The sequence below is a fragment of the Aquarana catesbeiana genome, linkage group LG05, assembly GCF_042186555.1.
Source record: "Aquarana catesbeiana isolate 2022-GZ linkage group LG05, ASM4218655v1, whole genome shotgun sequence".
Classification (NCBI taxonomy): domain Eukaryota; kingdom Metazoa; phylum Chordata; class Amphibia; order Anura; family Ranidae; genus Aquarana; species Aquarana catesbeiana.
In genome coordinates this window covers 86,801,794-86,873,882 of record NC_133328.1, presented here as the reverse complement: position 1 = coordinate 86,873,882, position 72,089 = coordinate 86,801,794, and the positions used below count along the sequence as shown (strand labels likewise).

Sequence of the window (72,089 nt, the reverse complement as noted above, 5' to 3'; positions counted from 1 at the left end):
AGCGAGTTAGAATAGTTTAAGCTTAAAAGAATATTTATTTATATTTCATTGATTTTTGAATAAAGTTATTTGTTTTAATTTTAATACCAATAAAGGTGCCGTGGCCATTTAAACACCAATATGTTGTAGTGTGCTTATTATTAATATATAGTACGACCTACAATTCCATGGTTTGCGCTTGTGAACAGCAATCTTTAAGTCTGACCACAGATTTTCTATTGGATTGAGGTCTGGGCTTTGACTAGGACATTCCAACACATTTACATGTTTCCACTTAAACCGATCAAGTTTTGCTTTATCAGTGTGTTTGGGGTCATTGTCCTGCTGGAAGGTGAACCTCCGTCCTAGCCTCAAATCACACACAGAGTGGTACAGGTTTTGCTCAAGAATATCCCTGTATTTAGCACCATCCATCTTTGCCTCAACTCTGACCAGTTTCCCAGTCCCGACTGCTGAAAAATATCCCCACAGCATGATGCTGCCACCACCATGTTTCACTGTGGGGATTGTGTTCTTTGGGTGATGTGATGTGTTGGGTTTGTGCCAGACAAAGCGTTTTCTTTGATGGCCAAAAGCTTCAATTTTAGTCTCATCAGACCAGAGCACCTTCCTTCATACATTTTGGGAGTCTCCCACATGCCTTTTTCGCAAACTCAAAACGTGCCATTTTGTTTTTTGCTGAAAGTAATGGCTTTCTTCTGGCCACTCTGCCATAAAGTCCAACTCTATGGAGCGTATGGCTTATTGTCATTCTATGTACAGATACTCCAGTCTCTGCTGTGGAACTCTGTAGCTCCTCCAGGGTTACCTTAGGTCTCTGTGCTGCCTCTCTGATTAATGCCCTTCTTGCCCGATCCGTGAGTTTTGGTGTGCAGCCGTCTCTTGGCAGGTTTGCTGTTGTGCCATGTTTTTTCCATTTGGTTATGATAGATTTGATGGTGCTCCTAGGGATCATCAAAGATTTTAATATTTTTTTATAACCTAACCCTGACTTGTATCAACAATAAGTAGTATAGAGTATGGTCCGAGAGGAGTCTCAGATCACTCACTGCTCATGCTGACAATGAATGCTGGGGGTAAGACCCTCCCTAGAGCATGGAAAATAAGCACTTGTTGGTTGGAATTGATTGGCAATCCCGGAGAAGTGGTGTCTAGCCTAAAGGAATATGTACAAATTAACACAGGTTTGGCATGGCCAGACGTGGTCTGGGACTCCTTGAAGGCCAATCTCAGAGGCCTTCTGATTTAACAGGTGGCTAGAACCAAGGAAAAATCCAGAGAGTGGGAAGGGATATTAGGAAATAGGTGACACTGGCAGAGAAGCGATAACTTAAAGATCCAACCCTAGATAAGCAGAGGGAGTGGTTAGATAAACAACAAGTGTATAAAATGGCTATTACTAGGAGGACGGAGAATAGGCGTATATTTCAAAGGCAGTGCAATTTTGGGGAGGGGGAAAGGGTTGGCCGTATTTTCCCTCCTGATTAAATCTAATACTCCCCCCTCTTCCGTCTCGGCGATTAGGATTTCAAGCGGAGACATCACCACTGATGGGATAGAGATAATGCAGGTATTTAGTAACTATTACAAGTCTTTGTATAAATCTAACAGGAGCGATGGGAGTGTAATAACGGATGATTTTCTGCAGGGAATATCAATCCCTTCCTTGTCGGAGCAGGATAGAATAGATTTGGAGGCACCAGTGACTTTGGAGGAACTAAAACGGGCACTAGCTAGAATGTCCAGCCAAAAATCACCAGGCCCAGATGGGCTTCTGGTGGAAATATATAAAAGATATGGAGAGGTACTTCTCCCAGAATTGCGGGAAACATTAAGATGGGCACTAGCTAATGGGAGACTTCCTACTTCAATGTCTGAAGCCACTATCATTGGAATACACAAGGAAGGGAAAGACCACCTGGATGTCTCCTCCTATCACCCAATTTCATTACTATGCACTGACGTAAAAATATTGGCAAAAGTTTTAGCAACCTGTTTAAATAGATGCATCCAAGGGTTAATACATCCGGATCAGTCTGGCTTCATTTACAATAGATCAACAAGCATTAACATTAGAAGAGTCTTTTTAAACATGCAGATTCCCACTGACAACATAGGCCCCAAGGCCGTTTTGGTCTTGGATTCCGCCGAGGCCTTTGATAGTCTAGAATGGGACTACTTATGGAAGGTGCTTATCCGATTTGGGTTTGGCCCCTCCTTTATTAGCTGGGTGAAGCTACTATATAATGAACCAAGAGTAAAAATTAAAATTAACAACGAATACTCGGTAATGTTCCAGTTTGGGAGAGGGACGAGACAGGGTTGCCCCCTGTCTCCCCTATTGTTCGCCCTCACAATGGAACTCCTAGCAATCATGACTAGACTAAGGCCAGACATACAGGGGTTCCGGCGTCAGCTAGAAGAGGACAAGATAGCACTCTTCGCAGATGACGTCCTGTTCTTTCTTGGAGATGTTGAAGCTTCGCTAAACCCAGTGATACAAATGTTGGGAGAGTTCAGGAGCCTCTCTGGCCTGGTCATCAACTGAGACAAGTCAGCCTTGTTACCGATCGACCCAATTAGTGACCAGATACCACCGGGAATTTACCACCTGAAAGTAGTGACCAAGTTGAAATACCTGGGTGTTTGGATTACAAGTGATATAAACCAGTATGCCAACAATAACTTAACCCCATTGCTATCGAAACTAAAACAAAAGGGAGACATTTGGTGCCATCTCCCCCTATCTGTTGCAGGGCCCTGTAATCTAATAAAAATGATATGGCTACAGCAGATATTATATATTCTTCACAATTCTCCGACCTGGATAGGTCAAAAGTGGTTTAAGAAAATAGAATCCCTTTTTAGGGAATTAATTTGGAAAAAGGGCCAAGCTAGGATTAGCCTGCAAACGTTGCAATTACCAATTAAAGACAGTGGTATGGCGATTCCACACCCGAGACTATATTTTTTGTCATCCCAGCTGCAACATCTAGTGGGCTGTGGAACCATAGATGGCAGGAATCCTAATAATAGGATGATGAGAAAGGGGGTCCCACGTAATACATTAGTGGAGGTACTAGAGGCAGATTCCTTTTATTATAGAGTCCCGACAATAAAATTAGTTAGCAATAATAATAATGGGGTATAATGGGCTAACAGAATATACCCCTCTATGGCATAACAAAAACCTGGCTGAAATTAGGGGGATAGAGAGACCTTGGGAATGGGAAAGGCAGGGTATTAGCCACCTGATTCAGTTATACGAGGGCAACCTCATGAAGTCTTTTTTAGATTTAAGGCGGGAATTTAACATATCAAACAAGACGTTTTAAAAAATACCTGCAGATTAGACATGCCATTCAAGCACAGTTCAGGTCTCAAATTATAGTGTGGACCCAAATCCCCGTACTTCTGAAAATTATTAATTCAGCCTCTACTAAAGGCCTAATTTCCAAGATGTATAATAGCCTGGGGGAGAGAATTATAAGCGGAGTGGGTCCTCTTAAGAGTAAAGAGTGGTGGGAGAGAGACGTGGGGACAATTACTATGGCACAATGGGATAAGATTTTAGAACAAGGGGCCCTGGTCTCGATCTCCCCCTCGCAGAAGCTTTCTCATCTGTTTCTAATCCATAGAGTTTATTATACCCCCCCAAAAAATGTTTAAACTTGGTTGGAAACAAAATGATGAATGCCCCAGGTGCAAGGCGACAGGAGACCTTATTCATATGGTGTGAAAGTGTCCAAAGCTCTTTAGCTATTGGGGGGGTATAATCACTAGGATAAATAAAACCTTTAGGAGCTCACTAGTACCTGAAGCCAAAACATGCCTATTAGGGTGTCTGGAGGAAGATAGAGTCCTGCCTGGTACCACTGAGGTAGTGTTGAGATGTTTGTTCCAAGCTAGAAAATTAATTGCACAGAAATGGCAGGCTCAGTCCCCCCCGACGGCGGAGAGTTGGATTGAAACTATCAATTTACTGGTCTGGAGTGAGAGAGTGCTGTATATTAGACAGGACAATCTCAGAAAGTTTGAGACAATGTGGAGACCTTGGCTGCAGAAATTGGGATGCCCGTATGAGTCCCTCCCTCTGCCGTTTCTTTTTTCTCTCTTTTCTCTCTATCATACGGTCTCTTCCCTAAATTTTCCATCTGCCAACGGTGAGGTTCTCATCTTTCTCTTTGGCCATAGCGTTAGGCAATTGATTTGACAACAGGCATAGATAATGTTTGAGTGATGTGTGGTAGGGGGTGGGATTAGGTTGGGCTGGAGGGAGGGTGAAGGGTTATAGTATGTAATAATGTTACTAATTGTTTTTTGCAATTTGCAATACTATATGACAATTTCTGATGCTGTATGCTTTTAATTTTTGCATTATGAAAAACAATAAAAAGAATGTAACAAAAAAAAAAACCCTGACTTGTACTTCTCAACAACATTGTCTCTTACTTGTTTGGAGAGTTCCTTGGTCTTCATGGCAGTGTTTGGTTAGGGGTTCCTCTTGCTTAACCACTTCAACCCCGGAAGAATTTACCCCCTTCCCGACCAGAGCACTTTTTGCATTTGGCACTGCGTCGCTTTAACTGACAATTGCGCGGTCGTGCGACGTGGCTCCAAAACAAAATTGACGTCCTTTTTTTTCCCACAAATAGAGCTTTCTTTTGGTGGTATTTGATCATCTCTGCGGTTTTTATTTTTTGCGCTATAAACAAAAAAATAGCGACAATTTTGAAAAAAACGCATTATTTTTTACTTTTTGCTATAATAAATATCCCCAAAAAATATTTAAAAAAAAAATTTTTTTCCTCAGTTTAGGCCGATACGTATTCTTCTACATATTTTTGGGAAAAAAATCGCAATAAGCGTTTATTGATTGGTTTGCGCAAAAGTTATAGCGTCTACAAAATAGGGGATAGTTTTATTTTTACTAGGCAGAACGGGGAGATGCTTGTTTACATTAGCATCTCCCCATTCTTCCTCACCGTGAGACGATCGCGGGTATTCCCACGGACATCGGGTCCGTCGGACCCACGATCGCGGTCACGGAGCTCCTGGTGGGTGCGCGCCCCTTAAAGGGCAATGTAGAGGTACGTTAATCTGCCTGTACGTGCCCTTCTGCCGCAGTATATCTGCGCGAGGCGGACAGGAAGCGTTTAAGTGTTGCAGCCTCTGGGGCCTTTCAAAAAGTGTGTATACAGTATGTAATGACAGATCATGTGACACTTAGATTGCACACAGGTGGACATCATTACACTAATTATATGACTTCTGAAGGTAATTGGTTGCACCAGAGCTTTTTATGGGCTTCATAACAAACGGGGTGAATACATACGCACATGCCAATTATCATTTTTTTATTTCTGAAAAATAGTTTTATGTATATATTTTTCTAATTTTACTTCACGAACTTAGACTATTGTGTTCTGATCCATCACATATAATTCAGATTAAAAAAAACATTGAATCAAAGGCTGTAATGTAACAAAATAGGTAAAAAGCCAAGGGGGTGAATACTTTTGCAAGGCACTGTAAAATTGGCTGGTTAGCTCCAGTTATAGACTATCATGCTCAGTGAAGGTGTGAACAAATGTGTTTGCCAACAAGTCAGCACAATTGTCTGCTGTGTAAGCATTGTACCCCTGTCCACCTCTTAGCTCACCTACGAGGGAATTCTCAGCCTTGTTCTAGATGGGCGGCACAGTGGTGTAGTGGATAGCACTTTTGCCTAGCAGTAAGAAGGGTCACTGGTTCAAATCCCAATCCCAATCCCAATCACGACACTACCTGCCTGGAGTTTGCATGTTCTCCCTGTGCCTGCGTGGGTTTCCTCCTGGTACTCCGGTTTCCTCCCACACTCCAAAGACATGCTGGTAGGTTAATTGGATCCTGTCTAAATTGTCCCTAGTATGTATGAATGTGAGTTAGGGACCCTAGATTGTAAGCTCCTTTAGGGTAGGGACTGATGTGAATGTACAATGTATATGTAAAGCGCTGCGTAAATTGACGGCGCTATATAAGTAACTGAAATAAATGGAAGGGTTTACCCTGCAGGAAGACACAGTGCATTGTGTTCTCTTTATTGCTCTGCAGAAAATAGCACTTGCCATCAATACTGTGTGACAAATGCACATTACCATCAGTGTGTTACAATCACTAAGGAGTGAAATAATCATGGAATGTGCTGCAAACAAGAATGTAAACGTAAACTTTTATTGTGCCAGCATCATTAGTAAATTGAAACCTGGAAAGTCACTCTTCTATCTATTCTATTGTGCCAAGTTAACACCCAACCACTAAACTTAGCACATTATTAAATTCTAAAAATAAAGGATAGTAACATTACATGTCAATACTTTTATCATATAAACCTGCCCCCCCCCCCCCCAAAAAAAAATACATGTGTGTGTGTTTGTAGAACTGAATATCAAGCGCAGAGCAATGACAGGCCTTTGGTGTGCACATAGGCACTAAAAAAGTACAGCATTGCATGGCCGCGCAATTGTCAGTTAAAATAACGTTGTATCGAAAAAAATGGCCTGGTCATTAAGGAGGTAAAAGCTTCCGGTCCTTAAGTAGTTAAAGTGATTGTAAACCTTTGTTTTATTTTTTTTAATAACAAACATCATACTTACCTCCACTGTGCAGTTCGTTTTGCACAGTGTCGCCCCGAACCTCGTCTTCTGGGGTCCCCCCGGTGGTGTTTCTGGCTCCTCCTATCCCTGGGGGTTACCTTGCGGGTGTGCTCCCGAGTCCAGCGTTTGCATGCATATACACAGAATGCCGGACTCGGGCCCCCCTGGTGCCCGTGTCATTGGATTTGATTGACAGCAGCGGGGGGCCAATGGCTGCGCTGCTATCAATCTATCCAATCAAGAGCCGAGAACCCCAGGCAGAGAGCTAGAGTACGTCTCCGCCAAGGGAACGAATGGGCTCAGGTGAGTAAAACAAGGGGCTGGGGGGCCGGTCAGTGTCAGAAGTTTTTTCACCTTATTCCAAAGGATGCATTAATGTAAAAAAACACAAGGGTTTACAACCCCTTTAAGGTTAAACGGCTTCTCTTCCAGTCTCATCGTGTGGCCCCGTGTCCTCTTACACTCCCTGGGACTGAAAAGTTTCCTACTTACGCTGGGATCACCAATGAGATATTTGTATATCGGCATCATATCTCCTCTCAAGTGTCTCTTCTCCAAGGAGAATAAATTTAGCGCTTGTATTCGTTCCTCATAATTGAGGTCCTCTAGTCCCCATATTAATTTAGTTGCACTTCTCTGGACTTTCTCCAGTTCCACACGTCCCTTCTGAGGATTGGTGACCAGAACTAGACAGAATACTCCAGATGCGGCCAAACCAGAGTTTTAAAAAGTGGCAGAATAATCATTTTATCTCTGAAGTAATTTCCCTTTTTAATGTATGTTAATGTTCTGCTGGCTTTAGTAGCTGCAGCTTGACATTGCATGCTATTGCTCAGTCTGTCTTCAACTAGGACCCCTAGATACTTCTCCATCCTGGAGGCCCCTAGGGGTTCTCCCCCTAATGAGTAACTTGCATTTATATTTTTACCCCCCCAAGTGCATTACCTTACATGTTAAACTTCATTTGCCATGCAGTAGCCCACTCCATTAATTTATTCAGGTCCTGTTGTAAAGTTTCTATATCCTGCTGTGTTGTTATTGCCCTAAAACCAACTTTTTTTGCCATTACAATACAACAATAGCCCCACTCCTGTTCCCTTTTCCATGGATCAAAAGGGGGCAAGCTCATTTAAAGATCATTAAAAGTATATGTAAACCCTATCAATGGAGTTCTCCTATATGCTCATTTGTTAAAGGGGTTGTAAAGGTTCGTGTTTTTTTACCTTATTGCATCCTATGCATTAAGGTGAAAAAACACCCGGCAGTCACCGGCCCCCTACCCCCCCGTTTTACTTACCTGAACCCCTTCATTCAGTCTGCGGGGACACTCTGTCTCTCTTTCCACAGGCTCCTGGCTCTTGATTGGTTGTATACCCCGCTTTCACATTTTTACCTACAGGTATGCCAATGATAGGGTTTACCTGTAGGTAAAATGAATATCTCCTAAACCTGTACGGTTTAAGAGATGTTCACCTTGCATGCAGCCGCTGATGCCAGCAGTGCATGCACTCTGAAGGTCCGGTGTATGCTGCCAGAAAATCAGAGCTCCTTGACGTCATCGCGGCTCTGGCCGCTCACAGCGCCGGAGCCGCGAACCCAGAAGAAACGCAGAGGGAACATGTCAGCTCCCGGGGCTTTGTTCTAAGGTAAGTATTTCATAATGAGCTAGTATGCGGTGCATACTAGCTCATTATAACTTTGCCTTACAGATATTTTTTTTTTCTGTGAATACAAGCGCTTTAATTGGGAGAGTGAGCCTGAGTTCACATTAGATGCGGTGCGAATTCACAGCAAATTCACTGTGGATTCAGCACTGCATATAAATCACAACCTGTCCATGTGAACCGATTGCTGAGTGTATGTTAAGTTAAAAACACCTCGCAATTGGTTTGCAAAATGCAGTGTGATGCGGTTCCGATTCTGGTGCGGATTAAAAAGAGGGTCCTGCACCAGTTTGGTGCGAATGCGGTGCGATTTGAGGCATAAAAATCCATGGCTCAAATCGCACCCCAGAGACACCGCATATAATTCGCATAGAAATGTGCTGCATCTACTGTGTGAATTACATGCGGTGTCCCACACCGCAACAGTGTGAACCTGGGCTGAAGTTCCACTTTCAGTGACCCGTTCTTCTGCGAGTTGTTACACCACTTAAAGCTAAATGCAAATCTCCCTTTCGCTCTAATGTTGGTATACAATGTAATTGATGCTTCTGATAAGAAGCCTTACATGTTCCTTTTCATCTCAGCCTCCAAACTGATTACATCTTGCTGATAGCCCCTAAGAAGGAGGGGATTAAAGGGATAACCTTTTTTATGACACTGAGAGTAAAGGGCCAAGGAGTGCAAGTAGCAAATAATAGAGTTTGATTAATCCTTGCAAAAATCAGCTAATCAATTTGCTCACCCTGGTCAGACAGAGCCATCTTTTGTGCTGGCCGGGATATAGGATGGATGGGTTTCCCCAAGAAAAAAAATTAACCTTCCCTGAGCACACAGACACATTGCTTTTAATTAGAATTATAAGCGTGGACTCCAGCATAAATGACCCTTATCATATTAAGGTACAGCAAAAAGGGCAAAGCTTAACCAATATTTGATATATACGTGCATCACAGCAAACATAATTCAGCGCTGCAGCATAGCACATTTAATTAAATGTCTGTTAAGTGATCTATATAAATTCTGGGCAACAAACCCCACATAGCAGGAGGTGAAATTACACTTATCGAAGACACATTATTTTAATGAGATGAAAGTCATTTGTTTTATACGTGTTATTTATTTATTTGCTACCTCTGTGTATTACCCAGAACAGTATTTGGAAGCAGAGAGAACCAAAGCGAGCAGAGTTATTGGAATTACACAGAATTCTGATATCATCTTTATATTTTACTTAGAGCCCAACTCAAGGCAAAAATTAAATGTAAATAGTCATTGTGCATCAATTACCTTAGGCAGCATATACATCAATCATTTCTTTTGTTCAACCCGCTGGTTGAATGAAAAAAAAAAATTCTGATTCCCCCATCCATATCAATGATTCCCCCATCCATATCAATGATTCCCCCATCTATGAGTGTGTGGGTGGGGGAAATCGGATCATTTTTTTTTCAATGTGGGTGGGGGAATCGCTCCCACTGTGTTCAGCTGGCAGGGAATCTTCCCCACCTTCACAATACATCAGTGTTGCTGGCTATAGTCGGTAGCACTGATTGTTCAGGAAAAACCCAACAGGCTGGTTGTACACAAGTCGAACGATAGATCGACTTGTGTACAACCAGCTAGGCCATATATTAATCGAAAATTCAGCCATCCTGTAATGGAGGGATATGCAATTGAAGTGTTGCCTCCACCAATAGGAGATGTCCACAACCTGGAGGCCTTCTGTACACAGTAGGTGTGCAGAACTTCCCCTAAAATTCATGTCCTTGCTTGATTGGCTTACTGATTTTCCGTGTGATTGGCTCACTGATTTTCCCAGAAGTCTGCATTAAAGATGAAGTAAACTCCTATGGATTATTTGTACCTATAGGTAAGCCTATAATAAGGCTTACCTATATGTACTGTGAATATCTCCTAAATATGCACAGTTTAGGACAAATTTATTGCATATGCAGCTGATGACGTCATTGGCGCATGCGCTCTGAAGGAACGGACAGCCGTGCTGTTGTCTCAGAGCCCTGTGCCGTGACTGGTGGCTCCACAAGTCTGCGGACCTGGAAGGAAGACAGGCGAAGATGGATGCGGCCTCCATCGGTGACATTGAGGGCTTCGTTTGCAGGTAAGTTTCACATAATCTGCTAGTATGTGATGCATACTAGCACAATATGCCTTTACTTTGCAGGTCAGGGAAAACAAAAAAAAAAGCTGCACTTTACTAAAGGAAAGCAGACCCTGCAACTTTTTCTAATTGGAACATTGCAAGTGCACAAAAAAGTTTTTTTTCTTCAGAGCAGAACGGGTAGGAATCTGCAACAAAATTAGTTAAAATCCTTGCAATGTACATTGATCACCCAGAGGAGATTGCTTTTTTCTCAACAAAAGTGGAATTACTCTTTACGCTGCATTCACACCTGGGGGTTTTGAATTGCTGGCAGAATCGCCATGATTCTGCCCATGATTTCAAAACGCTCTTAATGGCACATAAAAATGCGGTGCGGTTCTGCCGCAATTGTTGCGCAATAAATTGCTTGTTGCCAAAAAAAGGAATATTGCAGCTTGCCATGATTGCAGTGTGATTTATAAATGACATCTGAAATTCATGTTTTGAGATTTGTCATATTAGCAGAGTGTTTTCAAAATCGGGGGCAGAATCACGGCAATTCTGCCCGCAATTCAAAATGCCCAGGTATGAATGCAGCCTTAAACCTCTGCTGTTCTGAGGTGGTCATGATCACATCAAATCTTTACAGACACTTCTCTTTAATTAACCATGCAGTGTCCTTCACATAGCCCATAGAAATCCCCCCCACACCAACACCTATAGATTACATAAACCCAATCATTCAATTCTCATTGTTTCTACATGTAACTGTCATTTCAAAGGTCATTTTTAATATTTTTATTAAAATAAATTCTGCCAGGAAGATCCTTGTAGAGTGGCAATGCCCTGTCCCCGTTTTACAACTGTGCTCTTGCATTGCCATCCTGGCAAGTGATGAAGAAGAATTGCGTTACGCTTATTGGAAAATATTTTCCACAAAGGAGATTTATTAAAAGCAAGTAAAAATGTAAAATGCAACTACAGAGTATATGTATGAGGTATTTAAATCTGCATAACAGTAACCAGCGTAATCTTAATATCAGGATCACAAATTTGCATATTAAAATAGCAAAATATTGTATGTCACTGACAGAGCAAACAGAAAACCACAGAGTCCCTGTACTTGGTAATCTTATCTTGACTATATCTACAGGCCATGGTTATTTTGCGATACACTTTTCACTTATTAAAGCAAACAGTAAAACCTTGGATTGCGAGCATAACTTGTTCCGGAAACATGCTTGTTAACACTCCTAAGACACAGTGAGATGTGGCTCTCCTCGTAATTTCACCATGTACAGTGGGCATGGAGGGAGGAAGTCTGTGGCATATAGGGTATGCTTAATAGACTTGTGCACAACGGAAAAATGTGTTTAGTTTCGGTTAGTTGTGATTCATAAAATACATAAATTCGTTCTGTTATATTCGTTATGTTACGTTAATACGTTTTCGGATAATTTGTTATTATTCGTAGAGTGACGATATTCGTTATACTGAATCTCGAATCATGTCGAATTCATTCGTTATATGCGCTATAATTTTGTTTGTATTCGTTGAAATTCGATATTTATGTATGTTTATATATATTCGTGATAATGATTCGTAGTTTGGAAAGTCATTTGTTTATTGAATCTATTAACACACACAATGACAATATCTCTTCTCCTCTGCTCAAATACAATACAACACCCTTCTCACTCAGTTCTCAGGAATGCACTTTGCCAGTAATCCAACCTCCAGCACAAAATTAATCAGCTGATTGGACTGTAAGATTTGACTTTGAGTTGACCTTTTGCTTCATTAGACCTTTAATGAATTACCGAATCATGTCGAATTCATTCGTTATATCTGCTATAATTTATTTCGTATTAGTTGAAATTCGTTATTTTTCTATGTCCGAAAGATGCAAAATTCGGCCGAATTTCGATTCGTTATGAAAGGCATTGCACAAGCCTAATGCCTAAGTTCAACCATAGACGGAGCAAATTTATTTCCTGCAACCTGCTTGATTCCCCCATCAACACAGAAAGTGTTGACAGGGGAATCCCTCCCGCCAAGCCATTGTATCCTCCCAGAAGGGGGAGGGGGAAGTGGCCCCCGCCAGAAGAACACAGTGATTATTGCTAGCGGCTATAACAGCTGCTAGCTATAATCGCATACATGATTCAAATCTTGGCTGGTTCAGCAAGTCTATGGCCAACTTTAGGTATTTTAATGGAAACATTGATTTTCTGTAGTAAGACACATCAACAAACAATAGGGATAACAATAATAAACGCATTAAATGTGTATCTTTTATTATGCTAGACTACCAGTGTCATTTTCTAGCCAATTATATTGGCCAAATGTCTAATTAAAATAATCACGCTCAGATTAGGGATGGAGTTTTTTTTTTTTAATTGCACACTATGGGGCTTATTTATGAAAGGTGAATCCACTTTGCACTACAAGTGCAAACTGCAAGTGCAAAGTGCACTTGAAATTGCACTGAAAGTGAACTTGGTAGTGCAGTCACTGTAAATCTGAGGGGTAGATCTGACATGAGGGGAAGCTCTGCTGATTTTATTATCCAATCATGTGCAAGCTAAAATGCTGTTTTTTTTTTCCTTGCATGTCCCCCAAGTGCACTTTCAGTGCAATTTCAAGTGCACTTTACACTTGTAGTTTGCACTTGTAGTGCAAAGTGGATTTGCCTTTAGTAAATAACCCCCTATGTTTTAAAATGTATTTTTTGTTTCTTATATTAGAAGGACAGTATATTACGAAATACATTTTAAATAGAATTTTAAATGGAATACACTTAATTATAATAACTGAAATGTATGGACCTGTACAACTGCTAAAATCCGCAATAACAAAGGTGGCTTATATATAACAGAATTGTATTATCACAGGGCCTGCTTGATGAAATCACTCTTATGCACTAATTTATATGCTGTGGTAGGACAGGCGATTTCATTACATCATATACCACCTAAGTTATGTGTCAGCAACTAATACAGCACTAAATCAGTGCATTTCATTCAAATTTAAGTCCTCCTGTTAGCTATGGTATGAAGTATAAACTATTAAAACATGTAAATCATGGAACGTGACACTGTTTATGTGCTGTAAAAATGTTTTCTGTGTGTTTATACTGCACAATATCAATAATAAAATATAATTTATATTGCTATTGTATATAATTTATATACAATAACTTCTGTATCTTTTTTATCTTATTTTACTTTATCTTCGTTTTTACTTTGCCGCCAATTTATGTTATTTATCCATCAACAAATAGTATGCACAAAGTATATAAGCATGTGAAATGACTTTGTCGCAAAGCTGCGCTAATTCTTGCTTTAGATTTTTTCGTTCAGTTAAGCTGGCCATACATGGATCGAAATTTGTCCAATTCATAAGGAATTGGTTGAATTTTGTAAGGCCATGTAAGGCTGTTCCTGTTCATGAGAAGTCAATCTATCAATGAAGTTCTCATGAACCGGCTTGTTGGAAAATTTTGCTTCAATCAGCATATGCATGCGATTGGCTGCAATGCTGATCAGTACATTCTGACAATGGGGGAGTCCTGCTGTCAAAATACAATGGCACAGTCAAGAGGATTCCCCCACCCAGCCTAAACGTGTATGGGGGAATCAGTTCTGTTTTTTTTTCATTCAGTTGGCTGGCTGAAAAAAAAACCAAAAAAAAAACTGAACCATATATGGCAGCTTTAGGCTGTACAAAGTCAAATTGTCTTGGGAACCTTTGGGAAGAGATTGGTTCCCTAAACTTTGAGCAGCCATTCCCTACCTATCTATCAGTAACAGTTAAACCAGTGGGTTGTGCCAGAACTGTTGGAATATTAATATGAACAGGGTTTTGTTTTCTGAGACCTCCAGCTGTTGCAAAACTACAAGTCCCATCATGCCTCTGCCTCTGGGTGTCATGCTTGTGGCTGTCAGAGTCTTGCTATGCCTCATGGGACTTGTAGTTCTGCAACAGCTGGAGGTCCGCTAATTGCATATCCCTGGTGTAGGCCATCAATCTCCAACCAACCCCCCTGGAGGAGAGTACGATAAATATACCCCACATGCTGGATGGTGGGTGTGGCCTAATTGTGCTACCAGTGGGAATTTCCTAAAAGGACAATGTTAAATAAAACCTACTGAATTTATGGCACACATATGCCATTGTCATGGTACCCACACATTATGATTTAATGTGCCACAAGCAACAACCTAACAAACATATATAACTCCCAGCACACTCATTTTGTAAAATCTGAAACTCTTCCATAGCATTTGTTTTTAACATTATAACAAAGTCAGCAGACATCATGCATAGAGTGTAGTGGTCAGATACTGTCCAGCATATAGAGCGTGGTGGTCAGAAGTATTAAATGTACATCAAAATGTATGCAGTGCAAGGCTCAGGAGTTCAACCCGCTGGTTGAACAGAAAAAAAAAAGAATAATGTATGGCAATTATTTTTAACGTTGCCCTAAAGTTAAGACTATCTTGGAGTTAAGGTTATTTTTACCATTACAATTAGTAGAAGAATTACTATAAGGGTTGCTACTGGACTTATTGTTCCTTTACCTGGGAACAGATCCACAATAGTTAAAAGAAGCTTCTCCATTCCTCAGGAGCTATTCAAATCCTCTTACATACCGACAAAACAACCTTCATGTCACCTTGCTCATTGCCAGATGGTTCAATTTCTGCCACAATGATCCTGATTTTGCCTACATTTTGGCAAATTGAAACCTCCCGATGGTGGTTAGGAGAAGGGGTGGAGATGGGGGTCAGATGTAGTGGTGAGGGGAGGGATGGGGGTCAAGCATGGTTATTAGATGAGGGGGTGGCGATGGGGGTCAGAAATGGTGCTATGGGGAGAGTGCAAGGATAGTGGTTAGGCACAGTGGTTAGAGGAGGGAGGAATGGGGGTCAGGTGCAATGGTTAGTGAAGTGTTTGAGAAATAAAGACAGGTGCAGTGGTTAGGGGAAAGGATTGGGGTCAAGTGTGGTGGTTAGAAAAGGGTTGCGGTTGGAGGTCGTGGTTAGAGGAGGGAGTTGGGTTTGGGGTCAGGTGCGATGGTTAGTAATTGGGATAAGGCCCAGAGAGGGGAATGGAGTCTGATGTAATGAAAGAGGTGGTAAAGATGTTGTTCCGGAATGGTGTTTTAGGAGTGAATTGGGGTCAAGTACGGTGTTTAGAAGACAGCGTGGGGATGGACAGCAGGCACAGAGGTTAGAGGAGGGAATGGGGGTCAAGGTGGGGTGTTTAAGTGAAGGAATAGGAGTCAAGTGAGGGGATTAGAAGAAGTGGAGGGAATAGAAGGCAGGCATGGTGGCAAGTAAGCATTTGATATAAGGAGCAATATCAGTGAGGGAAGCTTGTCTACTACTCTGCATCTGTGGAATTAACATCATGTTTAGAAACATAGCTAAAGAAGAAAAACACTGTATGGATGGCTTCCAGATCGGAGGTGTCTCCCTGAAGCTCCCAACCCGGCCTGCCTGCACACAGCTGAATCCTGCTTAACAGCGCTGGAAAACATGGGCAAACCCCCGAAAAAATAAAGAAGTGGACCCCAGGGGACAAGCTACAAGGTCCTGCTCGGCTCCCCCACCAATCATCACGGAATATTTTGGACACGGAGCCCCGGCGGGACTGCATGAGGCCAACATGGTGCCAGCTCCATGCACAGCAACCCTCTCCTCTCCTCCACCCCGAGCTTCCCCGGGACACAAGACCAACAGGTATGCCTCTGAGGGGGATCTCCTGACTGCTCGCCCCCCAGGCCCCCCCTGCTCCTTCTGGAGGACACATGCTGGGAAGCCTCTCACAGCCATATCCCCCTTCCTTGTGGAGCCCCCACCTTCTGCATCCACCGGCCAGCTATCTCCTTCCTGGGACTCATCTGCCCCTGAATGGGACCCCCGCTCCCTCCCACAGCGATCCCAGGCTCACAGGGACAGATTTGCATCTCTCTCCCCTCATCAGAGAGACTCATCCCAGGCTCCAGCACCTCCCCAAGCTTCACAGTCACCAGAGCTCCAGGGGGCTTATTCACATGCTGAGCGCCCGCATGGATCAACCAAAAAAACGAAGCTTAAAACTACCACTCCCCCACAACCACCCCAGAGAGGCTACCCCCTACTAACTCCCTATTCAGCCACAACGCAGGACTTTTATGCCCACACCTCAATGGACTCTGATCCTGAACCCGAGGCATGCATGTCCTGGCAAGATTATGTTCGCTGCATGCCCGCAAAGCAGGATTTTCGCATGCTCATCAAGAAGTGCAGGAAACCTGCAGATCTGAGAACAACATTTATTTATTTAATTTTATTTATTTTAGGTGCTTATATAGCGCCGTCAATTTGCAGCGCTTTACATATACATTGTACATTCAGATCAGTCCCTACCCTCAAGGAGCTTACACTCTAAGGTCCCTAACTCACATTCATACATACTAGGGACAATTTAGACAGGATCCAATTAACCTACCAGTGTGTCTTTTGGAGTGTGGGAGGAAACCGGAGTACCCGGAGGAAACCCACGCAGGCACAGGGAGAACATGCGAACTCCAGGCAGGTAGTGTCATGGTTGGGATTTGAACCAGCAACCCTTCTTACTGCTAGGCGAAAGTGCTACCCACTACACCACTGTGCCGCCCATCCTATGCACCGACCACCAGCTTTCTGCTAAAGTCACATCCCTGACGGAGGAAGCATGCGACACTAAGCTTGAACTCTCGCAAATACATGAGCGCCTGACCTCACAAGCCTCTACTCTCAGGGACTTCCAACGCCATCTCGAGGACCTGGACAATAGAGGCAGGCGTAACAACATCAGGGTCCGTGGCTTCCCAAAGGCGACCCAGGACGAAGATTTGCATGTGACTCTGCAAGCTATTTTCAATAACATACTGGGTCGCCCGGAAAACCAAAGAGTCAAATTAGACCAAGCCCACCGTGCTCTTCGCCTCTGTGGATCGGGGACCAGACCGCGAAATGTGATCTGCAGGGTCCACAACTATGCCCTTAAGGAGGACATCATGAGAAAAGCGCGCAAAATGCATACCATAGACTTTGATGGCGCCTCTATTCAGCTCTTCCCGGATCTGTCATGGATTACCCTCCAGCAACGACGCTCCTTACAACCACTTCTAACCTCCTTAAGAGAACATGACTTCCGTTACCATTGGGGTTTCCCCTTCAGCCTCACGGCAAAGAGAGATGGGAGGTCTACCACCCTATGGTACCCTGAAGATCTCTAATCTTTCTGCAGAGAACTGGATATCCCGGTTCCACCCACCCCTGGCTGGGACCCCCTACTGGTCCCTCCGCCTCGTCCAGATCCCTGGATTCAAGTAGCTGGAAGAAAGCACCTGACGCCGCATCCCGCTGCCCCTTCCCTGCCATCCCACCAGAGATAAATCTCTGTTTATTTGAAGCCCCCTATCACACTGGTGTATAGCTAAGAGGCTCTTCTCACCCAACTTCCTCCGTGAGGCTCCTGGATGGGTCCTGCTATCCCCCTTAACCATTTCCTTGGACTTGCCTAACAAGACTATAGGCCTATGGTCTTACCTTGTATATTGATATGGTTACAGGTACTCGATAGGACCTCCTTAGGTCACAGAGGTAACCCCCTGACCCATCCTCCTCCCCCACACCATCCCCCTCTTTCCTTCTCCTCCCCCCTTCCCCTCCCTTCTGCCTCCCCTTCCCCCCTCCCCTCCCCCCCATACAAAGGAGTGACACGCTAGGCTTGGGGGGGCACCTCCTCCCCCCGGATGCTCTTTTGTGGAGCGTCGGGTAGGGGGATGTGCCCATCTCAAATTTTGAGGAGTCTAGACTGCACCCCCTCACTACTGATCCCCCCCTGAATAAATAGTTATATCAGTTACAAAACAAGAAGGGAGGGATTATAGCGGTGCCAAAAACAGTTCGAACATAATTAATATTATAAAAATATCAAATCTTTAATAATGTAAAGTTTTAAAATCAATTCATACAAAAATGTATTATAAACAAAATACAAAAGGAGCACTATACAATTTATCTATTGACCGACACCAGTGTTGTTGAAAGGTAGTAGCAGGTCAATTCATCCCTACTAGTTTTGCCAAAACATTGGCTTCATCAGGGGAATAGAATATAGTAGAAAGTGAATAATGACACTTTTCTTTCTTTCTTTTTTAGTGTCATTATTCACTTTCTACTATATTCTATTCCCCTGATGAAGCCAATGTTTTGGCAAAACTAGTAGGGATGAATTGACCTGCTACTACCTTTCAACATCACTGGTGTTGGTCAATAGATAAATTGTATAGTGCTCCTTTTGTATTTTGTTTATAATAAATTTTTGTATGAATTGATTTTAAAACTTTGCATTATTAAAGATTTGATATTTTTATAATATTGATTGTGTTCAAACTGTTTTTGGCACCACTATAATCCCTCCCTCCTTGTTTTGTTACTTATATTTTATTTAGGGATGAGGTGCCGTATCTATTAGGACATTCCACCCACCACCTCTTTTCTCAGTTATATCAGTTCGTTTTGGGTCATAGTTATGATGATAGATTTGGTTGTTATCAGTTGATAAAAGCAGGTTCTATATTTCTTTTTTCATTTTTTACTCTTAAATTACATTTGCAGGCAGGCCTGGGAGAGGATCGCTCCCATCCTGGGTCTATCATTTCCTCCCCCGGGGGATCTTCGAATGGCTCCCTACTCCATTTTTTCTGGCGGTGGCCCTTTTGCCCCCTTTGTCAGGAGGAGCCCTTAGGAGATTCCCAACCCGCCACCTCTTCTAGGTGGGTTATACTATGAATGGATAACCAGATTTGATTTTGCACTAAATTTTATGGTTTTTTTTTGTGCCTTCCTCTCCTCTTCTCCTCTACTCGATCTTTTCACCCTCTCTCTCTACCTCTCTCTCCTCAACCTCATGGACGCCTACCGCCTCTGGAGCCCGGACTCCATCCATGAAATCGTGAATCTCTGATTCGACACTGCCCCGGGGACTCGACCCATAAACCCCCTGAACACCTGGACACCACCAAGCCAGCTAGGTAAGCTACCACCTCCCCTTCCACCACACCCACCATGATTGACATACTGTCACGAAACGTGAAGGGCCTCAACTCCAGTGTCAAATGAAGCCTAGCACTATGAGAGTTTAAGCGGACCATGGCTGACATTATTTTTATTCAGGAGACACATCTCGCTAAAACTGGCACTATGGCATTCGCAATTAAACACTTCCCTAAAATATACCTGGCCTCCAATCCGCGTAAACAAGCAGGGGTAGCAATCCTTTTTAAGCAGGGCTCCCCCTTCCAGTTACAATCCTTATACTCAGACCCATTAGGACACTATCTTATTCTCAGAGGTTCATGGAAGGGCACCAATCTTACTCTATGTAACATCTATGCCCCGAACACCAAACAAAATTCCTTTTTGTCCAAAGTGTATAAACGAATATTTGTGGCTCCCCACCAATACCTTGCCATCGGAGGGGACTTTAACCTGACCTACTCCCCATGCCTCGACAAACACTCCCTTGGGCACGGGAAAACCCCAATGGCAGTCTATAGGAAATCCACCCTTTTTTGTCAATTAACCAGGAAATATGCCCTGTTTGATACCTGGTGCACCGCCTACCCATCAGCTAAACAATTAACTTTTTATTTCCACCCTTACAAGTCCCACTCACGTCTGGACTACTTTTTTGTCAATGCCCCGACCCTGAGAGCCTGCACAGGCTCAGATATTCAGGCCATCTCCTGGTGGGACCATGCTCCGATGAAACTTTCCCTCTCACTCTCCCCGGGATCCTTTCGTGCATGTCACTGGCACTTAAATGATTTTTTGCTCAAACATGACCCTACCAGAGTGGAACTGGAACAAACCCTGAAATTGTACTTTGCAGAAAACAGCTCTCCTGAGGTCTCTACCTCCTGCCTGTGGAAGGGTCATAAGGCAGTCTTCAGAGGTCAGTGCATATCGCTTTCCACTGCTCTAAAAGCGGAATGCTAATGCAACTCGCCGAGCCCTCTTAGAGTTTTGATGGGGCAATAGGATGGGGCAATTTTGATGGTGGTAATATGATGGGGCGGTTTTGCTGGGGCAGTTTTGTTGGTGGCAATAGGATGGGGCAATTTGATGGGGCAGTTTTGATGGGGCAATAGGATGGGGCAATTTTGATGGTGGCAATAAGATGGGGCAGTTTTGATGGTGGCAATATGATGGGGCAGTTTTGATGGTGGCAGTTTTGATCGTGGCAATATGATAGGGCCCTTTTGATTGGGAAGTTTTGATGGGGCAGTTTTGATAGTGGCAATATGATGGGGCAGTTTTGATAGGACAGTTTTTATGGTGGCAATATGATGGAGCAGTTTTGATGGGGTAATATGATGGGGCAGTTTTGGTGGGGGAATTTTGATGGTGGCAGTATGATGGGGCAATTTGATGGGGGCAATTTTGATGGGGGCAATAGCATGGGGCAGTTTTGATGGGGCAATAGGATGGGGCAGTTTTGATGGGACAATATGATGGGGCAAGTTTGATGGGGGTAATGTGATGGAGCAATAGGATGGGGCAGTTTTGACAGGGCAATTTTGATGGGGAAGTTTTGATGGGGCAATTTTGATGGGGCAATAGGATGGGCAGTTTTGATGGGGCAGTTTGATGGTGGCAGTTTTGATGGGGCAATAGGATGGGACAGTTTTGATGAGGGCAATATGATGGGGCAATTTTGATGGGGGCAAGTTGATGGGGCAGTTTTGATGGGGCAATTTTGATGGTGGCAGTATAATGGGGCAATTTTGGTTTGGGCAATTTCATGTGGTAATAGGATGGGCACAATGCACAGCCAGGCAACTTCCTGTTGCAGCTTTGCAACTTCATTTGTGACCTGCCTTCTAATTTAACTCTAAATCATCACACCACTTAAAATACTTGTTGCTGGCTTCTTGACTCACTGACTTGTAGAAAGTATCATATCCAGTGAGTCGGGATAAGTGCCAGGCAACCAGCATTTTTATAAGAAGGGGAAAAATAGTCGTCCCTGTGTCCCTTTCATGGTGGGTTTATTAATTGTCCCTGGCAATGGAGTTTTAAACCTTACTTCCTACAATATGATGTTCTAAAAATAAAAACGTATCAGACGTAGATGAAGGTTATAAATCCAATTTTTTTTTATTGCAGATGTACATGGTATTTACTGCAGATGCAGCTCACACGGCAGGTCTGCCCCAGTGAGACCCAACATGAAATCCACATCAAGACGCCACCAAGATGTGAAGTCCACACTGAGACTTCACCAACATGTGAAGTCCACACTGAGACTCCACCAACATGTGAAGTTTACATTGAGACTCCGCCAACATGTGAAGTTCACACTGAGACTCCACCAACAAGTGACCGTCAGTGCCACAGCACTAAGGAGATCCTCCCAATGACATTGGATGGCTTCAGATTCCATAGCCTTCTCGGAGAAGGGAGTTATGGAAAGGTAAGTGGTCAGATATATTCTCTGGTTTAAAATGTTCAGATATAGTGCGAGAAGATCTGAACCCCTGTCTGGCTTTATCGCTATCCAGAGCTGCATGAGAAATTTCCCCTCACTTCCTGTCCTGCTGACAATGGTTTCACCAGAGAGGAAGTGATGGAAAGTCTGCAACAAGACAGATATCCCCTCCCTCTGCTCTACTAAGGAAAAGTATTTTATTTCTGTCTGTGTGGCTGTTGCAAAGCGCAACATACACTTTAAAGCCCAAACTAATATTTTCATTTATTCAGATAAATCCATTCCAGGTGCATTAACACGAAAGGTGTTTATGGTTATTTTTTTCTTTAGCAGCTAAGTAGAACAGGCTGTCGCTTGCCAGCATGTTACAGAGCAGAGCCTCTTGGAAAGTCAGAGCTAGAGCTCTCCAATCATCAAAGCTCACATTCCAAGCTGATTGGAGAGCTCTGGGCTCTGATTCAGAAAGAGACGTGCCAAAGCTCTGTAGGGAGACCACTGCTTCAGGGAGACAGGGGATAGGTTTTTCTAATCAGGTTGTTGCTGCTTTTTAAATAAAATAAATTGAAAGACTTATATTAAACATATTTTGTTTTGATGCATCTTCAGTGCATTTAGTTGATTTCAGCTCAACATTTAATTAGTTGTCTGACTTTATATAAAATAGAAGGAATCAGGGTGGTGAAACTTAGTTTCAAGAACAACTTCTTTATGACGGAATGAGTTGTAGTGTAATGGGATGATCTCACCTTTCTTGGTGGATTCTTCATTGACTTATATCTCCACCCAGGAATGAGAGAAGGTCCCATAATTTCAGCTGTTTCACCATTGTAGACCCTGTGATGATAAAAATGCCATTATAATGATTCTACCATTATTGTGGACCCATAAATAAAGTATTAAATGGCAATGAACATCTCTAATTGTCAGCTATAATTTCTCTCCCTCTGTTTCCTCTAGGTGGTTTTGGCATCACACACCTCCACTGTCAAAATCCTAATCAAGAACAGCATAGACTACAAAGATGCCCTCAACAAAAGCCACATACTGAAGGAAGTTTGTACCAGCCCACTCTGCATTTGTGCATATGGTACCTTCCAGACAAAGGTAAGTGACTCTACCTTCTATTTATTTTGTGAAAGAGGTTGGTGTTAAATGGTTATCCTCTCAGAATACCACTGTAAGTGACACCTACCTTTCTCACAATCCACCCAAAGCTGCATAGTGATTTAAAAAGCGAATGATTTCTATAACCTGGATCTTTCTTTCCTCTGCACAGGATCTCTTATTCTTTGTTATGGAATACCTGAGTGGTAGAGACCTAGAGAACTTCTTAAAGGAAAGGGCACCATTAACTATTGAGATGACAAAGTAAGGCAGTGGGGTGCTATGATAATAGGAATTGGGTTATAACACAGTACTGTATATAGAGCACATCAATGTGTAGCCTTGTTCTAGATATAAGATAGATAAGCCAAGGAGGTACCCTGACAATAGGGATGGAGGTAGAATATAGTACTGTACATAGAACAAATAACATATGAGATTTTCCAAGATATAAGTTAGGTAAGACAATAGGGTAAAAGTGATAAAGATAGACCCGCGCCGTGGAGAAAAATAAATAAAATTGTAAATAAATTACAAATAAATTATAGAATAAATACAAAGTGTACATATACGTGAGTGTTTACACACCCACCCACATGTACATATGTAATAGGGCTGCCGCTGTAGTGCAAGGTGAGTACCCCAAAAAATGACAACAGAAAATTTATACTCAGCGCTACCTCTCTAAATCATAAATATCAAGCATATACTCGCATCAAATATGTGTCATATGACAACATGTGTAACAAAGTGCCAATATAGTGCAAAAAAAGTGCATTTAATAAAGTAAAAAAAATGTAAAAATTGCAAAATAAAGTGCAAACAATAAAGTTCATCAAGTGTAAAGTGCAGGGCTGGTGACACGTTGATGTAATCTTGGTGACTTCCTGTGCTCCCCTCCTGGATCCCCACTCACCAGATAAAGATGATAGATACGCCTGTGTATATCAAGATGGTGTCTCCTGTCCAGCAGATATGTAGATTGGTTGTGCCTCAGAGAATGGAATCTCCTCTCCTTCACCACTTAATTGTAGATCCTACATACTTTACTTGGTCAAAGACGATCGGAGTAGTAAAATTTGGACAAGTGAAGAGAAGAGGGCATATAGTGTAATACTGCAAAGTTTATTAAAAAGTTTAAAATCATTACACTTACATCAGAATCTTTAAAATTTGCAAAAATTGCCGCCTTGGCATCCAAACAGCCTTTACAGATTATCCTTAGCTTGACATGTTTCGCCCCTCCTACTGGGCGTCATCAGAAGCTCATGGAGTCTGTGGTTTGCTGTCTTATATACTTTAAGTACCGCCTACTACACCCAATGACTCCCACTACTCTCATTGATGGCGCAGTATGAAATAGGGTACCATCATAATAGGAATGAAGGTAGAACATAGTACTACATAGATAACATCAGGAAGGTCTGACTTTCAGTACATCTGTCCTACCAAAGCTCTGCCCATACATTTACAATCGCATGCTGAGGAGACGTCGCAGGCACCAGAAATTATAGCAAGCTTCTAGTGAGACTGATTTTGGACTTAGTTTGTAAATGTAAAACTTTTTCGCAGTTTTGGATGGAGCGGGAAAGCTTTTTTAATGTTTTCTGTTTAGGCCTTACATACACTTTAAGAGAGACGGTACAATTTCATTCAATCATATCTGAACACTTTTACTATCACAAAAAAAACTATTCGTGAGAATTCACAAAGCATATTTTTTAAATATTCATCAGCAATGTCAAATATCCCTATAAAACACTTCTGAGCATTGTGCTAAATTCAGCCATTATCAGTGGCAGCCTGTCCATATGGAGCGCAGGGGTGTCGTCCTCCTAATCCATGCGCTCAGCCCCTAATCTACATGCAGGCTGCCGGACGCATGGATTTCAATGTGGTTTTTTTTTTAAGTGCGCCCTGAGCCCACCCAGTTGTGTGACAATAATTAATTAATATTCGCTATTGTCTTCCTGATTCTCCTTCCAGTCAATCAGGAAGCGGGTCCTGAGACCTAATTGGCCAGGGAGTCTTAGGACCCACTTCCTATTTGGCAGGAAGGAAAAGAAACGGCCCTGGAGCAAGGAGCAGCATCCCTACCCCGGATCCTCCTCATCTGCCTCCTTAGGTAAGGAGGCCTCTGATTGCCAGCTTCCACAGGGGGTAAACGGCACCTTCCTGATCATCTACAACGCGCGCGCGGGGGGAATCGCCTCCTTCCTGTGCGTATCCTGCGTGGGGGGGATCGTCACCTTCCCATCTGTCTCCCACAGGGAGGTGGGGGGTAGAATGGTGTTGGTTTGCCGCCCCCTATTGAGCACCAGCCACCACTGGCCATTATCATAATATTTTCTTTCAACACAATTTAGTTATTGCAAGTATACATAACTATACCTGATAATTGGAGCATTAGAATCAATGATTTGTTATTTTCTGGCTTAGATTACCATAAAAAATGCTTTATATCAACCTTTTCTATCTCTCCATCAGATTCCTTACTGCCGAGATCATTTGTGGCCTGCAGTCCTTTCATAGCTGGGGAATTGTACATCTGGATATCAAACCAGAAAACATTTTGCTGGATAGCAGTGGACATGTCAGAATCACTGATTTTGGCATATCAGAAATGGATGTGCATTCGTCTCATGCCCTGACGTGCATACTTGCCAACTGTCCCGGATTTCCCGGGACATTCCCGGGACTTAGACGCCATTCCCGAATTTGTGGCGTCCCAGTAAATGTCCCGAGAAATCCGGTTCTTCACGAATTCGCATCCGCCGCCGCTTCCGCTGCTAGAGGTCCGCGGCCGGCGGAGACATTGTCTCCGCCGGCCGCTATTTTTCTGTAGTTTAGGAAGACGGCTGGGGGGAGACGGAGCTCCTGCGTCGCCGCCCACCCTCCGCCCCGCTCCGCCTCGCCCCGCTCCGCCTCGCCCCTCCCCACCTCGCCCCGCCTACCCCCACCCCGCTGCCAGTCTAAAATGGAAAGGGGCGGGGGTTCTAGGTAGGGGGGGGCGCACCGCTGTGGGACTCCTGATGCAAGGGGGGCTCCATTGTGGACACCTGATGTGAGGGGGGGTCTGCCGGGGAGACCTGATGTGAGGGAGGGCTCCACTGGGGACACCTAATGTGAGGGGGGCTCCATAGGGGACACCTAATGTGAGGGGGGGCTCCACCGGGGACACCTGATGTGGGGGGGGTTCCGCCGGGGACACCTGATGTGAGGGGGGCTCCACCGGGGACACCTGATGTGAGGGGGGCTCCGCCGGGGACACCTGATGTGAGGGGGGGCTCCACCGGGGACACCTGATGTGAGAGGGGGGCTCCACCGGGGACACTTGATGTGAGGGGGGGCTCCGCCGGGGACACCTGATGTGAGGGGGGGCTCCACTGGGGACACCTGATGTGAGGGGGGCTCCGCCGGGGACTCCTGGTGTGAGGGGGGCTCCGCTGGGGACACCTGGTGTCGGGGGGGGCTCCACCAGGGACACCTGATGTGAGGGGGTCTCCGCCGGGGACACCTGGTGTGAGGGGGGGCTCCGCCAGGGACTCCTGATGTGAGGGGGGGCTCCGCCGGGAACACCTGATGTAAGGGGGAGCTCCACTGGGGACACCTAATGTGAGGGGGCTCCACTGGGGACACCTGATGTGAGGGGGGGCTCCACCGGGGACTCCTGATGTGAGGGGGGCTCCGCCGGGAACACCTGATGTAAGGGGGAGCTCCACTGGGGACACCTGATGTGAGTGAGGGCTCCACTGGGGACACCTGATGTGAGGGGGGCTCCACTGGGGACACCTGATGTGAGGGGGGGCTCCGCCGGGGACACCTGATGTGAGGGGGGGCTCCGCCGGGGACTCCTGGTGTGAGGGGGGCTCCGCTGGGGACATCTGATGTGAGGGGGGGCTCCGCCGGGGACATCTGATGTGAGGGGGGGCTCCGCCGGGGACACCTGATGTGAGGGGGGCTCCGCCGGGGACACCTGATGTGAGGGGGGGTCCGCCGGGGACACCTGATGTGAGGGGGGCTCCGCCGGGGACACCTGATGTGAGGGGGGCTCCGCCGGGGACTCCTGGTGTGAGGGGGCTCCGCCGGGGACACCTGGTGTCAGGGGGGGCTCCACCGGGGACACCTGATGTGAGGGGGGCTCCGCCGGGGACACCTGGTGTGAGGGGGGGCTCCGCCAGGGACTCCTGATGTGAGGGGGGGCTCCGCCGGGAACACCTGATGTAAGGGGGAGCTTCACTGGGGACACCTAATGTGAGGGGGCTCCACTGGGGACACCTGATGTGAGGGGGGGCTCCACCGGGGACTCCTGATGTGAGGGGGGGCTCCGCCGGGAACACCTGATGTAAGGGGGAGCTCCACTGGGAACACCTGATGTGAGTGGGGGCTCCACTGGGGACACCTGATGTGAGGGGGGCTCCACTGGGGACACCTGATGTGAGGGGGGGCTCCGCCGGGGACACCTGATGTGAGGGGGGCTCCGCCGGGGACACCTGATGTGAGGGGGGGTCCGCCGGGGACACCTGATGTGAGGGGGGCTCCGCCGGGGACACTTGATGTGAGGGGGCTCCGCCGGGGACTCCTGGTGTGAGGGGGGCTCCGCCGGGGACACCTGGTGTCAGGGGGGGCTCCGCCAGGGACTCCTGATGTGAGGGGGGGCTCCGCCGGGAACACCTGATGTAAGGGGGAGCTCCACTGTGGACACCTAATGTGAGGGGGCTCCACTGGGGACACCTGATGTGAGGGGGGGCTCCACCGGGGACTCCTGATGTGAGGGGGGGCTCCGCCGGGAACACCTGATGTAAGGGGGAGCTCCACTGGGGACACCTGATGTGAGTGGGGGCTCCACTGGGGACACCTGATGTGAGGGGGCTCCACTGGGGACACCTGATGTGAGGGGGGGCTCCGCCGGGGACACCTGATGTGAGGGGGGGCTCCGCCGGGGACTCCTGGTGTGAGGGGGCTCTGCTGGGGACATCTGATGTGAGGGGGGCTCCGCCAGGGACACCTGATGTGAGGGGGGGCTCCGCCGGGGACACCTGATGTGAGGAGGGGTTCGCCGGGGACACCTGATGTGAGGGGGGGCTCCGCCGGGGACACCTGATGTGAGGGGGGGTTCCGCTGGGGACACGATGTGAGGGGGAGCTCCGCCGGCGACTCCTGGTGTGAGGGTGGGCTCCGCCGGGGACTCCTGGTGTGAGGGGGGGCTCCGCTGGGGACTCCTGTTGTGAGGGGGGGCTCCGCTGGGGACATCTGATGTGAGGGGGGGCTCTGCTGGGGACACGCTCAGGGATCCCACTGATTCTGCATTATGGTGAGTTGAATGATTTCATTTTATATTAATAATAGAAATAATGCACTTCAATCATCCTGACACCATAACAACCATGGTGCCGGGATGATTGAAGTGCTAACACCAGGTGTTTGGAGTATCTTTATCTGCTGATTGTTAAACTTTCTAGAATACACACATTTTTATTGTTTAGGATCTGGGGCTGCTGTCCCGTCATTTCCCTCTCCCCCTTTCCCCCTTTCCCCCTTTCCCCATCTCCCCCTCTCCCCCTCTCCATCCCTCCCCCTCTCCATCACTCTCCATCCCTCATTCATCTCAGACTCTAACCACACCCTCTTAAGCCACGCCCATTTAACCACTTGAGCCCCGGACCATTATGCTGCCTAAGGACCAGAGGTATTTTTCCAATTTGGCACTGCGTCGCTTTAACTGCTAATTGCGCAGTCATGCAATGCTGTACCCAAGCGAAATTTGCGTCCTTTTCTTCCCACAAATAGAGCTTTCTTTTGATGGTATTTGATCACCTTTGCGGTTTTTATTTTTTGCGCTATAAACGGAAAAAGACCGAAAATTTTGAAAAAAAATGATATTTTCTACTTTTTGTTATAAAAAAAATCCAATAAACTCAATTTTAGTCATACATTTAGGCCAAAATGTATTCAGCCACATGTCTTTGGTAAAAAAAATGTCAATAAGTGTATATTTATTGGTTTGCGCAAAAGTTATAGAGTCTACAAACTAGGGTACATTTTCTGGAATTTACACAGCTTTTAGTTTATGACTGCCTATGTCATTTCTTGAGGTGCTAAAATGGCAGGGCAGTACAACCCCCCCCCCAAATGACCCCATTTTGGAAAGTAGACACCCCAAGGAAACTGCTGAGAGACATGTTGAACCCATTGAATATTTATTTTTTTGTCCCAAGTGATTGAATAATGACAAAAAAAAAAAATATTTACAAAAAGTTGTCACTAAATGATATATTGCTCACACAGGCCATGGGCCTATGTGGAATTGCACCCTAAAATACATTCAGCTGCTTCTCCTGAGTATGGGGATACCACATGTGTGGGACTTTTTGGGAGCCTAGCCGCGTACGGGGCCTCGAAATCCAATCACCGCCTTCAGGATTTCTAAGGGTGTAAATTTTTGATTTCACTCTTCACTGCCTATCACAGTTTCGGAGGCCATGGAATGCCCAGGTGGCACAAAACCCCCCCAAATGACCCCATTTTGGAAAGTAGACACCCCAAGCTATTTGCTGAGAGGCATATTGAGTCCATGGAATATTTTATATTTTGACACAAGTTGCGGGAAAGTGACACTTTTTTTTTTTTTTTTGCACAAAGTTGTCACTAAATGATATATTGCTCACACAGGCCATGGGCATATGTGGAATTGCACCCCAAAATACATTTAGCTGCTTTTCCTGAGTATGGGGATACCACATGTGTGGGACTTTTTGGGAGCCCAGCCGCGCACGGGGCCCCGAAAACCAATCACCGCCTTCAGGATTTCTAAGGGTGTAAATTTTTGATTTCACTCTTCACTGCATAGACAAGTGTAGCGCTGTAGGTTTAAAAAGCTTATATAAATATAAGAATAAAGAAAACGTCTATGTCGAACAGCAACAGCTGCAAAATATGACAGCTTAACAAATAAACAAATAAAGTCTCTGATGTTCTTCGGATGTTTTAAGGACTGAAAAGGACTGATGTTAGTCCAAAAATGTATATAGTTCCTTATTCACCACGTGGATAACGCATGCAAAGGTGTGATGGACCCTCCACATAGAGAAAAAGTGAAGGCTTACCAGAAGGATTGAACTCATAAGAATGTACGTTCAATGAGTCAGTCAAGCTTGTAACCCCAACGGGCAATCAAAAGGAGGAACCTCACGATTGGATGGCAGTAAAACTTCAGAACATATCCAGACTCCTGACGGAACTTTAGAATGGATGGCAAACCTTCCCACGGATCATCTCAGATGGATAGTCCTGCGACAAAGTACCCCATGATCAGTGGGTCCTACGCTATCCATAGACTGGGAGATCCTGCTTCTGCTGAGAGGCATGGTGAGTATTTTGCAGCTCTCATTTGTTTTTGAAAATGAAGAAAGACAAGAAAAAACATTTTTTTTCTTTTTTCAATTTTCAAAACTTTGTGACAAAAAGTGAGGTCTGCAAAATACTCGCTATACCTCTCAGCAAATAGCTTGGGGTGTCTACTTTCCAAAATTGGGTCATTTGGGGGGGGTTTGTGCCACCTGCAGGCCCGGATTTACTCCCTTTGCCGCCCCAAGGCCGGGTCCTTCAATGCCGCCCCCCCCCCCCCACACACACATACACACACACCACGTCCTTTATCGATGACTTCTACAATACATCAATTAAAAACATATCTCCATACACGAGAACACTGAAAATAATGGCTTTAATTGTACAGACTAAAAATACTTCAGGGTAAGCGCGCGAGGGGTAAGGATTTTTCACAGGCAAATTTTCAAGGCAATGGCTGGTGTTAGTGCTTCAATCTCCGGCACCATGGTTGTTATGGTGTCAGGATGATTGAAACACATTATTTCTATCATTACATTGTAATATAAACTGAAATAGTTCAACTCACCATAATGCAGAATCATTGGGAGCCCTGAGCGTGTCACTTGCCACCATCTCTTGTCACTTGCCACTATGCCTGCCACCAGATGGGGATGTCACTTGCCACGCTGCCTGCCACCAGATGGGGATGTCACTTGCCACGCTGCCTGCCACCAGATGGGGATGTCACTTGCCACGCTGCCTGCCACCAGATGGGGATGTCACTTGCTACGCTGCCTGCCACCAGATGGGGATGTCACTTGCCACGCTGCCTGCCACCAGATGGGGATGTCACTTGCCACCATGCCTGCCACCAGATGGGGATGTCACTTGCCACGCTGCCTGCCACCAGATGGGGATGTCACTTGCCACCATGCCTGCCACCAGATGGGGATGTCACTTGCCACGCTGCCTGCACCAGATGGAGATATCACTTGCCACGCTGCCTGCCACCAGATGGGGATATCACTTGCCACGCTGCCTGCCACCAGATGGGGATATCACTTGCCACCAGATGGGGATGTCACTTGCCACCAGATGGGGATGTCACTTGCCACCAGATGGGGATGTCACTTGCCACCAGATTGGGATGTCCCTTGCCATGCTGCCTGCCATCAGAAGGAGGAGGGCGGAACAGCGGTGCGGGCAATGAGAGATGTCATCTTTCTCCCCCACCGCCGCACCGCTGACATTACTAGCTACTCTCTACTTTTTTCAAAAATGGCGCCGCTACTGCGCATGCGCCGCCCGGCCGAGCGCTTACGAGCTCTCCCGAGCCCAGCCGGCTTCGGAACGGCGCATGCGCCGTTGCATGGTCGGCAAGCGGCCATCTTTTTCTATGGGCACTGGTGCCCATAATAGACTGTAATGGGCAGCACGAAAGGGGGGGCGGCCGCGAAGTCGCTGCAGGAGCGGCGCCGCCCCTACACCACTGCCGCCCCGAGGCCTGGCCTCGGTGGCCTTGTGGCTAATCCGGCCCTGGCCACCTGGGCATTCCATGGCCTCCGAAACTGTGATAGGCAGTGAAGAGTGAAATCAAAAATTCACGCCCTTAGAAAGCCTTAAGGCGGTGCTTGGTTTTCGGGGTCCCGTACGCGGCTAGGCTCCCAAAAAGTCTCACACATGTGGTATCCCCGTACTCAGGAGAAGCAGCAGAATGTATTTTGGGGTGTAATTTCACATATTCCCATGGCATGTTTGAGCAATATATCATTTAGTGACAACTTTGTGCAAAAAAAAAACAAAAAAAAAAATTTGTCTCTTTCCCGCAACTTGTGTCACAATATAAAAAATTCCACGGACTCGACATGACTCTCAGCAAATAGCTTGGGGTGTCTTCTTTCCAAAATGGGGTCACTTGGGGGGGGTTTGAACTGTCCTGGCATTTTATGCACAACATTTAGAAGCTTATGTCACACATCACCCACTCTTCTAACCACTTGAAGACAAAGCCCTTTCTGACACTTTTTGTTTACATGAAAAAGTTATTTTTTTTGCAAGAAAATTACTTTGAACCCCAAAACATTATATATTTTTTTAAAGCAAATGCCCTACAGATTAAAATGGTGGGTGTTTCATTTTTTTTTTCACACAGTATTTGCGCAGCGATTTTTCAAACGCATTTTTTGGGGAAAAAACAAACTTTTTAAAATTTTAATGCACTAAAACACACTATACTGCCCAAATGTTTGATGAAGTAAAAAAGATGATCTTAGGCCGAGTACATGGATACCAAACATGACATGCTTTACAATTGCGCACAAACGTGCAGTGGCAACAAAATAAATACATTTTTAAAAGCCTTTAAAAACCCTTAAAAACCCTTAAAAACCTTTACAGGTTACCACTTTAGATTTACAGAGGAGGTCTACTGCAAAAATTACTGCCCTCGATCTGACCTTCGCGGTGATACCTCACATGCATGGTGCAATTGCTGTTTACGTTTGACGACAGACCGCCACTTGCGTTCGCCTTAGCGCAAGAGCAGGGGGCGACAGGGGTGCTTTTTTTTTTTTTTTTTTTTCTTTATTATTTTTTTGCTTTTTTATCTTATTTTTAAACTGTTCCTTTCATTTTTTTTTTTTTTTAATAATTTTTATTGTTATCTCGGGGAATGTAAATATCCCCTATGATAGCAATAGGTAGTGACAGGTACTCTTTTTTGAAAAAATTGGGGTCTATTAGACCCTAGATCTCTCCTCTGCTCTCAAAGCATCTGACCACACCAAGATCGGTGTGATAGAATGCTTTCCCAATTACCCAATGGCGCTGTTTACATCCAGCGAAATCTAAGTCTGAAAATCACTATGGTCAGCTGGCTGAATCACCGGCTGCATTCTCAGGTTCCCTGTTGAGACAGGAGAGCCAGAGAAAAACACGGAAGACGGTGGGGGGGGGCATTCCCTCCCACAGCTTGTAAAAGCAGTCTAGAGGCTAATTAGCTGCTAGGATTGCTTTTACATGAAAGCCGACCGCTGGCCGAAAAGAATGATACCAAGATGATACCTAAACCTGCAGGCATCATTCTGGTATAACCACTCAAAGTCGTGAATGGCGTACCTGAAGACAAAAAAATGGTTAACAATAAAACACAGTAAGCAGTAAAGTATAAAAAATTGCATACCTGAAAAGCAAACATGATAAAACATAATAACAATAAAACATTGCAGAATAGAATACAGTAAAAAAGAGCAGAACAATAGAGAGAGAATAGAGAGAGAGAGAACAATAAAACGACAACTATTTTTTTTTATTTTATATATTTTTTTTTTTTTTTACACTTTTTTTGTAACTAACTTTTATAACTGTAACCGGTTCCAGGTTCGGGTCTCTCAAAATGCGATGGCATCTTGGGAGACCCTGTGAAAGTGTGCCTAGTCTGTGCAGTGCTGTACCCTACGCTAATACTCAACTAGTGAATGGTAGCGTTCAAAACATTCACCAATGCAAAGACCAGGATTGTCAGGACAGGAGGGACAATAATAGCGGGTGTCACGCCTATATCCGCGCTTGCTGCAGACACAACATCTTTTTTGGGGGGGGTTCGTTGGGTAGGGGTACTCGGGAGGACATAAAGAAAATGCCTCTCATGCAGCTGACTGCATTTGGTTGGGGATGTGAATGGGGGAAGTACGGGTGCTGCAGAAGCGGTGAGTTCCCAATTAGGATTGGCGAATGCAGCAGGAAGGGCACTATGGGCACGACGGGCTTGTGTTTGTCTTTTTGGTGGCAGCGGGACACTACTTGTGCTTGTCACCTCACCAGCTTGAACTGCACTTATGGGACTCGCCACGTCACCAAGTGTTACTGCAGTGCTGGTTTGACTACGACCGGGGTGTACTAGGCCACTGGTGCTTGCCAGTTCACCAAAACGCTACCAAAAAAACTGTTAGCGATCGCAGGGATCAGGCCTGACTCTGCGAACGCTGCAGTTATGCGTTTAGTGTTTTGTAAGTGACAGTGATCGATCGATACTGCATGTAATAGCAGGTATCTGGGCTGATCCCACTAACACTGCGTTTTTGGGAACCCTAAACTGCTGGGGACGCTAGTATAGATCTGATCGGATCAGATATTGATCCGTTCAGATACTATACCACTAAGGGAGCTGTACGGTACGTGCGTGGGTGTTAGCAGTACTGGCGCTAACCTGACGCTGCTTGGGGCTGGTGCTTGCCAGTTCACCAAAATGCTACCAAAAAAACTGTTAGCGATCGCAGGGATCAGGCCTGACTCTGCGAACGCTGCAGTTATGCATTTAGTGTTTTGTAAGTGACAGTGATCGATCGATACTGCACTTGGGTGGGCTGGGCTGGGCCGGGCGGAGGGGCAAAACGCAGGTGCTAGCAGGTATCTGGGCTGATCCCGCTAACACTGCGTTTTTGGGAACCCTAAACTGCTGGGGACGCTAGTATAGATCTGATCGGATCAGATATTGATCCGTTCAGATACTATACCACTAAGGGAGGCGTACGGTGCGTGCGTGGGTGTTAGCGGTACTGGCGCTAACCTGACGCTGCCTGGGGCTGGTGCTTGCCAGTTCACCAAAATGCTACCAAAAAAACTGTTAGCGATCGCAGAGATCAGGCCTGACTCTGCGAACGCTGCAGTTATGTGTTTAGTGTTTTGTAAGTGACAGTGATCGATCGATACTGCACTTGGGTGGGCTGGGCCGGGCGGAGGGGCAAAACGCAGGTGCTAGCAGGTATCTGGGCTGATCCCGCTAACACTGCGTTTTTGGGAACCCTAAACTGCTGGGGACGCTAGTATAGATCTGATCGGATCAGATATTGATCCGTACAGATACTATACCACTAAGGGAGGCGTATGCTGCGTGCGTGGGTGTTAGCGGTACTGGCGCTAATCTGACGCTGCCTGGGGCGACGCATATCACCGCCGGGCAATCAGGGAGCTAAACCTTTATTCGGTAATAAACGGCGGGTGCCCTGACACTATAAAAAATAAACGAACTAACCAGCGTCACCCGTAACACTTATACGGTGATCAGTGGTGAAAGGGTTAACTAGGGGGCAATCAAGGGGTTAAAACCTTTATTAGGTAGTATATGGGGGTCCCTGTCGCTATAAAACGCTGACGGCGAACCTAAATATTTACCTCCCTAACTAGTGTCACCAGCGACACTAATACAGCAATCAGAAAAATGATCGCTTAGCGACACTGGTGACGGGGGGTGATCAAGGGGTTAAAACTTTATTAGGGGGGGTTAGGGGGGTACCCTAGACCTAAAGGGGGCTAACCCTAACTGTCACAAACTGACACCAATGCAGTAATCAGAAAAAAAAAAAACAAAAACTGCTTGGTGTCAGTTTGTGACGGGGGGGGGTGATTGGGGGGGGGATCGGGGGGCGATCGGGGGGGGATCGGGGGTGTTTTGTGTGCCTGGCATGTTCTACTGTGTGTGTAGTGTTTGTGCACTCACAGTGATGTCTTCTCTCCTCGGCGCCGGAACGGAAAATACCGAGCCGAGGAGAGATGACATCATTTCCTTTGCTGCTGTTTAGCATACAGCAGCAAAGGAATGTTCCCATTGGCCGGCGGCGATCGTGAGGGGGGGGCCACGAACGGATGGCCTCCCCCTCACCTCCGATCGCCGGGGGACAAAAGAGGACCGCCTCGGGCACCGGGGGGGGTCCGATCGGACCCCCCCACCCGCGGGAGGCAAATCACGTATATGTACGTGATTTTGCCTGCCCGTGCCGCCTTGCCGACGTACATCGGCGTGAGGCGGTCCTTAAGTGGTTAAGCCACGGCCACTATGTCGCGTAAACCACGCCCATTTTTCCCTGCGCTTCACGCGCCGCATTTGTACGTTTTCCGTAAGCCACACCTACAAATGAATGCCCCACCCCCTAATTATTGTACGGCTCCGCCTACAGCCACAATAGTGTCCCACATTTTTTTTTTACAATGTTGGCAACTATGGACGTGCTCTGCCAGCACTCCATTCTACATGGCACCAGAAGTGAAAATTGATCTTTTTGCTTTCCCTTCTTCTTGTCAGTAAAGCAACCAGCAATGACTATTCTATACTTTTTTGATATTTCTACAGGTCCATTTGAGAATACCATATGGATTTGCTGCTGACTATTTCTCCCTGGGAGTTATAGTCTATGAGATGGTGACTGGAAAATATCCATTCGCCTACACAGACACCAACTCAGACACCAACTCAGACACCGTCTTGGACAACGACTCAGACAATGACTCAGACACCTTCTTGGACAATGGCTCAGACACCGACTCAGACGTCGATGAGGTGCTCGTAGACTCGATCTGCAACGATGTTCCAAGTTTCCCGAGGATTTCAACACGGATCTTAATGACCTCATAGTGGACAAAGTAAGTAAACACTATCTGTTTCTGTATCTGTCATTCCAGTTACATATGCCCCTTTACTATCATTACCACATTGAAATGCCACACAGTCACCTGTCTATATTGTTTGCCTGTATGTTTAGAATCCTTAGTGATTATGTGCATAATATGTATCATATATAATTGTATCATATTTAATTGTGGAGACAGTTTTTGAGGATTCCCGGGATATAGACCGCACCACACGGGATTGGATCTAAATTAGATATTAATATCATGGACCGCCGCTATGTTTGCGTTCCATGCCTCAGCCTGATAAGCTCCCACTTCCTGCCTCCTATGATACGCAGGCCGAGAGCGGCCTATCGTCACTCCTTAGAATACACATCACGTGACCGGCACGTGATTACCAGGACGAATAGGAGTGACGCTTTGCTGATTGGAGAACAGAAGTGAAGCTTGGTTCTTGACCAGCCTTTAGAAGATATGATTGGCCACAAAAACACCATGTGACTGCCTGTCACCTGTGACGCTGCCGAACCCGGAAGTCATCCTGTGTAACAGCGCTAATCAGCTGTTACACTGCATTTAAAACAGAATATATAAAGCGCAGTTGTGTGGGGGGCTTATTCATACCCCAGCAGAAGCCTTTGGAGGCGAAACGCGTCGGGTCTCTATGACTACACCCCACCACTACCCACTGCGCTGTTTTTACACTACTTTTTATGCCTTTGATATCAATTTTATTTTTTGAGCCGAGTTTTTATCGCCCTTGCTTGTAATTTTTTGGAGTGTACTCCTGAATAAAGTGCTATAACGCTTTTTACAAATAAGGATTTACACTATGTGGAAGTCTTTTTCTCTTTTCTGTCTATTCGTTCATATGACGGGCCTTTGAGGAAACGGTCATTTGGCGACCGAAACCGAATCCCGGGGGTTCCCGATCCCAAATTGGTACACCACCCGAGGACTTCTGACAAGATTCTACACAAGTCTTCCTACAGATCGTCACCCTATACCGCTTGACGGTACAAGCTCGTTTGACTCACCGCCAACGGCCTGTGAGTCCACCTTATCTGGTGAGGGCATCCTTTTGCTTTTTCTTTCTCTTTGTTGAAACCACCCACATGAGTGAGGAATCTGCTTGTACCTAAGGATTTCTTTAAAACAGCCCTTAATCACCTCATATGAAGACGGCCTACGCCCAGATGGCTGTGGGGTTAACTAGGAGTACCCCATCCACCCATTTATAGACCTCCAGTATCCATATATGTCTACCCTTTTTAGGGACTTGGACGTCCTTTCTCGTGGCTTTTGCCCAAATGAACATTATTTTTTGCTGAGCTGCACATTCAGTATATTAAGATACCTTGCATTATTATTTTGCTGTATTGTTTCTTCAAATATGGTAGTGCATGCACGATTGTTTTTTAATTAACCTACAGGTTGTTATTGAGTATTCACTCTCTTACATATCTAAGCATTCACCATCACTATATATTGTTATATTTTCTTTCTTTTGGGATGTTTTACAAAACAATACCATTCACCTAATAAGTTTACACTTCAAGCTCTAACACTCCTTTATAGAGATCACTATCACTTGTTTAGTTACATGTGTCCCACTACTCATTAGCGCCACACTTTTTATTATTTTTACATTCGCAACGGTCAGATTGCTGTGTCGGCTGCTTCATTTTGTTTTTTCTTAGGAGCTGGCGCAATTTCTACACCTTTTTTGTAAACACTATCTGTTACCAACCAGAAAATTGCTATTTTATTAATATTTATTAAAGAAAAAATGGGTAGTTATTGCCTTTGTACCAATGTTAACCTTTGTTTTGCATATTATTACAGCTTCTATGCAAATGCCCAAATGCAAGAGAGATGCATGTTAAAGATCTGCAAAGCCACCCACTTTTTAACGGCGTAGACTGGATGAAACTGAAGGCTTGGCAAGTAAGCCCACCATTCGACATGGAGACAGTAAGTATAAGGAACCACACATTGGTCCTTCCATATTCTCCCAGCACCTGAGTGTGCATAACCATTTCAAATAGAAAGGCTATCATTGTACATATTAGTAATAATGTTTCTTCTCTTCACAGTTACCACCGATGGACCTGACGACAGAGATGATGATGGAGGAAATCATAGATCCTGACAATGTAGTATTGAATCCTGAGTTATCAGAAGAGGACCAGGACCTTTACTGTGGGTTCTCTTTCACCAGCAGCAGATGGGGAGAAATACACCATCAGCTCCCCCTGCAAAAGTTGCAGGGCCATAGATTTTTTTCCCCCACACTCTGGAAGAGATGCAAGGCATGTGACCATCCTGACACCAAGGACATCCTGGGGGGTTTGTCCCCCCCTACCCCCTTTATCTATACCCATGGTGTGTTGGAACAGCTTTAGGGGGAGGTTGGAGGCTGGAACATTTCAGTCAGTGTGCAGTGTGTTGTGATAGGCTAGTTAGTGTGTAGTGTGCAGTTATAAGGTAGTCTGTGTGTGGTGTGTAGTGATAGGGTAGTCAGTGTGTAGTGATAGGGCAGTCAGTGTGCAGTGTGTTGTGATAGGCTAGTCAGTGTGTGGTGTGTAGTGATAGGGTAGTCAGTGTGCAGTGTGTTGTGATAGGCTAGTCAGTGTGTGGTGTGTAGTGATAGGGTAGTCAGTGTACTGTGTGTAGTGATAGGGTAGTCAGTGTGCAGTGTGTTGTGATAGGCTAGTCAGTGTGTGGTGTGTAGTGATAGGGTAGTCAGTGTGCAGTGTGTTGTGATAGGCTAGTCAGTGTGTGGTGTGTAGTGATAGGGTAGTCAGTTTGTGGTGTGTAGTGATAGGGTAGTCAGTGTGCAGTGTGTTGTTATAGGCTAGTCAGTGTGTGGTGTGTAGTGATAGGGTAGTCAGTGTGTAGTGTGTAGTGATAGGGTAGTCAGTGTGTAGTGTGTAGTGATAGGGTAGTCAGTGTGCAGTGTGTTGTGATAGGCTAGTCAGTGTGTGGTGTGTAGTGATAGGGTAGTCAGTGTGCAGTGTGTTGTGATAGGCTAGTCAGTGTGCAGTGTGTTGTGATAGGCTAGTCAGTGTGTGGTGTGTAGTGATAGGGTAGTCAGTGTGCAGTGTGTTGTGATAGGCTAGTCAGTGTGCAGTGTGTTGTGATAGGCTAGTCAGTGTGTGGTGTGTAGTGATAGGGTAGTCAGTGTGTGGTGTGTAGTGATAGGGTAGTCAGTGTGCAGTGTGTTGTTATAGGCTAGTCAGTGTGTGGTGTGTAGTGATAGGGTAGTCAGTGTGTAGTGTGTAGTGATATGGTAGTCAGTGTGCAGTGTGTAGTGATAGGGTTGTCAGTGTGTAGTGTATATTATTATTATTATTATTATACAGGATTTATATAGCGCCAACAGTTTACGCAGCGCTTTACAATATAAAAGGGGGACAATACAGTTATAATACAATAAGATACAAGAGGATTAAGAGGGCCCTGCTCAGAAGAGCTTACAATCTAATAGGGTGGGGCAGGTGGTATAAAAGGTTGTAACTGTGGGGAATGAGCTGATGGAAGAGGTAAAAGATTAGTTAGAGGTGTTATAGGCTTTCCTGAAGAGATGAGTTTTCAGGGATCGCCTGAAGGTAGCAAGAGTAGGGGATAGCTGGACAGGTGGAGATAGCAAGTTCCAGAGGATGGGAGATGCTCTGGAGAAATCCCGGAGACGAGCATGAGAGGAGGAGATGAGAGGGCTTGAGAGTAGGAGGGCTTGAGAAGAGCGGAGAGGACGATTTGGGTGATATTTGGAGATAAGATTGGTGATGTAGCTCGGAGCAGAGTTGTGAATGGCTTTCTATGTTGTGGTTAGTATTTTGAATTTAATTCGCTGGGTGATTGGGAGCCAGTGTAGGGATTGGAGGAGAGGGTTGGCAGACACTGAGCGGTTGGTAAGGTGGATAAGTCTGGCAGCAGCATTCATGATAGACTGAAGAGGGGATAGCCTATGGAGAGGTAGGCCAATGAGAAGGGAGTTGCAATAGTCAAGGTGAGAGATAACAAGGGAGTGAATGAGGAGCTTGGTGGTTTCATTTATTAAAAAGGGGCGAATTTTAGAGATGTTACAGTGGTGAATTCTACAAACTTTTGACAATGATTGGATTTGAGGCTGAAATGACAAGTCAGAGTCTAGGATTACACCTAGTACCCTGGCGTGAGGGGAGGGACTGATGGTTGCATTGTTGATTTTGATGGAAAAGTCATGGAGGGGGGCACGGGCGGGGGGGAATATTAATAGCTCAGTTTTAGAGAGATTTAGTTTAAGGAAGATGTGTGACATCCATGCTGATATGTCAGTTAGTAAGTTAGTAATGCGAGAAGAGACTGAAGGAGTGAGGTGAGGAGTAGACAGATAGATTTGGGTGTCATTGGCGTATAAGTGGTACTGGAAGCCGTGGGCGGTTATCAAGTGACCAAGGGAGGAGGTGTAGATAGAGAAGAGAAGGGGTCCAAGAACAGAGCCTTGGGGGACCCCAACAGAAAGGGGCAATGAAGAGTAGGAGACAGAGTTGTAGGTGACACTGAAGGAGCGCTGTGATAAATAGGCAGAGAACCAGGATAGAGCAGAATCTCGGAGGCCAAGGGAATGTAGTTTATTGAGAAGGAGCGGGTGGTCAACAGTATCAAAGGCCACAGAGAGGTCAAGTAGTAGGAGTATGGAGTACTGGCTGTTGGTTTTAGCAGTTAGTAAATCGTTAGTGAGTTTTAGTAAGGCAGTTTCTGTGGAGTGCTGTGAGCGAAAGTCAGACTGTATAGTGATAGGGTAGTCAGTGTCCAGTGTGTAGTGATAGGGTAGTCAGTGTGCAGTGTGTAGTGATAGGGTAGTTAGTGTGTAGTTTGTAGTGATAGGGTAGTCAGTGTGTCGGACCAGCTATATGGGGAGATTGGAGGACGGTACTTTTTTAGGTGTGTGTTGGACTGGCTATAAGGGGAGGTCGGAGGCCAGTATTTTTTTCAGGTGTGTATTGAACCAGCTAAAAGGGGAGGTTGAAGGCTGGTACTTTTTTTAGGCATGTGTTGGGCCAGCTATAGGGGAATGTTGGAGTCTGGTATTTTTTTTAGATGTGTGTTGGACTGGCTATACGGGATTCTGGAGGCCAGTTTTTTCTTTTCAGGCGTGTGTTGGATCAGCTAAAAGGGGAGGTTGGAGACTGGTAATTTTTTTGCAGGCATGTTTTGGACCAGCTATAGGGGAGGTTGGAGGATGTTACTTTTTTTTAGGCGTGTGTTGGACTGGCTATATGGGAAGGTTGGAGGCCAGTATTTTTTCTTCTTTTTGCTATTTGGCACTAGATGTGTGCAAATCAGCAATAATATATTGACTTGAATAATATGACATTACTCTCACAATAATAGGTAAAAATAATAATAATAGTCAGTGTGTAGTTTGTAGTGATAGGGTAGTCAGTGTGTCGGAACAGCTATATGGGGAGATTGGAGGACGGTCCTTTTTAAGGTGTGTGTTGGACTGACTATTAGGGGAGGTCAGAGGCCAGTATTTTTTTCAGGTGTGTGTTGAACCAGCTAAAAGGGGAAGTTAAAGGCTGGTACTTTTTTTAGGCATGTGTTGGGCCAGCTATAGGGGAAGGTTGGAGACTCGTATTTTTTTTTAGATGTGTGTTGGACTGGCTATAAGGGATGCTAGAGGCCAGTTTTTTCTTTTCAGGCGTGTGTTGGATCAGCTAAAAGGAGAGGTTGGAGACTGGTAATTTTTTTGCAGGCATGTTTTGGACCAGCTATAGGGGAGGTTGGAGGACGTTACTTTTTTTTAGGAGTGTGTTGGACTGGCCATAAGGGGAGGTTGGAGGCCAGTATTTTTTTTTTCTTTTTGCTATTTGGCACTAGATGTGTGCAAACCAGCAATTAAATATTGACTGGAATAATATGACATTACTCTCACAATAAATGGTAAAAATAATCATTTCAAGTGCTAGTGACTTTCTAAACTTTATTAGCACCATCTGTTGTATCACTACGAGCACCCAAAACAGACTAGATTATGCGAGGTGTTGCTGTGATCAAGCCATAAAGTAGATCCACGCACTCTGCTGTGAGAACGCTGTGTAAGTTCACATATGTTTGCAAATATATGCAACAAAAACCTCTGTTGTATCAACATTTTTGCACTAGGTTAGCTGCCAAATGTATTTATTGCCATAAATGTCTCAATTTGGAAATTACATTAGAGTAGAGTTAGGGACTGCTCTTTGCAGAGGGGCCTTGATGTGGAAGTGCAGCTTCACATATATTTGCAAATATACATACAATGTAAACCTAATACAAATTGTTCAAACAGTTTAGACTTGTTTTATTTTGCTGGTTACCTGGTACGTGTGCTAGGAAATTTTGTATCGTATTGTTCTGTTCTGTGAACTGCCATACTTAAAGGGGTTGTAAACCCAGAGGGTTTTTCACCTTAATGCATTCTATGCATTAAGATGAAAAACCTTTTGTGCTGCAGCTGCCCCCCAGAGCCCCCCCCCCTTTACTTACCTGAACCCGATTGTTCCAGCGACGGGGACGAGCACAGCAGCTACAGCCGCTGTCTCCATTCTCATTGGATAGATTGATAGCAGCAGGTGCAATTGGCACGGTAGCCAGAGGGCAGAGACGAGTTCTGCAGTCTCTGTCAATAGACGCAGCAGCAGGACCCGGGAACGCGCCCACATGGGTGCCCCCCAGGAAGAGCAGCTCTCCCTGTGGTCACTCGAGAAGAGGATGAGCCAGGAGCACCGCAGCAGCCCCCAGAAGAGGAGGATCAGGGGCACTTTGTGCAAAATCACTGCACAGAGGAGCTAAGAATAACATGTTTGTTATTTAGCCACTTTAATACAGGGCACTTCCCCCCTTCCTGTCCAGGCCAATTTTCAGCTTTCAGCACTATCACATTTTGAATGATAAATGCGCAGTCATGTGACACTGTACCCAAACAAAATCTTTATCATTTTTCCCACAAATTTAGCTTTATTTTGGTGGTATTTCATCACCACTGGGTTTTTTATTTTTTGCACTACAAATAAAAAAAGAAAATTTTGAAAAAAATTTGTTTTTCTTCGTTTCTGTTACAAAACTTTGTAAACAAGTAATTTTTCTCCTACACTGATGAGCACTGATGAGGCTGCACTGACAGGCACTGATGAGGCAGTGCTGATTGGCACTGATGAGGTGGCACTGATAATAAGACACTTATATGTAGCACTAATAGGCACTGATAAGCAGCACTGATAGGTGGCACTGATATACAGCACTGATGGGCACTCATAGGCGGCACTGATGGGCACTGATAGGTGGCAATGATGGGCACTGATAGGTGGCACCGATGGGCACTGATAGACAGCACTGATGGGCACTGATAGATGACACTGATAGGCAGCACTGATCAGGAGGCACTGTCAGGCAGTACTGATGGTCACAGAGTGCCATCCCTAATGGGCACTAATTTGCATCCCTGGTGGGCTCTAGTGGGCTTACCTGGTGGTCATGGGTGGGCATTCCTGGTGGTCATGGGCAGGCATACCTGGTGGCCATGGGTGGGCATCCCTGGTGGTCATGGGTGGGCATCCTCGATGGGTCTGCATCTCCATGTGCTGATTATCAGTGCAGACCCCCCCGTCAGGAAGAGCAGCCAATCGGCTCTTCTCTACTCTGGCCTGTCACATTGCTTTTCCTATTTACACTGTGATCAGCTGTGATAGGACACAGCTGATCATGTGGTAAAGTGCCTACATCATAGGATCTTTACCTAGATCGGAGATGCCGTGTGTCAGACTGACACACCACCGATCGCCGCACACCCCCACAGGTGCGCGATCGCAGCTTATCCTGCTGGACGTCATATAATAATAGAACCACATTCCGGCCGTCATTTTGCTATATGGGGGGGCGGGAAGTGGTTAAAAAAAAAACAAAGCTTTACAATCACTTTAGGAAGGATCTTCAGTCTGGAAAAAAAAGAAGTCAGCAGCCATACTGTGAATACTGTCACTGCTGACTTTAGAGGTAAATATATTTTTATTATTTGTTTCCATCAAAAGAAGCAATATAACAATATAATGAAGGGTTATATCCAAACAGTACAAATTTTACGATAGCCATTATATTAGAGTCCACAGCAATAGATAGAAAAATGCTCTTATAGCGTATTGCAAAATGGATAACCAATTCACAGACTGTGTGTCATAATACAAAAACAGAAAACCTGTAGGACCATATAATATTCTGAGACAGGGTGAAATAAAGAGGAGGAGAAAAGAAATAAAAAAATAAAAAAGGCCTGAGGAGGCCCGAGAAGGGAGAGAAAGAGCTTGAGCACCCCCAAGAACCGATAATAAAAATGTATCTTGTAAGGAGAAAAATGTTTTAATTATTTTGTTAGAATTTGAAAAAGTACGATAATAGACAGATCATATCAAATTCTTAAGCGTGGTAGAGGTGGAGAAATCAAGCCATACATACCATAAGACGTTGAATTTCTCAAAAGTGTAATTATCCAGCGCAAGGATTTCCTTCATCCGCATGATATCATTAATGGTGGAAACCCTAAGGGATAATGGAGGGGGTTTATCAGTTTTCCAAAACAAAGGAATCAGCTGTCGTGCTGCGGAGAGGAAGAAGCGTAACAGGCTTCGTTTATGGGACGCTACGAACCGGTAGCATGGGCAGGAGTGCTATCTCTGGGGTAGGTGACAGGGACTCCTGATACGTTTTATTGTAGATGGTAAAAACTGTGGACCAAAAGGGGCGACTCCCACTGCACTCCCACCAAATATGCAAATAGTTCCCCTCCGTCGAACCACATATCCAACAAGTGGCAGGTACAGAAGGGAATATCCTATGCAATGAGAGGGGGTCCCTGTACCATCAGGAGAGGAGTTTATAATTCTTTTCCTGTGCATAGCAAGAAATCGTGGATTAGTGAGTAAAACGAAAGGAAGTCAATCAGCAGTCGTAAGCTCCCTCCCCAAGGCCACGGACCATGCTCTGGTATACAGAGGAAGTCCATCGTGCATCAACGCATGAAGTAATTTATAAATTGAAGAGAGTAGATGTCTGGGCGTCTCAGAGAGGGAACACAGTCGTTCGTACTCAGTCAGGGATTGGTGGATTTGAGTGGAAGCAAATAGTCCCGTACAGAATTAAAACAGGTGGATGGCAGTGAGCCAGTTACTGCCACTCGGGGGAACAACTGGTTGCCCAGTATCAGTATGAACAAAAGATTGCGCTACTGGCCAAGCCAATCTATTCAACCACCCCATCACGAGAGTTCTCACTCCCTGAGGGAACATAGGGTTGTCAAATAATGATGTTAAAAGGGATGGGTCTGAGGATAAGAGACCCTGAAGACCTTTTTTATACCACAAATGTATGGCGGCAAGTGTCAGAGGGGACGCGTATTGAAGCCTATGAAGGTCTTGCTTGTAACTCCAGAGAAGAGCCCTAAGGTCAACAGGAGAAAGATCCTGTTCAACCATCGTAGAGGCCTTGGAAAAAGGTTGGGGGAACCATTCCAACACCCGTGCCAGGACCATAGCTCTATGGTATAATTCAATGTCCGGAAGTCCTACCCCACCCTGAAGCTTTGGGAAAGTGAGCAGTTTATAGCGAATGTGCGATAAGCCTCTATTCCAAATAAATTGTATGGACAATGAACGCAAAGAGATAAAAAACTGCTTGGGCACTAGGGTAGGGACCATCTGGAAGAGGTAAAGCAATTTTGGGAGTGTCCATTTTTAACGCATTAATAGGTCCAAACCAAGGTAGAGAAGATGGATTCCAAGAGTCTAAATCCTTTTGAATATGTGTTAATAGCGGAGGGCAATTCCGAGAATATAAGTTGGAAAGGTTGGCAGGAATAATGACACCTAGATAAGATATACCTTTAGGTGACCATTGAAAAGAAAAATTTGAGCATAGCTGAGAGACAGTGGCTTCAGAGAGTGAGATATTAAGATCCTCTGTTTTGGACATATTGAGTTTGAAATTGCTAAACTCCCCTAAGCAGCGGAATTAATACAAGAGGGATGGTAGGGATACGTGGGGTTGTTGTAGATACACTAATAAGTCATCAGCATAAAGAGAAAGCTTGTGGTGAGAGGAAGGAGTGGCACAGGCTAGGTGTTCTATCACAATGACAAAAAGCAACGGGGACAGGGAGCATCCCTGTCATGTCCTGTTTGCTATATGGAAAGGTTTAGAGGAGGAACCATTGACCAGTACCGACGCTGAAGGCCGAGAGTATAAGGACATGTCCTTGTCAACAAAATTCACACAGAGTCCAATCTGGACCAGAGATAAACATAGAAATTGCCAACTGACCCGGTCGAATGCTTTTTCTGCATCAAAAGACAATAAACAAGCCTTCAGTTTGTGCTGTTATATATACAAGATTAGATGAATAGTTGTTTTTTTGGTGTTGTCCCTAGCTTCCCGCCCTGAGACAAAATCCGCTTGATCTTTATGAATTACCATTGGTAAGAGGGGGGACAATCGGTTGGCCAAAACTTTTGCAAAAAGTTTTATGTCTATGTTTAGGAGAGAGAGGCCTATAACTGCTACATTGAGAAGGGTCTTTACCTGGTTTGGGGAGAATAGAAATATTAGCATATTTATAGAATCTGGGTGAAAAACCATATGGCCCAGGACATTTGCCTGCTTTCAGACCCTTGATGGCACCCAAAAACTCTGAGTGCAACAGGGGTTTCTCCAAATCCGTCGCTTTTTCGGGATTTATGGTGGGCTGAGCAGTTTCCAAGATATAGGATGACATATCAGAGGGTGGGGAGGTCGGTGACTGCCGCTCTGGATGTTGGGGTATATTATATAATTGCGAGTAATACTGGCTAAAGACATCTGAGATGCCTTGAGTGTTACATACCCTCTGAGAGGCAGAGGCAGAGTTATAAATAAGTGGTATGGGGCAGCGCGGTAGGCGTGGGTGGAGTACCCTGGCTAAATGTTGGCCACATTTATTAGATAGGGAGTAATGATAGTTGCAGTCTTTGTCATGTGCAATGAGGGAATGAGAGTCAAGTAATTGGAGTAAGTCCTGGCGTGCATTGGAGAAATCCACATAGATAGCAGAGTTCAGAGTCTGCTTATGTGTAGTCTCCAGTGAAGCAATAGTAGAGATCAAGCGCATAATCTCCATCGTACGGGCCCTCTTTAGACGGGAATCATGCTGAATAAAGACACCCCGAATAACACATTTCAAGACTTCCCACTGTGTCAGGGGATTAGTGTCATCAGACCTGTGGTCCAAAACAAAGTTCGGGATGGCTAATTTAATGTCAGCAACACAGGGGGAATCCTTGAGCAGATTGTCATTTAAACGCCAAGAGAAACCCCTACGGGATTTGGGTAAATGATCTAGAGCGAGGTGTGCAGGGGCATGGTCCGACCAAAGAAGATTACCGAGACTTGTTCGTACAGGAACATCTATAAGGGATTGGGACACAAAAAAATAGTCAATGCGACTATATGAGTTGTGAGCGACCGAATAGTAACTGTAGTCCCTCTCCAAGCAGGCCTGTACTGGCCATAGGGACTACCGGGAGATTCCCGGTGGGCTGATGTCTCAGTGGGCCAGTCAGGTGCAGTCCTGGAGCCATTCCTCTCTGACAGCGAGTGATCGCAATTTCACTCCTGTCAGGAGGAGAAGCTTCCTTCCATTAGGAGTTATGCTCCCTCCAGCCTGCAGGGGGAGATAGACCAACGGCAGACTTTCCTTCCTCTCTCCCCTATCACTTGTTATCACATGACTGGAGAGAGGAACGAGAAGCTGCCTTTAAAACGGTGAGTACATGTGGGAGGGGGAGGAGAGGGAGGACACTGATGTGAAGGGCTGCTGATGGGGACTGTGATGTGAAGGGAGCTGCTGGTGGGGACTCTGATGTGAAGTGAGCTGCTGGTGGGGACTGTGATGTGAAGTGGGCTGCTGGTGGGGACTCTGATGTGAAGTGGGCTGCTGGTGGGGACTCTGATGTGAAGTGGGCTGCTGGTGGGGACTCTGATGTGAAGTGAGCTGCTGGTGGGGACTCTGATGTGAAGTGAGCTGCTGGTGGGGACTCTGATGTGAAGTGAGCTGCTGGTGTGGACTCTGATGTGAAGTGAGCTGCTGGTGGGGACTCTGATGTGAAGTGAGCTGCTGGTGGGGACTCTGATGTGAAGTGAGCTGCTGGTGGGGACTCTGATGTGAAGTGAGCTGCTGGTGGGGACTCTGATGTGAAGTGGGCTGCTGGTGGGGACTGTGATGTGAAGGGAGCTGCTGGTGGGGACTCTGATGTGAAGTGGGCTGCTGGTGGGGACTGTGATGTGAAGTGGGCTGCTGGTGGGGACTGTGATGGGAAGGGAGCTGCTGGTGGGGACTGTGATGGGAAGGGAGCTGCTGGTGGGGACTGTGATGTGAAGGGAGCTGCTGGTGGGGACTCTGATGTGAAGGGAGCTGCTGATTGGGACACTCTGATGTAAGGGGGATGCTGTTGGGGAGACTCTGATGTAAGGGGGACTCTGTTGGGGACACTGATGTAAGGGGGACGCTGTTGGGCACACTCTGATGTAAGGGGGACGCTGTTGGGCACACTCTGATGTAAGGGGGACGCTGTTGGGCACACTCTGATGTAAGGGGGACGCTGTTGGGCACACTCTGATGTAAGGGGGACGCTGTTGGGCACACTCTGATGTAAGGGGGACGCTGTTGGGGACACTCTGATGTAAGGGGGACGCTGTTGGGGACACTCTGATGTAAGGGGGACGCTGTTGGGGACACTCTGATGTAAGGGGGACGCTGTTGGGGACACTCTGATGTAAGGGGGACGCTGTTGGGGACACTCTGATGTAAGGGGGACGCTGTTGGGGACACTCTGATGTAAGGGGGACGCTGTTGGGGACACTCTGATGTAAGGGGGGCGCTGTTGGGGACACTCTGATGTAAGGGGGACGCTGTTGGGGACACTCTGATGTAAGGGGGACGCTGTTAGGGACACTCTGATGTAAGGGGGACGCTGTTGGGGACACTCTGATGTAAGGGGGGCGCTGTTGGGGACACTCTGATGTAAGGGGGGCGCTGTTGGGGACACTCTGATGTAAGGGGGGCGCTGTTGGGGACACTCTGATGTAAGGGGGGCGCTGTTGGGGACACTCTGATGTAAGGGGGATGCTGTTGGGGACACTCTGATGTAAGAGGAAGCTGTTGGGGACACTCTGATGTAAGGGGGACGCTGTTGGGGACACTCTGATGTAAGGGGGACGCTGTTGGGGACACTCTGATGTAAGGGGGATGCTGTTGGGGACACTGATTTAAGAGGAAGCTGTTGGGGACACTCTGATGTAAGGGGGGCGCTGTTGGGGACACTCTGATATAAGGGGGGCGCTGTTGGGGACACTCTGATATAAGGGGGGCGCTGTTGGGGACACTCTGATATAAGGGGGGCGCTGTTGGGGACACTCTGATATAAGGGGGGCGCTGTTGGGGACACTCTGATGTAAGGAGGGCGCTGTTGGGGACACTCTGATGTAAGGGGGACGCTGTTGGGGACACTCTGATGTAAGGGGGACGCTGTTGGGGACACTCTGATGTAAGGGGGACGCTGTTGGGGACACTCTGATGTAAGGGGGACGCTGTTGGGGACACTCAAAATTAAAGTGGGCCAGTCATGAGGAAGTCCAGGGCCAAATTTTTGTCCCAGTCCAGCCCTGTCTCCAAGGGATGTTGAGTGCGCCAGACATCTACTAGGTGTGCGTCGTGTAGAAGTGATTTAATGTGCGTCAATGTAGAATGGGCAACAGAGGACTCACCAGATGAAGCATCCACGGTAGGGGAAAGAGCCATGTTAAAATCTCCTCCCAATATGAAACAGGGACCAGAGATCATTCTGTCGAGGACCGCCGCCAGGAAGCGGCCCTGTTCTTGATTGGGATCATATACGTTTGCCACTGTAAAGATAGAAGTTTGGTATTTCAATTTAACCGCTTCAGCTCCGGAAGATTTTACCTCCTTCCTGACCAGAGCACTTTTTGCGATTCGGCACTGCGTCGTTTTAACTGACAATTGCGCGGTCGTGCAACGTTGCACCCAAACAAAATTGACATCCTTTTTTCCCACAAATAGAGCTTTCTTATAGTGGTATTTGATCACCTCTTTGTTTATTATTTTTTGCGCTATAAACAAGAAAAGTGACAATTTTGAAAAAAACGCAATATTTTTGACTTTTTGCTATAATAAATATCCCCCAAAAATATATAAAAAAAATATTTTTTTCCTCAGTTTAGGCCGATATGTATTCTTCTAAATATTTTTGGTAAAAAAATCGCAATAAGCTTATATTGATTGGTTTGCGCAAAATTTATAGCGTCTACAAAATAGGGGATCGTTTTATGGCATTTTTATTATTATTTTTTTTTTTACTAGTAATGGCAGCAATCTGCGATTTTTATCGGGACTGCGGCATTACGGCAGACTCATCGGACACTTCTGACACATTTTTGGGACCATTGGCATTTATACAGCAATCAGTGCTATAAAAATGCACTGATTACTGTAAAAATGTCACTGGCAGGGAAGGGGTTAACACTGGGGGGAGATCAAGGGGTTAATTGTGTTCCCTCTCTGTTTTCTAACTGAAGGGGGGAGGGGACTGTCTAGGGCAGATGACAGATCGCTGTTCATACTTTGCATGAACAGACGATCTGTCTCTTCACCCCTCAGAGAACCAGAAACTGTGTTTACACACACAGATCCCGGTTCTCGATGTGTAACTAGTGATCGCGGGAGCCCGGCGGTGATCGTGACCGCCGGGCACTCGCATCGGTGAGCAGCCGGCGCGAGCACGCCCCTAGTGGCCACAGGTCGAAGTGACGTAACGTTGTTTTGTCAAGCCGTGCCATATTTATGAAAAGCTATTTATACCCCTTTCGACTTGGCCTGGGGATTAGTGCTATGATACCAAGTAGGATAGAAGTGGTTGCAGAGGGCTGGGATACTATCAGAGCGGAATTGAGTTTCCTGCAGAAACAAGATTTTAGTATGTGTCTTATAAAAATGATAGAGTATTTGGTTTCCTTTTTCCTAAGTGTTAAAACCTCTACAGTTGTAAGAAGAGAAAGTAACAGGGCTGTGAGATACCATTACTATGGTAAAAGGGAGAGGGGACAAACCAATATGGGAAGTCCCTAAAAAAAATATAATGTTGAGTCATGGGGGAGCTGAAGACAGAAAGCACAGGAAAAATAGAGAGAGAAAGCAGAGCAGAAACAAGATAGAGGAAAGAGGAGAAAGACAAAGAGTAGATAGGTGGTGTCCCTTATGCCATTGGCTGGGTCAGAGAAGATGTAAACATATAAGAAAGGGAGACCACCAATAATTGAGATAAAACAGGCCACTAGGTGGCGTAATAGCACTCAAAATCAAGGGGAAATACATCCAAAAATAACAAAACTGTCTAATCAGTAAACAGTGTATCATAAGGCACTGTAAGGCCTGAGGTTGGTGTCGTGGAAGGCGCATAAAACAGCTCCCGATCCCAGCCACCCACAGGATAACAATAAACAAAGTGAAGGAAAAAATTAGGGAACCTCAAACATTTAGGAATAATGGGTTATAGCAACATCTAAGAGAGATAATAATGGGTTAGAGCAACATCTATACACATATATATAGAAAATAGTACTGTATAAAACCATACTGTCCTGAAGTTGTGTCGTGCAAGACCGCTGTGACATCATGACAGGAAAAAATAAGGACTACACACATCAAACACAGTAAGAAGCATAGATAAATGAACAACAGGAATAAATGATTAAAGAAAACTAAACAATATAAGCATCCAAGGAGATCCAGGACGAAAATCCAGCAGGGTCGCCTGTGGAGAGCATAAGTCCTAGGGTAAAAGAAGTGACAAACCTGAAAAGGCACCCAGGGTAAGTAGAAAAGAACATGAGTTCCAGGGCTGTCAGTCATCAGGGGACCTTCGGGAGGAAGAGCTGGTGTGCTCCTGCTTGCCTTGCCGTTGCCACTGAGGAAGGATGGGAAGGCCCGGGGTTGCAGGGGAAAATGGTCAATCCAGCAGAGATACTTGAGGCAGTTCTAGTGTACTGAGAAATTTTGGTACCCAGAGTTGGAAGGGGTATCTCCACTGATATTTTATGTGACGGTGCTGAAGCAACTGCATGAGTGGTTTCAGGGCACGTCGCATGGCCAGAGTCTGGCACGACAGATCTGGTAGGAGCATGACCGGAACATCATTGAAGAGAATGGAGTCTAGCGTGCTGGCAACTCGCATTATTTCTTCCTTGATTTTATAGAAATGCACCCTGCATGTGTCACGCACAAAGAAGGAATCAGGATTCCTCGGGCCCGAGGTCCTGTGTACTCTGTCCAGCTCCAGGGGTGCATCCGTGGGTTTCTGCAGCAGCTGGTTAAAAATGGCTATCACTGCTGTAGCAAGATCTTTATGGTCAACTGATTCCGGAATACCCAGAATGCGGATGTTATTGAGGCGGTTCCTGTTCTCAATGTCATCTTGCTGGTACATAATCTGTTGGATCATGACAGTGTCACGCCATCTTGGAAGCCTGCTTGCTCTGTGCTGCAGCTGAAGAACAGGTGAAAAAATGCCCCAGGTCTCCGTCCAAACCCCCTCTGTTCTTTTTAGGATCCTTGGGCTTTGGATTACCCATCCGAGTGACTGTGAGGCGGTTTGAGCCATGTGGTAATCCCACAGGTGTCTCAGGGACTGGGAGCCATGCCGAGACACGTCTCACTGCTCCATGCACCAAGCTATGCCCTCGCTGCTGACTTAAAAAAAAACATGCACTTACAAGTCCAATTATCCAGTGGTGTCCTTACCCAGGCTGGTTGTTCACTGGTCTTCGGGTTCCCAGCGCTGCCATCTTAAGTGTGGGAAGACAGCTGTGACTTCCTGTGGCTTCACAACCGGCTCCCCACTGCACATGTGCAAGTCATGCTGTGCTTTCTGAATGGTCCCACAGTATGTGCCCCAGGGGGTTGCTGGCAGAGAGGAGGAGAACTTCTGTTTGGTTTGCCTAGGTGAGCAAACCAAAACTTGGAGTAGAAAACTAGGCACTTGCTCCCTGAAAAAGAAAAACATTCTAAAAATGATGGGGTAAGCAGAATTTCCCTTTTGGGTGAGGTTCCACTTTAAGCACCAAAGCACACTTTTCAGCATTATTGCGAAGTATATTATCACGTGTATGCATCTGTTGCACACTGCTGTCTGAATTTATAAATGCCTGTAAATAAATGATGTATACATTTCCTATCCCTGAACTGTTAGCTATGTAAACCCTGGCAGGAGGAAGTGGAGAGAAAAAGAAAGTCCCTGCTAAACCTAGGGTTGCCACCTTTTCTTCAAGATAAACCCGAACACTTTAGCTTTGCATAGCAATCTTTTTTTATAGTATGAACTATACATATATTTTGCTATTAAATAACATTTCTAATCAAATGAAGTTAATCACAAGAATCGCCCTTTACATCAGAGTCCACAGAGTCCCCCTTTTACTTCTGAACTTGCAGAGTTCCCTTACGCTGTAAGGGGGGGACTCTGCAGATTCTGATATAATGGAGAACTCTGGGGACTCTAACATAAGGGATGCTCTGGGAACCCTGATCTAAGGGGGAACATTGGGAACTCGATGTACGGAGAGAGAGGACTCTGATGTAAGGGGGAACTCTGAGAACCCTGATTTACCTTAGTGTCCTCACTCAGAGGCAGGAGAGAGAAGGGGGTAGACTTCAGTCACAGACAGGGATGGATGGTGAGCTCACTCACCCCTTGACAGTCAGCACCTCTCATCCAGATGTAGCTGAGGCTGCTGGAGTGTGGATAGACATAGAGCGGTAGGGGCAAGAGAAAGAGGAGCAGATCAAGCCCTTTCTCCTCTCCCATCTGTATGGGGGAGGGGTAATTGTTAGTGCTGGCTTTGGGCAGTGTGAAAGAGAGTGTAACAGACACTCTCGGCTTACACAACTGCAACCCCATATTCTGGTCTGAATAATGTGTCCAGGTTTCAGGACGTCTGAAACCCAAACGCATGATTCCAAACCCAAACTGTCTGGGTGAATCCCGGATAGGTGGCAACCCTAAAGGGGGGGTGCAGTTTGTCATCTTCCTTCTGGACACTGCAAGACCTTTTCCTGTCACTAGGGATAGGGCCCATTGTGCACTAACTGTATGCATTGTGGGTGCTTTCAGCACCGTGTACCATCCACTTACAATTTAGAGGGGAAAGTGGTGGTGGGAGGAGCATCAATTCTGGCAAGGGTTTGGGGGATTTAGTGCTCCAGCTGTCCAATGACCAGTCAGCCAGCCACTGATCACCAATGCTGCCAGAGAGGGAGGTCATTTACAACCAGCCATTGACCACCAGTACTTCTGATCAATGTGTTTATAGCCTAAATATTCTGGGTCACTAAATGGTATATGACTATTTAAATCCCATTTATCCTTTAAGTAAATAGGTATAAGTACTCCTTGAACCTATCACAGCTACGCCAAGGGTTTGTGTTCTACAGTTTAAGCCAATTTGAGAAATATTACTTTAACTTGTAAATGGATGTTATCTTCTTAGCCATCCTGTTGCTGGAGGCAAGAAAAGCTTTTCAACAGCTCAATGATTTTATCAGATCTTAGTGATCATACAAAACTACAAGACACCATAAAGGACGTGAAATAACAAGCACCGATTCTTGAATGTCTTCCCGGGGCAATCTCTTCACACCACTAGATGGCCTGTGGGTAAAAGAAATGATCAAGGTACAAGAGAAAAGAATAAGGGAACCTCATCATCAGAGCTGGTTTATCATTAGGTGTAATAGGCTTGAACCTATAGGCTATATGAAGTGCGGCAAAAAAAGTGTACAGCACCTTACAGCAATTTCAAAAAGACATGTCCTTTTCACCCAAACCCTTTTATACTGTAAATCAATTAAAATTAAAAAATCTTGGGAGCTACCTACTGTAAGTAAAATTATATGGATAGCTGCTGGCAATAATCACATCCCATATTGTGTGCATAAAAATCAAAAAAATGTGCTGCACTATCTACATAGTATACTGCTATTGCAGCAGTGATTGAATAAAGTGTCAATAGTGCAATATGATACTATAATGTATAACTTACTCACATGCAAAATCACATACATCAAATTTATAACACTGCTTAAATAATAATGAGACAATAAAATGATATATTCCTGTAATGTGTAAATTAATTCCCTTCAAAATCTCACAAGTCAATCTGACATAATGGAGATAGACAAAAGCAAGTTCATTAGAGTGAATATTGAATAAATAAAAGTGAAAAAAAGTGAAAATAAAGTGCTTTAGTACAACAAACTGTGATGCACTGACCATATATCACATGGATCAGTGCAACATAAATGTCATAAAGTCATTATCAAACATAAATAAGTAAATCCATTGATTGAAGTGATCAGAACATGTTGAGGTGTCCACACTCTGGTACTCCCCCCCCTTAGGTAATAGCAGCTCACCTCTGAACGTGTGACCTCACATTTAAGCTCGGTCAAAACACGCATATGAATCACATCTGGATTCTATGGTAACTGCGGGATCCTGGGCTGCTCAATAACGCCCTAGGGAAAGGGACTGGACAGTGTAGGAGACCGCTGGTCTGTCTCACAGTGGAGGAACCTATGACCTCAACACGTTCCCAGCATTTTAGGCTTTGAATAGCGCGGTGCACTGACGTACCAGACCCATGTGGGTACCCCGCATTGGGGCTTTTTTTGTACAATAAATTTGAGATTTAAAAACGATATCACACTATCGAGCCTTCTTTCCTACTGTTTGTATATGAGGAAACAGCATTATTGAGCAGCCCAGGATCCCGCAGTTACCATAGAATCCAGAGGTGATTCATATGCGTGTTTTGACTGAGCTTAAATGTGAGGTCACACGCTCAGTGGTGAGCCACTATTACCTAAGGGGGGGAGCACCAGAATGTGGACACCTCAACACGTTTTGATCACTTCAATCAATGGATTTACTTATTTATGTTTGATAAGGAATTTATGACATTTATTTTAAGACCAATAAAAAAATTATTTTTAATACAAAAATATTGGCTTACTGAAAAGTATGTCCATGTTCAGTATAGTATGCACTCAATATCTGTTTGGGGCTCCTTTTGCATGAATTACTGCATCAATGCGGCGTGGCATGGAGGTGATCAGCCTGTGGCAAAGCTGAGGTGTTATGGAAACCCAGGTTGCTTTGATAGCGTTCTTCAGATCATCTGCATTGTTGGGTCTGGTGACTCTCATCTTCCTCTTGACAATACCCCACAGATTCTCTATGGGGTTTAGGTCAGGTGAGTTTGCTGGCCAATCAAGCACAGTGATATCATGATCATTAAACCAGGTATTGGTATTTTTGGCAGTGTGGGCAGGTGCCAAGTCCTGCTGGAAAATGAAATCAGCATCTTCATGAAGCTGGTCAGTAGAGGGAAGCATGAAGTGCCCTAGAATTTCCTGCTAGAGGGCTGCGCTGACTTTGGACTTGATAAAACACAGTGGACCAACACCAGCAGATGACATGGTTCCCCAAATCATCACTGACTGTGGAAAATGTTGCATTTCATTTGGAAATCAAGGTCCCAGAGTTTGGAGGAAGAGTGGAGAGGCACAGAATACAAGTTGAGGTCCAGTGTGAAGTTTCCACAGTCAGTGATAGGAAACACCCTATTCCTGTCCAAGTTGTTAACCCCCTAATAAACAACAAAAACAAAGCTATGGACTGTTTTCTGACTACTGTGTGCCTGTGAAGATTTGGTGTGCCTGGCTGTGCAGCAGGGGGGATCCCTGTTCATCTGCAGTGCCTACATGGAGTGTGCTACATCCATCTATAGTTTCACCCGTTAAACCTGTCGGTAATACAATTCTTGTCCTAGGTTGACAATGTTCCCTCACTGCACTGTATCTAAGAAGAAGTAGCATTATCACCCTAGGACAGGGCTACAGAACTCTTCCCCCTCTCCTCAACTCCATAACATAGGAGGAGAAAACACAGGTGCCATCTCTGGCTCTCTTTGTGTGTCCCTGGCTCCAGGAACCGCCGGCAACCACCTATGCGGCCTGTTTGAGTATCCACCACAGAAACCACCTGGATGTACCCTCTCCGCAGACACCTTTGCACTTTGTGCTTGATGCCTACTATTACTTTACCTATGTGAGTACCCACATCTACATGTGTATTAAATTTACTTCATTACTACCCTCAGATTAGCGCCTGTGTTTTCTCTTTAACTAGCTGGTGGCTAGGCCTTTTTGTTTTCATTCTGGGCTGGGAGTAGCTCAGGGTAGCAGCTGGTGACTCACAGGCAGCATCACTGGGACCTCTCTCTTCTTTCGAGAGTCTGCTAGAAAGATCTGGAAAGAGAGGAGAGGAGAGGAGAGGTGGAGCTGTCTGGGGTATCTTGGGGAGCTCTGACCAATCCCCAATCAGGATTGGCAGGGGGCAGGCCTCCTCAAATACCTGGGTCAGCCCAACTGGGGAGGAGTTGTCGGATGGAAGAGCTGGAGTGAGAGAGTGTGGAGGCTGTCAGGGCCCACAGGGAGCTCCCCAGTCTGGGGGGGGGTGACCTTGGGCCGGGGCTTTGGTGTATCCAGGAGGTGTGAAGAGATCCTGGAAGAGAGGCACATAAGAGAGCAAGTAGAGGACAGGGGGAGAGAACACTTCTAAGAGTCTCCAGGGAGGACAACAGGTCGCAGCAAGTGAAGTGCTGGTGAGTGAAGCACAGTCTGGAGGACTGGGGAGGCACGCCTGAGAGAACTGGGAGATTGCAGTTTGAGATGGGTGCAGAACCAGAAGAGTGGACTGTGGGAGGGGCAGTAGAAAGAAGTCATTGCAGCCAGGCTGGCTGGCAGGGCCTGAAGAGAGCTATGTGGAATTGGTAGCTGAGTTAGAGGACAGCTAGCACTGAACTATTTCTACACCACAGGGGCCCGAGGTCCCTGCCCACAAAAGGCAGTTCACTGAGGCCTGGCTGAATTAGTGTCAGGCCTACCATGCGATGCTAGCTAGTCTGAAGGAGGAACAGTCTGCAACAAGTGAAGTTCTGGAGGAGAAATAGTCTTAAGCAAGAGTTTGTGCTGGAAAGAACACTGGAGTGTATATACTGATTGGTAAAAAAAATCCCAATAAGAGTATAGTGATTGGTTTGCGCAAAAGTTATAGCGTCTACAAAAAAGGTGATAGATTTATTGACTTTTAATTTTTATTTATTGTTTTTACTGGAAATGGCGGCGATCTGCGATTTTTAGCGGGACTGCGACATTGTGGCGGACAAATCTGACCCTAAGTGACACTTTTTGGGGATCAGTGACATCAATACAGTGATCAGTGCTAAAAAAATGCACTGATCCCTGTATACATGACACTGGAAGGGAAGGAGTTAACACCAAGGATGTTCCCTGGGAGGTGTTTCTAACTGTGGGGGGAGTGGAGTCACTGGAGCAAAAGAGAGATCTGTGATTCAGTTAAGCTGAACAACGATCTCTCTCTTTTCCTCCTTGACAGAGCAGCAGTGTGTTTTGTTTACATCAGCACACTGCTGCTGCTTCTCTCCTGTTATTGATCGGTGGGTAACGGCGGCCATCGCAGCCGCCGGACCCGCTGATTGGCTCCCGCTGTGTCCAATCACAGCAGGAGTGGCGCGCGCGCACCCCCTAAACAGCATGCACCAAATCACGTACAGGTACATGATTTTGCACACCCGGGCCGCCCTGCCGCAGTAAATGTACGTGGGGCGGTCCGGAAGCAGTTAAAGGAGTTCTTTGGTCTCAGCATACAGTTTTATTTTATAATATCAGCATAATCAGTATAATAACAATACAAACAACAGTTATTTTTGACAATCTAATATAAGCTTACTAGAAAAATCTCCTTTCATGTTTTCAGTGCTGCCTGTCTTCTAAATTAAACATTTCTTTACTATGATGTTTAGATAACTTGACGCCAATCTGCCTATGTGTCTGGCTATTCTGTACTTTGTTATTCTTTCAATAAAAACATTGACATATAAACATTTCTTTACAGAACTTCCTGGATTCCCTGCGTGCAGATTCTCCTTTGCTGTTCAATTTATAAGGACTACATATCCCATGGTACATTGCTGCCTGCAAGCAGTGATTACTGTAGTGACTCCACCTCCTGAAACTCCCCCTTTCAGCACCTCTGTAGTTCAGAAGGCAGGCTCTGCGATATGCGTGAAACAGCAGTGCCAACTCACAGGGCGTAGTGGATAATTGTCACAATAGTCAGGAAAGTAAATGTGTGGGGAACGTCACAAAGTTTACAAACGTCAAGTTTGTTCAGATTAGGATAGGCTAAAAAATGGTTGAAATACAATGTGGAAATGAATATGGGATTTTACATTTGACCATACTGTATATATACTTTAAATAAAATTGAATTGTGCTAGAATCTCCCTGTCATTCGCCTAGAGCTATTATGATGGCTGCTTTCTTTAAAGACAAGTGGGGAAAGATAAAAGACATCATGCATATAGGACTTGAGTCAATGAACAGATAAGAGGTGAGTTCTTTCATCTGCTAAACTGATCGCTCTGTTTGTGATGTTTGCGTGAAACACCAAACGTAGCCAATCACATTGCTGACACAAGAAGTCAGAGTCCTCTTCTGCTGATTTGAAAAAAAGCAGATCATAGCTTCAAGCTACCAGCCATAAAAGAGACAGATTTATAGTGCCAAGTAGAACTTCATTGAAATAATATTGATAATATAATTTTTTCTACGGAAAATGCGTGCAAGATCATAAGGTGATTAAAACTCTAAAATGATTTTTGGGTTTAATTAATAATTTTAAAATTAGTTGATTAAATTTCAGGCCTTTTTTAATGATATCTTCTTATTAATGTCCATCTTGCTAAGTTAAGAGCTTTGCAGAATATATGTTAGGATGTTCTGCAATAAAAGCACCTATCCGTCCTTTATTATTACTGTATTAACCTTTACATTAAACTGCATTTCAAACTGTGGACATCAGGAAAATAAAAAATATAAAAAATGAAATGGCTTCCTGACTTCCTTGTTACTTAATATTTCCTCCCTTCCAAAAAATATGAAGATGTGCAATTTATCTTTCCTGAATGAAATAAGCTTTATTTATTTAGGTGGACCTGGATGGTGCCATTTTTTTGGTTTACCCAATAATTTGCATACAATAAGGTCACCGACCCCCCCAATCAACAACTCTTTTGCTTTCTTCTCCACCGTTCTGTTCAGCCACTCAAACATAAAAAATGAAGCCCAGTGTTAATCAAGGCTAATTTCTTAGAGCTTACACAGGGCTTTGGACTCCTCCCCTGCCAGCATGTGACAGCCCAGGGCCAACCATGAGGTGCCAGCACTGTCACATGAGAGAAGAGGATTTAGTCACACGCACACCCATACTCTGAAGGGCTGGGTATTTCACCTCAATTCTAGTGGGCAAACAGAACTGCACAGGGGCAAGGATAGATGAGTACAAGCTGCTAAGAAGGTGTTAAGGCTCGGTTCACACTTGTGCTATGTGGGAAACCCTGCGAATCCAGGGTGAATCGCCGGGGGTTCATACTGCCCTAGCAAACCGCTTCAGGTGTCAATACAAAGTTAATGACAACCCCAGGTCGGTTCGCGGATCGCAGAGCGAACTATGAATTTGGACAGGAATCGGATCACATGGGTGTGAACACCCATGCGATCCGATTCTGGTGAGGACAAAAAAAAGGGTCCTGCACGAGTTTGGTCCGAATGTGATGCAAATTCAGCCATACAGTTTGTATGGCTGAATTTGCATCACACAGACATCGCAATGTGATGCGAATCACATGCGATGTCTGCCTTTGCACCAGTGTGACCCGCCCTAAAGCAGAATTAAAGGCGACCTTTATACTCACCTTTCCTCAAACTGACCCATCCCTTTCTAGCCCTGGCTTCTTCTCCTGTGTGTCGATTTTTGACCATCTTCATTGGTCGGTGCATGAAGACATCACTCCTGGCTTCATTTCTGCACACTGGGAATCAGGCTGGCTCCTGTAAGCGGAGATGCACATGCACAGCTTTGTTTACATGCCGGGGAATGTTGCGAAAAGGCAGATAAGTGTATATTATTTCAGAAGAAACATTTATGCACAGAAGTCTCTGAATGAAGAAACTACAAATACCATATGTAGTACCCTTGTAGTCTATTCACTATTCCTGCAGCTCTAAAACTGACATGTATGGACTGAAAGCTGTAGGAAGAGTCTGCAGGAGCCTGACGTTGCACACGCAATCCACTGATCAGGGGTGCAATGCTCTGCATGTTTTTTCCTGTACTGTGTGTATATATATATATATATATATATATATATATATATGCGCATTTATCATTTTTTTCACAAAGGTGAGATTATACTCTCGGTTGTTTTTTAAGCACTCTCAATAACTTACTTAGTATGCAGCTTTTTCATCTTTTAATCCTCACTTATGCTCCTGCTTAGGCTGGTGCTATAACCGATGCCCCAGGTTTCCTGTTTCAGGGTCGCTCCTTTCTTTTGTAGCATCTTATGGAGCCAGCCTTGCATGCAGGGACTAGAGTTGTGTCTCTCCACACTGTGTGCATCAATAGAAACACACAGCTCTGTAACCCAGGATGGCAAGGTACTCCTCTGGTCCTCCCCCCTCCTCCTCCTCCCTCCCTTTTCCAAACTAACAGACTGACTTGAGACTGCACTGTCCACTTTAACTATGAAGACCAGAAGTGAAGGGAAGCAGCACTGAGAAAGCAGGAGCCAGCAGCACTGAAAGTTATAAACTACAAGTGCTGAAATAGTAATAACATACAGTATAACATATCGCTGACCGGGGAATTTTTGTGGGTATTATACTACTTTCAGTTTAGGGGGTAGGTTTAGGTAAAGTGTTTGTGAACTAGGTTGAGACAAGGCCCCTTTCACACATGCAGACCGTTCATTTTATCAGTTCAATCACATTTTTTCAAAGAAAAAAAGGGATGAAATTTACATCAGTTTCTCATCATTATTTCACAAGTTTTTGTCAATGTAAGAAAAGTTGTGTTACATTAAATATTTCTTATGTAAGAAATAGTGTGAACCAATACCATACAGAAAAGCAGGACACATCCGAATCAGGAGTGCATCCTGAGCATCCTAAGCTCCTTCAGGTGATGTATACATAAATGAATTGTGAAATACACAAAATAGCGACAGTTGAAATAAATCATGTGCACATCAATCAATAAATGAAAAAACAAGGTTCATATGACCATTAATGTCCATATAAAGATAAAATAAAATGAGCAGTGGGTGGTGCGTTGTACTGGCGTAATCACGCCACATGTGACACGGGTGCTTTTTATTGTTTGTTTTAGCTAACCGGCTTTTTATCTATTCATGCACCTTTATACAATATATCTGTGCAATATCCCTGTACATTACCTCCGTAATGTAGCGCAACTTTTCTTACATTGACATTTATTAGCACCATTAGGTATTAGATGGTTTATTGTTGCTGCTTTTTTATTGATTTTGCTTTTGTCTTAGCGCGGAATTTACACTTTATTTAACTGTTTATTTCATAAGTTTTTACATGAGTTTTTTTACATTCACTACCAATGCAAAAACGGACCGCTTGTCCTTTTACTTCCATTTCTCATCTGTTCCATTTTTTTTTTAATGGACTTTGATCCGCTTCAATGTTGATGTTGACAGATGCGGATGTAAACGGATGTAAATGGTTGATCATCAATTTTTCCATAGAGATGCATTGATGTCCAAACAGATTAAATGAAAAATGGACAAACGGTCTGTATGTGTGAAAGGGGTTTTAGGATTAGGTAAGGGGTAAGTAACATGCTCTTTTCAGAGGGTGTCAGATATACAGCAAACCTTATAAAACATAGCAATACAAATAATTTGGCAAAGAAAACAGACCACAAAGGACTGCCCAATGCACAGCCATAAATATATCCTTTTCCTGTGTGATTCCAAGGTGGCATTAAGGCTAGTACACACGGGCCGAATGTCCAGTGACAACAGGCGGCTCAATAGAAACCAGATGACATTTGGCCCGTGTGCATGGCAGCCGGTCTGAAAAAAGCTGGCTTCTGTTGGACGAGCATGCTGGAAAACTAACAGCCAACCGACTCTTGATCAGGACTCTCAGCCAATGGCTGATCGGAATGTTCTGGCAGGGGCATAAGAGCACAATAGCTCAGCAGGGGAGATCGCTGTACTAATGTTGGATCGTAGTACAGTGGCTCCGATCAGAGCTGTCAGTTTTTTTCATTCATGAACAAAAAAAAAAAAAACGAGTGCACCAAGCTTTTGCTGGGAGATACACTTCCACCAATTCTGGGCCTAAGTCTTCCTCCAATTTGGATAAGCTCCAAGGCTCCAGTCCTTCGAAGATCTGGACTGCTACAATCATCACCTCATCACAGAAAGCTAACCCACTAGGAGAAACCTAATTTATATCAGCACATTGTTTCACACATTACTCTAATGCCGCGTACACACAGTCGGACTTTCTGGCGGGAAAAGTTCGATGTGAGCTTGTTGTCGGAAAGTCCGGTCGTGTGTATGCTCCATCGAACATTTGCTGTCGGAATTTCCGCCCACAAATGTTTGAGAGCAGGTTCTCAAATTTTCTGCCAACTTCACTTTGTTGTCGGAAAGTCCGATCGTGTGTACACAAGTCCGTCGCACAAAAGTTCACGCATGCTCAGAATCAAGCAGAAGGAGCCGCACTGGCTATTGAACTTCTTTTTTCTCGGCTCGTCGTATGTCACCGCGTTCTCACGTTCAGAATTTTGGGCCAACATTTGTGTGACCGTGTGTATGCAAGACAAGTTTGAGCCAACATCCTTCAGAAAAAATCCACGGTTTTGTTGGCAGAAAGTCTGATCGTGTGTACGTGGCATTGGATAATGCGCACAGGTGAGCATTTGTCCAAATGATGTTTCCAAACTGCAGTCACTGACCTCAGTCTACCACCCATCTTTCCATCACTAGTTACCAGGATTCTGAAGTATCTAAAGTCTTTCATAGAAGGTGCTACTATCCCCATAAGAATGGAAGCAACACAGCATTGCTGCATTAAAGCATTTGCTGGGTTTTCTAAATTGTTTCTTGAAGGCTGGATTATCTGCTTTATATTTAAAGGCCTAAAAAGGTTGCTGCAATTACTGTAATTACCCATCTTTAGTTCCCAAAAGTCCAACACTTATTTTGCTTATAAATCAGTTCTTAAAAAGGAATAGTATTTCATACAGATCTTGAACTATTTAAGGAAAAAAACTAACCCTTAGATTATGTTCTATCAGCGCTTATTTCAGTGTTATTATATCTTTTATGCCTCAATCACCATCACTAAAAATACATGTTGTAAAACATTTTTATGACCTACAGAATTGTACAATTATTTATTTAAGATAATCTTTTATAAACAGATATATAGATATTGTTGAAAAGAGTTCTGGGGGGTTTAGAGATAATAGCTCTACAAACCTTGGTATTACCACTTTCATCCACAGGCAATAAGTAAGCAAAATAAAAAAAAAATACTAAAAACAGGCGAGCACAGCCCAGGTCACCCCCTTATGGTTGGTGGTTTCTGCCATGTCATTGCATTTCCTGTTTTGCCAGTATCTTTTCTGCTGCTGCACTAAGTTCCAATTGTCTACTACTCCTTGGCTGCCAATTTACTGACCACTTTTCATAGCTCTCCACTCAAACCTGATACCTTTGGCTACCTACTTTGGCTTGATCTCTGTGTGCTCCTATAGTGCCTGCTTGTGTACCACATTGGACCTGTTAAAAAAATACAACCATGTTTCCTTTTTTTAGCGGTTGGACTCCAGATTGTGACAGAATAATCTGGCCACTATGTAGTCCACTGTGGCAGCTACTGTGGCCCCTGTCAGAGAGCAAATTGCAGAGGTGCAAAAGTTTGGCGTTACATACCGAGGAACATTTTCTTAACTTCAAAATGTGGTGAAAGGTCAATAAGAGCAGATCCATAATCTGCAAAAACAACTACTGGATTTAGGTTCCTAAGAGGGCGCCACTGTAGCCGTTTATGCTCATATACTGTAACTCTACTACTTACATTGAATGAAGACCACCACCATTACAGAGGTTTTGTTAACAAATGTTGTATAAACTTCCAGATGTAACCTGTGACATTTATTTTCAAGAGAAAAAAAATACTGTTTATTATTAAACTCCTGATCGAAGAAGCCATAGCCTGGGCCTCCCCTCATGTGGAGGAGGACAGTGCAATCCTTGATGATCTCAATGAGCTTGTAATCACTATGAATCAAGTTTTCATGATCTCAATCACTGAGCTCCTGCCTAAGCTAAAGTGCACAGTTTGCGACAGTGTAAACGCTCTGTTACTGATTACACAGCTGATTTTCGATGTTGGATTACAGAACCACTCAAAACCCAGCAGCGCAAAATAAGTTCCTCTTGCACTCCAACTGAGCCCTATCTCCAGGAAGCATTTCTTGCGTTTCTACTTAGAAAGTTTCCATCAACTTGAGAACACAGACCATAGTTTTTGCTTCCAATCATTTTAAAGAATCTTGCCAATTGAGCTCTCTGCTGATCAAAGAATCTTGGGTCAAGCAAGTATGTACTCCACAATCTGACAAACGGCATCAACAAAGCAGTGAGTTTCAGGATATCTGTGATAAGGAGAATGATAATCAATTGCCTCTTTATCACTTTTTTGTACCATAATGCTGCCACCAGTTCTAAAATACCTTGTGACTACATTTACTTTCCATCTGAGCCTGATTGGCAAGTGCTCAGAGAGTTTCTAGATGAGAGTTTAAATAAGGGTTTTATCAGCTAGCAGTGGCGGCTGGTGCTCCATTTTTGGGGGGGCGGCAAACAAACCCCCCCGCCAGATCCGCACATACCCCATCCAGGTCGCAACTTCCTCGGCTTCACCCTTAGCTAATCCGGTCTTAAGATCCTCCTCCTGTCCTGATTGTCCGGGAGGAGAAGCCGGAAGAGAATAGCGAATATTGATTTGCTAATGTCACAAGCGGGTGGGTTTAGGGCGCAGAGCTCTGTGCCCCAAACCCAACCTTTTTGAAGCCAATTAAAGCCTTAGTGCTTAAAGAAAACAAAAAGACTCATAGAAACCTATGAGTCTGGCGCCCAGCATGGAGAATAGAGGCAGCGCATGGAGATTAGGGGGGCGGCACCCCTGCACTCCCCTTATGCTGCTGTCAGCTAGTCAACATTCTTTGCTGGGAGAGCCCTGTTCTTTGTTGAACAGAAGGATCCCAGATAATAATGATAACTTGCCACAGATGTGTGGCAGTGTTGAATTGTAAGACTGTTAACTTGCTGCACATTTTCACTGGCAAGTTGTACACTTGCAGAGCACTTAAAGCTTAAAGCAAGTTCTAGTTGACACTTTACCAATTTGTAGCAAATTTGCATGGCAAGTCTGAGCAAAGTTGCAGTAGTGAATCTACAGCAAGAGCTCTGCAAGTCTACAGCATGAAAATTCAGCCACAGTGACCCCTGTGGTGGGATGACTATTGCACAACATAACTGAACCAGAACTTGGAGCAGACTTGCAGAATGTTTGCAAAAAAAGTTGATCTGGAGTCCTGCAATGCGGACTTCCTGCAAATGTGCAACAAACTTGTGAAGCCTGGCAAGTCTAGCAATAGCTTAGCAAGTAATTTTCAAACTTACAGCACAATTGCTTATTATATGGGATGGTGACCTATAACCATGCAAAGATGACAGGAAATTAAAAGATAAGTTCACCTTTGGAAGATGTTACATTTTCCACCCATTTTTAGGATGGAATATGTAACATGTTCCAGCATCTGCACCCCCCCTCCCTCTGGATCTCCCACACCCTCTGACAGCTGGCAGTGGATCCTCTCCCAACACCCACTACCACAATTTGAAAGCAGCACGGCTGTGTGGGGCTCCGCCCACATGGCCACATCGCTCATTTACAGTTTCCTGTGAATTAATGCCTACAAGTACTGTCAGCCATTGCGGCTGATGGCTTGTAGTTCTCAATGAACTATGAGGGCACCGGTGAGCACTTTCATAGTCAAGTGATCTTCCTGCTCTCAGGTAACTACCTGTCCATATGAGAGTCAGCAGGAGCCTGAGACTGCACCTTTTGAATGACTTCAGACCAAGCTTGGAACAGTTTGACAACTTTACTGCAGCTCTTCATGGCAGAACAAATAATGGGCATAACATAGTTTAGACCCTGAACTAACAAATGCAGGTGGCTGCCCAGGCATACCTTTGCAGGTGTAAGTCCATAACTGGCGATCTCCAACAACTGGAACATTAGCATCTTGTGTGGATTACATGCTGGTACTTGGGCTCCCAGACTCCATGTACTTGGTGTGTTCCCTCGTTCTCCAGCTCCCACTGGCTCCCCGGAACTGGACCATCCCCCTATTTATGTATCACACAGGGTGGAAAGCTGGCCCAAGACCAAAAGCTGGGAACTGAGGTCCTGGAGGTTACCCTTTCCCCCAGTCTAGGCAAGCCACACTGTAGGCAACTTAGTTACATATTCACATAATATTCGAATGACTATGAGTGAATCAGCTTGAAAATTTTTTAAAAAATGTGAGTTCAGACTAACCCAAATGTAGTTATTGTGTTACACCATTTCTCCAGAAGAACTGAGCATGGACCCTAAAAATATCAAGCATTTGTGGCCTGCCCCAATAAGCATTAAGGAAATTCAACGCTTGTTGGATCTTCCAACTTTTAATAAAAAATTTATAAGGCAAGTAATAGCATCAATTATTCAGCTGACAAAGAAAGACTTGCCATTTTCATGGTCACCAGAGGCACAGGCTGCATTGACAAAAATAAAGACCTTTTCCCACCAATGTTAGTACATTCCGATTCGGAATTGTCTTTCATTGTGGAAGTAAATGTTGCAGAGTGTGTTGTGGGAGCTGTTTTTTTCTGACTAAAAACATAGTATTCATCTGTTCTGACAAAAGATTGTCCTTTAGACAAGCACAATGGACTTTGTTCTTTTCCAGGTTCAACTTTGTTATATCAAATCAACCTGGGTCAGGAAATGGCATGGCAGATGCCTTATCACAGACTTTGATCAACCCCCTCTAAGAAAGCAATACTGATTGTTCTTTTCTGCCTCAAAATAACTTCTTACAATTAACTTGTTTTCTGACTTTCATCTTTAATCTAATAGTCAGACCAAGAGAACCAGTGAAACCCTGCAGCAGCTCCACTTCTCAAAGCCCTTTATTTATTTAAACACTGCTTATCATCCAGTTTTCATTCTAAGGCCGGTGTTCTGCCGAGAAAGTTCCCCTCGGCGGAAAAGGACCCCCCTGTAGTGTGCAGGCGCAGCGCTTGCGCAGTACGAGCCACCGGAAATAGCCGAAGCTGAATAGCTGTAAGTCAGCTGTACACGGCGCCTGTAACAGGGCCCCTCGCGTGCTCGCTTTGCTCGCCGCGCTTCAGGCATGGCCTCGCTTCGCTCGGCACTTTTTTATTCTACCTCTATGTCCACTTGGATAGTGGGGGTTAAATCTGGACTCAGGGCGCAGGCGCCGTGTACAGCTGACTCAAGGTTTTCAGCTTCGGCTATTTTCGGCGGCTCCGTAGTCGTTCGTACTGCGCAAGAGCTGTGCCTGCGCAGTACAGGGGGGTCCTTATCTGCCGGGGGAACGTTCTCGGCAAGACACCGGCCATACACGGTTCATATCTTGGACAGTTCAGCAGGAATTGGCTGAGATTCTAATCATTAATGGGCAGGCTGAATGTACCAAGTTGATCAAACGATCAACTTGGGTACAATCAGCCTGCCGGATTCTCTTGCGATTATCGCTAGCGACTGCTATAGCTGCTAGTGATAATTACTATCTTCTGAAGACAATTACTGATTCCCCTGTCAACACTGTCTGTATTGGAGGGGGAATCATGTGAATTTATTTCTTGCAACCTGTGGTTGCAGGAAAGAAATTTGCACCGTGTATGCCTTAACCTCCCTATCCAAACTCCAATTCCTGCTGTAACCAACAACTTAACAGTCTTACATGAAACTCAGGAGAAATTGAGATACTGAAGGAAGTTCAAGAAAAATACACGAAGGCTGTTGACAGACAATGCAGAGCACTTCGCGCCTTTCAAATATTTGGGCCTGTTATCTACTGGAAAACTATAGGCTCCATTTGCTAAATTGGCCAAAAATTTTTGAGATATTTTCAAATTTCAGTCCATATCAACCCAGTCATTTTTCACTTAAAACTTTCTGGCAGTATGAAGATTCAACCTGTTTTCATGTCTCACTACTCAAACCTTTTCACGCAAATCCTTTTTTAGGGAGAGTTCCTCTATCTCCTTCACCTGTTGATGTACAATGTAAAGAAGGATTTGTGGTTGAGAAAATTATTGACGTCAGGTTATTCAGGAACAGATTACAATATTTGCTTCAACAGGACATAGAACAGAAGTACATTATAATGCTTCTAAGGTGACAAGAGAATTTAATCAGAGATATCCTCACAAACAACACCCTAATGCCCTGTACACACAATCGAACATGGATCGGACATTCCGACAACAAAATCCATGGATTTTTTCAGACGGATGTTGGCTCAAACTTGTCTTGCATACACACGGTCACACAAAGTTATCGGAAAGTCCGATCAGTCTGAACGCGGTGATGTAAAACTTTCGTCTCCTAATTTATTCTGAGCATGCATGGCACTTTGTGCGTCGGATATGTGTACACACGATCGGAATTTAACCGATCGGATTTTGTTGTCGGAAAATTTTATAGCAAGTTCTCAAACTTTGTGTGTCGGAAATTCCGACGGAAAAAGTCCGATGGAGCCCACACACGGTCGGAATTTCCGACAACACAATCCGATCGCACTTTTTCCGTCGGAAAATCCGACCGTGTGTACAGGGCATAAGACATCCAGGTGCTGCCCTGAAAGGAAGTGGGGACCTGGATCCAAACCCAAGGCCTTTACTATGTTTTGCAGAGGCTCTTCCTACTGAATCATCTGAAGTGCTAGATAGCTATGTGCCTGATCTCTCAGTCAATCTTTATAGATATCTAGTTTCTTGGTGATACCTGTACAGTGTAACCTTTCAGGTTATGGTGAGAAGGAACTAAATCAAAAAGCCCTCACTATAATCAGTGTGTAGCACAGTAAAGCCTTTTAAAACACAAGTTACTGTATTCATATGTCTCAATCCATCACATATCTTAAAAATAAGTTTTTTTCCTAATTTCATGAAAGCAGGCAGAGCCAAGCAAATAAATGCCTTTCATCCCTCTAGCTTAGTGTTTCTCGACCTTTTTTCAGTCAAGGCACCCTTTAAAATTATGGACAATCTCAAGGCACCCCATTCTAAAATGTAAAAAACTATTCAGAGGTGATTTATTCTTCTAAATACTATAATACACTTTTGCACACTGGTACTGACTAGTGTTCCAATGTTTCTCTTCTTCCTCAGTTTTTTCCATCACTCAGCTAATGTGACCCCAGCACTGACAGAGAGGGGCAGGGGAGGGTCAAACAAGGATGCTGTGCAGACGACCAACATCCTCCTTATCAACTGATGACATCATTGGTTGTTAGGATGCCAGCGGCTAGAAGGTCATAATGAAAACCTGTGCTTTTGTGTAACTAAAAGGCAGGTTTTATCCACCTGTAGGCTTGCATATAATTTTGGGGCAATGTTTAGGCATTTTGCCAAGGAAGAAACCTCAAGGTACCCCAGGAAGAGAGAGAGATGTTCTGCCTGATGCCGTTGCCAGGGTCTGGATGGCCTGTGTCCTACCAAAGCCGGGGGCTAAACTCCAGACGTGGACTCAACCAGAATTGGACTTTTCTTTGTACAGGTATGCTGGGGCAGCCACAAGCCTCTAGTTAGGGATTGGGGTGTTAAGGAATGTTTGGACTTGATCTTAGACTGTCGATTGTCATTGTCATCATGTGAAGACATCATCACAATAGTTACAGTGTGAAGATACAAGTGGTTTTTAAGGGTAACAAAGGTTTTTCTAGCAGCTTGTTGTAAGCGTGTATATGGGGCAGGCCTCTTGCAGTGAAGGAGATGTTGTCAGCACTGCTTTGGGCAGCGATCCATTTCCATTAGCAACAGGAGCAGATCTGCCCCACCAGGGCCCTCATCCCTCATTACAGGTATGAAAGAGTTAAGTGAACTGCACGCATGAAGTTGGCGCTAAGTGCTCAA

At 44.9% G+C, this 72,089-nt stretch overlaps 1 protein-coding gene across 1 annotated transcript; it reads left to right on the top strand.

Annotated features, from left to right (window-relative positions):
• The first annotated feature begins 21,860 nt into the window (after positions 1-21,860).
• On the top strand, positions 21,861-47,247 carry LOC141145943 (protein kinase C delta type-like). Its single transcript, XM_073632736.1, has 8 exons — positions 21,861-21,917; positions 22,890-23,036; positions 23,209-23,300; positions 25,524-25,629; positions 36,496-36,708; positions 38,619-38,747; positions 38,870-38,975; positions 47,219-47,247. Exons 1-8 carry the CDS (start codon positions 21,861-21,863, stop codon positions 47,245-47,247), a joined length of 879 nt encoding a protein of 292 aa, XP_073488837.1.
• The last annotated feature ends 24,842 nt before the right edge of the window (positions 47,248-72,089 follow it).

Coding starts and splice junctions, on each gene's coding strand:
- LOC141145943 (XM_073632736.1), top strand. CDS start 21,861: ATGACATTGGATGGCTTCAGATTCCATAGCCTTCTCGGAGAAGGGAGT. Junction 23,037..23,208: donor ATGGTACCTTCCAGACAAAG/GTAAGTGACTCT, acceptor TCCTCTGCACAG/GATCTCTTATTCTTTGTTAT. Junction 25,630..36,495: donor TGCTGGATAGCAGTGGACAT/GTCAGAATCACT, acceptor ATATTTCTACAG/GTCCATTTGAGAATACCATA.